Here is a 69,115-nt window from a genome sequence, read left to right as displayed (position 1 = left end):
TATGAGAAAGAGTGACTCAAAACCTTTTAAATAACAAATTTTGTCAATAAATCCTATTTTTTTTAATTATTTTTTTGTATTGAACTGGTAGTTCACCAAACCTGGCCTTTTCTTTTGCCCTGAAACAGATGAGGACGGATCAATTTATTTGAGAGCCGTTTAGCCCCAAAAGTTCTGCTTTCTCTCAGAAAAAAAAGTTCATAACTGGGAGTTTTGTCCAGTTACAGTTGACAGTTAGGAAGGTGTTTCCTTTCAGAACCATATCAGCATGAGTGTTTGGGAGTTATGTAAGAGATAAACCCTCTCACCGAAGCTCTCACTTTTATTGTCTGTTCCAGCTCAGAAGAACACCCACTATCTGCTGGTGTTTGATGGCTTTGTGATTCTGGTTTGCATCACTTCTGCAGTGCTGTGCACGCGCTCCATCGTACTGGCTGTCAGGCTACTACAGGTCAGCTGCTCTGCTCGCACTGCAGGACTTTTTTTTTTTTTTTTTTTTATCCCTGAAACTCTTGGCTAGTCCCTATTGGCTGAAATCATCAGTCATTCCTGCACTACACACGTAATACTGTTTTTGCACACAATCTGCTTGCTTTTTCCTCGTGCAATGATAATGGTGTAGTGGTAGAATTAATATATTAAATTAATTCAAACGGTTATTAATAAATCCCAGAATAGGCCTGCTTCAGTACCTCTAAAAATATTGTCTTGGTTTGTATCTTCAGAATTTCAGATGAGCTTTTTTTTCTTTTGAAAATCCAGAACCAGGAATATTTTCTGCTAGTATTTCTGGATTTTCTTTTTCAATTTTTTTTATCATTATTATGCATGATTATGCCAATGGGAGAGTTGTTTGCATGGGTCCTACAGTCGGATGCAGAGTTGTAACGAAAACGGAGAGATGGAAGGAAAAAGTTTGAACTTCATTCTTCCCTCTAACCTCATGAGATCGCTAGTAGATATAATGAGCAATGCATGGAGCCCTAAGGAGGAAGCAGCAGAAGGCAATGTTCTTTGTTTCATTGAGACGTGGCTGCAGGAAGGACTCTGTCACCTTTCTACCCAGCTTTCAGACTGCAGACAGAGAGGTAACAGTAAAGGAGGAGGGATTACAGAGCTTGTTAACAACAGATAATGTGGTCCATTATTGTGAAGGAGCATTTCTGCACCCCAGATCTTGGACTGTTGGCTCTGAGTTGTCTGTCCATATTGTCTACTGAGAGAGTTCATCTTTGTCATGTGCTGACACTGTGTGGGACACCATCAGCCTAGTTGTTTTTTGCCAACCTACAACAACAATTTTATGGCGGTTTCAACCCCACCATTGCCCATCTACACTTCAAATTTCCAAATGTCTGTCAACTGATTTTTTTTATTATTTCTTTTTTTCATTTGGGTTATCAGTTATACAGTATAACTACACTTTACTGGAGATATATACTTTACCTTCTTAGATTAAAATATTATTGAATTCAGTTGAATTATTCATGAAGCACTTATTTTGAAATGCTGTCTTTTTTTTTTCAAGAGATTCTCCCGATTCCTTGATGAGAACTTCAACCGTAAAGTGTGTGAAGACGACCAGCGGGAGTTTCTGAATGGCTGGTATGTGCTGGTCATCGTCAGCGACATCTTGGCCATAGTTGGATCCATACTAAAGATGGAAATACAAGCGAAGGTAAGCTTTAGCTGCCTCAACACAGCCTGGTTAAAAATGTTTATCGCAGCACTTATCAACGTGAAATTGAGCGCATGTGCAAGTGCCAGATATTGATCTGATCAGAGGCAGAAGCCAGTGAGAAGAAAAACAAAAAAAAATGTTGTTGCTAATGTATCTGACTCAGATAAAGACACAGCTGCCAAAATTTAAAATGGACCGAGGAATGTAAAGAGATCTAGTGCATAGTGTGACAGACAGGTGGAGATGCAAGAAAACCAGAGCTGATGTCACATGAGACGAGGGTTTTTATTACTTTACAAGCAAAAAAAAAACTTTTTTCACAGGAAACAGGCTGGATCCAGTAAAACATGGTCATAATAATCATTGTCACAAGTTTTAGGGTTGAAACTGTGGGCAAGGGAGAGACCAACATGAGTCTGTCTGAGTCAAACCACGTCAGAGAAAGGACTAAGACCATCACAGTACTGTTGTAATATAGAAACAGGAAATGCATATGAAAATAAACATAGCCAACAGAATATCAGCTATGGCTCTGTGGACTACTGTTTTGAAGCTTCTTTTGCCATCACCATCTTTGCTTTTCAGAAATGTACAATATAAGTGAGAGGAAGGTCAGACGTAGAGCTGGGGGGCAACAACTAAAAAACTATTTTTAAGAATGTTAATGAGGTGATGAATCAAATTGGAATTGTGGTTATTTTCCCCATGACTTTCAAGCCATCTGATTTTCCTTTGTAAACGGAGTAGTCGCCATTCAAAAGAACACACGTTTAAGGCACTTCCACATTGGCTTAACTTGTTAGACCTCGATTCTGTGTCTATCTTGTATGTGTAAATAAACGTAGAGTACACTGTATGGCTTCACTTTTGATTTTACATCGAGTTACTCACTCAGGAATTGCACTGCAAGCTCAGGGCATAGGGTAGCTGTTATCCTGTGTTTGACCTTTGGAATGAAATGACACAACGCAGATACGATAAAGATCTGTTTTAACCAGAGTGTGCTGTTTATGGCCATAGAAAGTAGCACTAAACACTTTCTTGTAATCTTTTAAAGTACTTGTGAGGAATAGTTTTCCAGGCTTTCTGAAAGTTTGTCTTTGGAAATCGGCTGCTTTTTTTTACCCACTCATTTTCAGTCTGTTTGTTAAGCCACTTAACACTGACCTCTGAATCATTCAAGCAAAAATGGTCGTCTACTCTTCAGTCGATCAATTTACTGTTCACTGAAGCCTCATCCACGGAAGGCTGGCTGTCAGCAAGCCATTGTTAAGGAGGGGAAACAGGGAGAAAAGGCTGAGCTATGCCAAATGACACAAGAACTGGACTGAAAACCAGGTCTTATGCAGGGATGAATCCTCCCCAGGTTCTGGAAACATTTTTGAAGCAGTTGATTCCTCATTCTACTTTAAGTTCTCACCATGTAATTAAAGTAGTCATGTCCCGATCATATCAAAGCAGAACTCTCAGTTCAAGTCTTTATATGTAGGTTAAATAACTTTCTTTATTCAATCCATTAGAGTACCTACAAGCATAGCTATTTTTTGTTTCCATCAACTTTTCAAACCACATTTTAACTTTTCTTTTTAATCAATGTTCTAAACATATTGTGTATTGATATCATCTACTGTTTGATTGTAAATGGTATTCGATTCACGTTGAGTAGTGCTGTAATGTACATATTCTTTTTTTTTTGTCAGTATTTAAAGGCACATGCTCTACTTCAATCAGTTTTCTGATGCTGCATCTCGGTTCTCTTTGTGGTTTCTCCTCATCTTTTGTAGAGTTTGACAAGTTACGATGTGTGCAGTATCTTCCTGGGAACATCCACATTGATGGTGTGGGTCGGTGTGATCAGATACCTGGGATACTTCCAAAAATACAATGTGAGTCAGAATCTCTCTTTTCCTGTTGTTGTGCAGGCTTTGGCAAAGAAACTCAGACCACCATAACAGATGTTTTCAGTTTGAGGATCTGCAGTAACAGCCTGCCTATGAATTTAAGGGACTGATGAACGGAAACTGTTGTTTTTGAAAAATTGCGTTAAGAAAATTTAAGCTATGAACCTGTCCTCAGATGTGATTTTATAGTGTTTGATTTATGGTTAATTATTACCCATCTCCTGCATACTTGTGTGTTTAGGTCCTGATTTTAACCATGAAAGCAGCCTTCCCCAAAGTCCTGCGTTTCTGCTGCTGTGCTGGCATGATTTACCTTGGCTATACGTTCTGCGGATGGATTGTACTGGGGCCATACCACGAGAAGGTAAATTGTTACGGGTTTAAGAAGAGCAGAGGCAGTCGGAGACCTGATGGTGGGACTGTTGCTCGTCTCAGTCCCTGCTCTGATTGTTGCTGTGAGAAGTGTGTGAACCTTACAGGAGGGGAAACTGTCGAGCAGTGACTAATCCTGCTTATTCACGCAGAACTGCTGACGCCAAATGTATGAAGCTGAATGAAGATACTCCTTCATTCCTTTAAATTCACTGAAGTTATGTTTCTGTCAATATACCCTAAAAATGCACTTGTCTTATCTTTTAACATTAACACCGTAAAAAATGCTGACCTGAAGTACTCTCTGAATCTGTATGTTGGTGTTTATAAAGACAAAGATGATCTTGTTGTTCTGTACAACATTTGATTAGTTTGAGCACCTACAATAGGGGCCATATTACAGAAATATTTACCGTGCAGACGATGTTAACTGTTTGGTAAGCTTCGTGATTAGGGGTACAACCAAATTTAGGAAAAGGGAAAAACGTTGCCAGGTTCAAGTTCCTTTCCTAACCTAAGATAGGAGGAATGTATTAAACAGACATTATTTCAGGATGGCTGTTTAGCTCTTCTTTAATGTTCCCGTTTCCAACAGAGAGCGAGAGCACATCTTGTTATTTCTGCTTACTTTTACACAACCACAGAAATATCAGCAGCATGAACTTGAGAAACATTGAGATGTTTCTGGCTGACTCTAATGAGACTGTGTTCTGGTTTTATGACAAACTCCTTGTTAATAAAGCTAGCTCCAGCCACAATCCTGCAGTTCTCTGAGCAACTACTTTGAAGAGGCTGACCAATCAAGATGGGTGATTGACAAATCTGTTTGCAAAAGTAGCCCATTATGTCTTTCAGCCCGACATATGTGGCAACGACAGTAAGCAATTTAGAACTCTTTTGGACGTTTCAGTGTATTTTTATAGCTTAGTGAGATCAGAAAAGCAGAGTTGGTTGCTTGAAGATGGACGATGATAATTAGTGTTTGATGGGCTTTTCATTCTTTACTTATCTGAGATAAGTCAGGATTCTTAAAGCTAGAATTCTTCTACATTTTGGTATTACAGAGGCTAAATGTACTATATTCTACTCTTTATCATGACTTAATATTTAAGATGGGAAGTTTATGGAAATTGGACCCAGGTGTGTAAACATGTTGGTTCTGGCAGCCTGATGAGTCTGTGATTGTTAAGTTTTATTAGAATTATTGTCTCCAGCAACTGCTTTTGCTGTTTTAAAATATATACTTTGAATGAGGAAGTTAAGAATAATGATGATAACAATATTGGGGTCTTCTGAGATCACTGCTGTTTTCAGTATTTTCAAGACCCTGTAAGTGGACGATGTAGCCACAAGGTGTCAGTGTGCCCTTTCTCATCAGTCCTCTGGCTTCAGTGGGCAGCAGTTGGGTAATCATGAGCCTTTAACTTCATAACAAGCATCTTAAGCCAACAGGGGAAAAAAAAAATCTGAAAAATATCATTTTTCCAGATAAGTTTTCTAAAGTGACAAAAATGGATCAAATTTATATCTATTTTAATATTGGTAATAAATAAAAAATCTGTTTAGGCTACAGTAAGCAATAGCTATGAGATTTCAACTGAAAGTCAACCTGCTTTAACAGAAATCAAGCGATTACACCATGCCTTTAAGCCCAGACAGATGGTCACATTAACTGGAGATTCCTGGACATCAAATGCCATCAGGAAAGAGGAGTATGTTTAGCTCTCCTTACTCATTAAGATAAATAATTTACGGAAGTCTGAGGACAAGAGGGCGTTGAAAGAAGTCATCCTCTGCAGAGGTAGATGCGTGGGGAACAGAGAGCAGCTGTTCCTCATCAGCGCCTTCTGAGCACATTCAAATTTGTTGATCGTCTTAAACTAAAGAGGCGTTACTTCTGTAAATACAGTTGAGTCTGGAAATATTTGGATGGCGACAAAATATTTATCATATTGGCCGTATACCAGAAGGTTTGGGGTTTACTTATAGCAGCTGTTTAAGATACTTCTTTTCAATGAGTGAAACGAGTATGAAAAGTTAACATTGTATTTATGTTGTTAATTTCTTCAATTATACTGAAGATTCTGGAAAAAAAACAAAGATTCTTCACATTGAAAAGTTAAAGTTTGTAAGTCTGCCTTCCAATTTAGATACGAATTCCTTCAAATTAAAAAAAAAACGTATTGTCGTCATATAACTGTACCTTGTTTCTGTAAACGGCTAAAATGGCAAAAATGGTGACCGTATCCAAATATTTCCAAGTCAAACTGTATATTAAAGGCAGATTTATTTATTTATTTTTTTTGAAGCATGATCATTGGACTACTTGATTGTGTCACGAAGAAATGAACAAACTGCACTTTTGTATCACTGTTTCACGAATGGCACATATTTTCGAATACTTGAGGTCTACATGAAAAAATGACATGAAATGTCCATAATTATTATTGCATTAATTGCAGTTTTCAATACATATCCATTAGAAGGGAAAAGTTATTTGTCCAACTGTGAGCCTGTTTCTACAGTTAATGTAAAATAGGTTTCAGTTCCACAGTATGCTCAGCGCTGTTTTCAGATATCGATACTCTGCGTTTACACTGCGGTGGCTGGGGGAGTCCCACGTTGTGTGCTGTCAGCCCAGGATCCTCTGTGTATTTACTGAATGAATAAACAAAGGATGTCCTAGGACTTGCCTTTCCACACGTCTTCAAGTGCTGTGCCCTGGATCCATAGCGTCGCAGAGGGGTGTTGTTTTTAGATGTTATCTCATTCTGGAGGAACATGGTTTCTGTCTTAATGTACGTGTCTGACTTTCAGACACTCCCTGAATAACTATCTGTCTCTTTGTTTTCCTCTCTGTCTTTTATCATTTCATCTCTTGTCAGTTGTCTCAGTCTTCTGCAGTCTTCTCGTAGTCCCCTTGCCGTTGCTTCACACCATTTATGAAAAACCAAGTTTTTGTTTTGACTAAAGTCAAAGATCCTCGTTGGAGAAATGAACCTCGCAGCACTGTGCGGTATAGTTTGGCTTTGTGTAGGTTTGTCTTTTCACTGAACTGTACACAGTGCATCTTATATTGAGTCGGTCCCCCTCAGAGGACCTAAAAAGCTCAGAACTGTTCAGGATGTGGACAAACACCACAGGTGTTTGTGGGTGTCTGGTGCTGAGATGTTAGTAACTGATCCTCCTTGATTCTTTGAACCCTTCCTAAGCAGTTTCGTAGCACCCTCTGCTCACCTGCCTGGGAGGAGTAGTAAAGTGTTGCTGACATGTGGGGGTGAGGCTACCCTTCAGAAATGTTTAGGTTTGACTTTTTGTTACAAGGATGCATTTCTGCCCTATTTTCCTGACTTTTTTTGTTTCATATTTCTCAAATCAAACAATGCAGACATGTTGGGATGACTGTTTCTTACCCCCCCCCCCTCCCCCACTTCTCTATAGTTTGAAGGCCTGAGTCGTGTGGCAGAGTGCCTGTTTTCTCTGCTGAACGGGGACGACATGTTCACCACCTTTGCCCAGCTGAAAGACAAAAATATTTTGGTGTGGCTCTTCAGTCGGGCTTATCTCTACTCCTTCATCTCCTTGTTCATCTACATGGTGCTGTCCCTCTTCATTGCCCTCATCACTGATTCATATGAGACCATCAAGGTAATTATGTGGTAGTTAAATGAGTGAAGTGAAAGCTAAGGTGCATCTGAATCTTGTTACTCCTAAAAAAGATAAACCAGTTACAACCAATTTTTTTTCTTTCCTCCGGAACATCTACACGTATAAATCTTGTCACATGTGAAGTGAAAAATTCATAAAATTGTTTTTTTTTCTGAATGTTCTGTTGCTTTGGAATCATGCTGTTTATATCACATGACCTTCCAAGTCCAGTTCCTCTTTTGTCTTTGCTAACTGTTGCTTATTATCACTCGGAGCTGGTCGTGGAGCCACACAATCGAGAAGATGATCTGTTTTGGGGCAATTTCAATAATGTCAGATAATATCTAGGACTCCTTGATTGAGAGAGTTATAAATTGCTTGTTTTGACCCAGTGTCTAAAATCAAACCAGTTCTTTGCATCTAAGCCGAAGAAAAAAGCAGAAACAGTTCTCTGCTAATGTGGAACCAAGAACTGCTTCTGCCTGGGTCTGGACTAAAACTGCTTCAGAATTAACATTTAGTCAAACTAACACTGGTCCATGGGGAAGTCTGTCTCTTGCAAAATAAACCAAAGGGATCTTTCAGGAACAAAAATGATATTAAAAGAAATCCAGCATAAGATGGCTGCAGAAACATTGTGCAGATAAGTGTCACACTTAAATAAGTGAAAAAGGAGTTAAGTGGACTGAATAATCCACCCGACTAACTTCAGGTTGCAATTTTCATTATTAATTTTCTAGGAAGAATATTTAATGCTTAATTACTACTGAAAGTATCCATCTGTTAAAAACCTGCAGCTACTGTATTCACAGGTAACTTGTGCTATAGATGAATAAGCAATAAAGTACGAATGTAGTAAAGATTTAGGTACTCAACAAAAATTCTGCATGTAAAATATGTCGGGCTTCTTCTGAACTGTCAATTGGTGTATTAGATCCTGTCTTTATCTTGTCTTTTTTTTTAATATTTGCAAATAGAAATACCAGAGAGATGGGTTCCCGCTGACAGACCTGCAGAAGTTCCTCCGAGAGCAGAAAGATTTTCCCGTTGTGGAGGAGAATGGCCAGTCAGCCGTTGAGCTCAAACACTCTGTACTCTGCTGCTGCCAACGGTACGATGGTGCTTGCATTGACATTGCTCTGCTTCATTAATACTTCAATCTCTTTTCAAACACTCTGCTTCACAGACATTTTAAATTTTGGAGCCGCCCTCTGCAATGAGATGTCTTTGTTTAAATTTCTAATTTAGATTTGTTAGTAAGAATTAGATTTCTGTTTGATTTGAGATTTCACCACAACAATACCTCTTTTCTTTGCTTGGTTCTGTTTGACTTCCATCTCTTTTTGAGTTTTTACATTGTAGATGGTACCTGGTGCTTATTAATTAATACTTTTTTTTTTTTTTTTACCAAGTCGACGTTTCAATCAAGTTGAGCTGATGATGCTAAATGTTTGAACAGATTCTACGATGTTTAAAAGTTTCTTTCAAACATCACAAGTGTCGCCACATGTACATGCATCATCAGCAGTTCTGCAGTTAAGATGTAGTCCTGCACACATTGCCAGAGTTGATTACTTAATCTGAAAAGATGTACAATACTTAGTCTTGGTTTCATGCTCAATTTCATGATATTTTCTTTTGAAATTAATTTGTTCCCTGTGCTATTTTTTATGGAAACCGGCAGTTGCCTCTCCTCAACTCTCCTGAAAGAGCGTGCTTCCCATATACTGAAGTCTGAAGCCAATCAGGGTTTGAGTCTGACACATGGTAATTAGTACAAAGATGGTTTCAGATTATGCCCACATTTGTCTTGAAGACAGATGTCTTTTGATTGGTCAGCACCACTGGCCTGAGTAAACACCGCCCACAAAGCCACATCAGTTTAGCTAAAACTAGAAACTTAAGAATGCTTTTCATTAGACTCCAAAGAAGTTCCCACTTTGATTATGTTCTGAAATTAAAAAAGATATTCTTTCCAATATATAAAGCAAACCACCTTTTTGTCATTTGCCCAACAAGGACAGATTCTTCTTCTTCTTCTTCTTCTTTCAGCCTCTCCCTTTATCAGGGGCTGCCACAGCGAGTCGATCTCACATCATTGATTTGGCACATGTTTTATCCTGGATGCCCTTCCTGACACAATCCCACCATTTATCCGGGCTTGGGACCGGCACTAGAAACACACTGGCTCATGCTCCCCAGTGGCTGGGCGCTCACACTCGTACCTAGTGGACAATTTCGTGTCACCGATACTATATTGCACTAAACTCAATTTTATGAGGACTTTGAATTATCATATGCTACTACAGTGTCTGTCTTTTCATGCAAAAGAAACTATTTATTTGTTCTTTTGAAAAGAGATAGCTGTTGGAAACTGGATTTACTTTTGAGTATGTATAGTTTGACTCGCTTTTGTTTCGTTTGACTGATTGGAGAGCTGTAACCAGCCTTGATCAGGGAATATAATATGTTATATGTTTTTGGGTTTTTTGTCAGTCCTCTATTGTGAAATTAACTTAAACATACAATGAAAAGACATTGGACATAAAAGTTTATTTAAATTAAACCTAATTTTTCATAGCTTACATCTTGTTGCTAGTAGGCATATTTCCTATAAGCCTCTGTTGTCTGTGCATTCCTTTTCTATGAGCCAATCCCCATCATCAGCAGGCAGCAAGGTTTCCTCTGTGCTGTGGTTTGGCTCAGTCTTATGTGGTCTGAGAGCAATGAAATTAGTGGTGGGAGCTATGCAGACACACCCAGTGATGGACTGATTACAGAGAAACTGTGAGGCTGAACACTGGGAAGAACCCCCCCCCCCTTCCCTCCTGCCACCACCACAGCCTCAGTCTTCCACCCCACAGCTCCCTCTTTGCTGTGTTGCCTTCCAAATAAACAAGTCATGCTCAACACTGGGCTATAGAAAGAACCAGAACGGTTTTGTTGCAGCACCACGGTTGGTTGAGAAGATGATTGTTGTGAGTTTAAAGTTGAACTCATCATCTTTCTTGTGGTGTCTTGCATGGTACAATATAGTGTCGCCCTAATGTGTTTGGTTTTGTTTAGTAGATTTACAAAATACAATTTCCTCTCTTTCATAATCGCTTTGTTGTAATCGGATGACTGGTTGGACAACAATTTCCTAATATATCATAATGAGTTTGCTTTCTTTTCTTTTCTGATTTTACAAATTCTTTGAAATTGAATCTCTTGTGCAGTATCCCTGTTGAGTTTATGGCTAATGTTCAGGGAAATGCCTCATGTAAACGGACAACAAATTCAGTTTCTGGTCCAACTTTCCACTTCAAAAGCGTGGCGCTGTTTTGTGACTTAGTGCAAAATCATATTGTTTACCCCAGAAAAAACAACTACTGTAGTCATTTGTATAGTTTTGTGCAGTGTTTAGGCAAAAAACGATCATATTCTTCCTTCCAGAGCTTTGAATGTTTGTACACAGAGTAAAGTTATTCATGTTATCGTGGGAAAAGAGCTGAATTCATCAGCATTGGAAGAGTTTCCTGTCCTTTGTAAGCTCTGAATAATGCAGCTGTTTCTGCTTTCAAGGCTCCTGCATCATTATTGTTTCACCAGACGTTAACACTCAGACTCTGGAGTCTTTCCTGCACGTTTGAGAGCTGTTTCCTATCATTTGACCATCCGGGGTTTCCTGCTCTGCATGTTTAATTGTTTAAGGAAGGGTTGTCTCAGTTACAGAGGCATTATGTAATACTAATGCAACTGAATACGCAGCTTGTGGTGGAGATGAACATAAACCTGCTAGTGACCTTTTAGATTTCGACAAGTTTTGTCATTTGTGCAATTTGAAAAGACTACAGACTGTAATTGCAGACAATTGCTGTCTTTGACCAGGCTAAATAGTTCTTTAAGTATTATTGTCCCAATCTGCTGGCCAGAATTAGATTAGCAAATATGGTGACGTCTCTTTGGATGAAATTTGTTAAAATCCTTATATAATTATTTACTTTAGCATTAATCTTGTTTAAGTTTGGAAGAGTTTGCCCGTGTCTGGATTTAATTGTGACTAGTTATTAGGCGTCAATATATCACCTTTTGTCCTCAAAAACCATATTGTGTCTCAACATTCTGGTGAATCAGTAAAACTTTATTTATAAAACATTTGTTACAGAAATTGCAGTTTACTGTCCTTTCCTTGAGCTGGACAAAATGTAGGAAATAGAGACCAACCAAAAAGAGAAGGTCACACTGTTAATCCCAGATGTTAGATTTTATTGCTGCAATATTTATTATTATTATTACTAATAATTATTATTATTAGTATTCTATTGGGACCAGTGATCTCACATCTCCAATGACGACCGAGGGAAGAACTGGTTTAACCCTCTTTCACCTTCCCCTCCTCTTGAACTCATCTTGATTTTGGGGGAGCTAATCCAGGCATTTCTTTGACTTTGGAAAGCTCAGTCTGCTGCGCCAACAGGTTACCAACGGTCTTGTAACTATGGTTATGCATCATAACGGTTGTAAGAGATTGCCAGGGTTACAAGCAGAAGCCAATCCAGCAGCAGAGCATCCAAACCAACACACAAAATGTTCCAAAAATCTGCACTTCCACAGAAAAAGCTCAGTGGAAGATCCTGAGATAATGCAAAGACGGATCTAGTATCCCAGTAGCCACTGCAGGCTGCTTGTCTCTAGGCCACTATTAATTGAACAGTACAATGCTAATAAAGCACAATAAGATGCTTAATTTAGTTTACCATAAAACATTTTCATTTTTACATCTTATCTGGGCGCGGCTGTTTTTTAGTGGTTTGGCTCAGCTCAGAGATGGGAACTAGAGAATATAAAGGGACTTCCCAACTCGTAACCAAAACCACAAATCTGACAGGTCTCTCTGGTGAAAAGCCATGTAGTGCTTTATATGCTGGCGCTGTTCTGAAATTGTGCAGCAGAATTTTAAATAAATTGTCTCTGATTTATTATAAATTAACTTAATGTTGACTTGGAAGTGTGGCAAAGGTTGTCGCGGTTACTGAAATTACCATTCAGAGGCATAGAAATGTCTTTGGGCTTGAACGTGTGCACTTCATATAAACAGTATATTCAGTATGATAAAGCAGCTTAGCCAAAGACAGGATATAATATGTGAAACAGGGTGCAAAGTTGTGCCTAAAGGCTGTAGGGCTTCCTCACTGCTGAAATGCATCCATACCCTCAAAAGACTTGGACTTTTGTGGGAATGAGAATCTGACAGATGGTCTTTGGAAGATGAAACCCAGCAGTTATTCTGCTTCAAGCAGAGAACAAATATAAATAAAATGTATAAATTTGTCATAATTTGATGTATCATATGCAGAATTAGCTGTTTACGTTGAGTGAAATGGCAAAAGATGAAGTGTTTGAGACACTGCTATGATTAGATGAGAAAATTTGAACATTTTCATGTACATCTTTAGTCTTATTTAGTCCACAGTCCTCCATTTTGCTCTGTATGCTCTTTGTGCACTCTTTAAAACTTCTTTTTGAAAATGAATTTTATTTGGATTGGTCATAGAGCAATCAAGGGTGTTCTCAGTTCTTTAGATAAAATCTCTGGAAAATAAACAGATTTTTTTTTTTTTTTTAAATTGTATAATTTCTTTTAAACGATTCATCCTTTGCAGCCAACCAAATTCAGTGCAAAAGCTGTCAAAAAGGAAGTGAGATGATACTCTCCTGAGGTTGAGCTCCCGTGAAAGATCTCATCATTTCGTCTTTGCTTCTGAATGTCTTCGAAGATCCTTGTGCCCCTCTGAACTGCTTGACTCCACATTGTTGATTGCTGCCATATTTTTTTGCCAAACTGCTTGTTTTGTGGATCAGTTCTTGGAATGGGTGCAGTCAGTCACCAGTAATTTAAGAGCTCTTCTGTATCCCCTAATTGTGTCTCTGTGTATTAGTGTCAAATCTGTGTGAAGGTAGAATTACCAGGGAAGAAAAGGGCATGTTTGTGCTGGTATGTCTCCTAAAAACCGGTTAATGGTCTGTGCGGGGAATTATCCCAACAATAACACTTAAATACTTTAGAGTAAAACATACCAGTAAAACCCAAAAGCAGCTTCTGGTTTAAATTTCAGGGTCCTTGGGTAACGAGTTTAACGAGCAATTTATCATCTGTGTATTTACAGACTACCTCAATCTCTTTCAAGGTATCCTGGCCCCGAGGCCATTTCAGGACAATCCTAGAGCAAGAAAGGGACAAAAACTTCACCTCACTACCTCACTGAGGTGTGATCGATATTTTTATTTATTTTTTATATATACATAAAAACATTGTTTCAGTAGGAAGTACAAAAACATCTCGGATTACACCTACTATAAACATTCTTGAGTGTTTTTCATCTGTAGTGCTTAACCGCTATCTTTCAGCATATCTTTTCAGGTGTTTTCTTGATCCTCCTAAAAGTGCCCATTCCTGCCCCTAACAGTTTTACTTTACACCTTAAGGGAAATTCTTAGAAAACATCATAGAATCTGTTCAAAATTCCATCTGAAGAAGCCACCTCTTTGAAAAGGGAAGCCTTAGGAATACGACCTCAGGCTTAACTGATAGACATGGCATGCAATTAGTTTGAATCAGCATCTGATGTGGGATTTTCACTCGTACAGTACTACCAATTTTATAAAAACCGCATCCAGACGGTTCGTGTGAGGATGAGGCCTATTTCATAAAATCTGCATCACGCAAGCTGTAGTTCATTCGTGCAGCCACTGTCAGCTGTGTGTCAGACATTTGTGAAACACAGTGCTGCAACTCTGGATGATTGCAGCGCTTGCAGCGGCTTTTGTGAAACCAGATAATCTGAATCTGTTTCTGTTTTTTATTTATGTCTAATATATATATTTTTTTTCATTTATTTATTTTTTTTGTATTAAGGCATTTTATTAACTAAACTTTATTTATTCACGATTGGTCATTACTATTGGCTTCATGTGGACAGTATTGAATAATTTGTTGTTATACAGTGGTGTTGATGAGATACTGCCTCATACTTGTTAGAATTGGCTTTGTTCTTAGATTATTTAGAAAAATACAGAATATGAATACATAATGTCTATGTTCCTATTTTGTACTTGTCCACTCTGCTCATCCTACACAATGTATGTCCTTGAATGGTTCAGGCATAACTGGACTAAATAATTGGGGCCGAGGAAGCTTCTTCTCTATCTCGTCAGATTGGTTACATTAGATAAAACAACACACACACACACACATTGTTTATCACATCCCAAAGAACATGACGTGGACACTGGTTGGCCTGTTCATGTCACTAGTAACTGGCCAATTATACTCGGTCGTGTGTAAATTCAGCCTCTGTAAGACAAATGTGAGAAAATAAACACTAAAAATAAAAACTATTTCCAAATGTCTGGGCTCGTTCTGACGGAGGACCTGCGAGGGCTCGGTCACAGTCCAGCGCTGCCATACTTTACCTGTGACCTAAATAAATACTTTGTCTGTGAACTCAAGATTTCTCTGGCTTGTTCTTGTGCTTCCAATGAAAGAAATGGGCTAACACACTTCTTTTTCATGCCTGCAGAGTTTCGCCTAATGACGATGTCATACTGATCAGCTGATAGCCGTCCCACCTCCAGATGACCTGGTTGAGGTGGAGGAGGATGCTGGGAACAGGACTTTATCTCTGATATGGACTGATACGGACACTGCAAAATCCTGGAAAGTGTAACATTATGCGAGCGTGAGTCTGTGAAGTGCAATATCAAACGGGTTCCTCCTACTGACCATAAAACTGGATCTCAAGCGACACGGTTGGAACTGGGACCAAGATAAAACAAAAGAAATGTTTCATGTTTTAACAGTATCTGCTGGAATTTCAGGATACTGTCTAGATGTTTCCTGGGCCTTTTCAAGGTCTGCACATGCATTTCAATGCCAAGGAGCTGGATTCAGGGTTCCCTGACTCTGAGTATTGTTGCATAAATGGTTGCTATGCAACATAATGCGTGTGCTAGATGTAATTTATTTGTCAAGTGTTGTAGTAAAGATTGCAGTAAAGCTTCTCTTCTAATTTGTCTAGTGGCCAAGTAACATATTAAAAGGTATGGCATCTTGATGTAGAACTATTATATATAGATTGTGATGTAGCATATACAGATGCTAAGTGCTTGAAAGTTTTCTCTGAATTACAAATATGCATTCTTAGATGGGCTTAGTAAGAGGGGAATTTTGAATGATGAAGTCAGAGCTACAGATGAGTTAACTTGATCGTTAAATCTATCAACAAGCTGAGATATGATATGTGGAGCTGAACTGTTTACACAGTGTGACTACTGTGTTTTAAAGGTTGTGAATCTGAGCCGTTGTGCTGCTAAGGTTTTATCTCCCATTTGCTATTTTTCTGGTATCCAAAAATATCTGCTGACTAATGCAGTGCCTGAGGTGAAGGTGGTACTATCAGGACACAACAGCCCATGAAGTCTGACTCCAGAGTTTGTTTGTTTTCCTGTGGTAATAATCCTCATATATTAGTGATATTTGATTCTGAATGCAGTTCAAGTCAGAAATTGAATTATAGCAAACCAAAGTCAGAGAAGACCAGTAGCCCTGAGGGTTTTCTTTTAAAGTTTCTGTGTTTAGTTCAGATCAAACATCACTGTTACCATGTGGCTTTTATAACAAAAGTCCGTGCTGTGAGCTGCATCAAACAAAACAAGCTGAGTGAGCACTGCATTAAAGTCAAGACAGCAGTATTTTGAGGAGTCTAAATCTAGAAATGGACTCAAAAATATGCACAACGACTGCAGAGACTAAAAACAGCAATGAGACTATTTAAAATGGGTACAAAGAACCCAAGAACTACTTGAGACAACCGAAAGCAAAAATGGAAGCAGGATAAAAAAAAAAAAGTTGGTAGGTAATGATCGTTAACTGATGCAGGAAGACTTAAAACACGTGTGTTTTGGCTCTCTCAGTCTGGCTGTCTAATAATAGGTAGGAAGAATTCTTTTTAAATTGATTTATTCGTCTATTTTTGTCTGCTTCGAACCGTGTTCGTTCACAATCCGCAAGAACGGCACAGATTTCAGTAACCTGTTTGTTGAACAATAAGCAGGAAATGAGTCAAATTCCAGATCGTTTTGTTTGGAGATAAATAAATCACTAAAACATTATATGGGGGAAGTTTCTGTAAACTTCACTTCCATACATTACCGTCAGGATGAGCTCGTGTCTTGCGCAGCGGAGGAATTCAGCGGAGTGTGGGTGGTTCACGCCCTCTGCGTCACCCGGACTGAGCCCTCAAGTGACAACTCAACTCCTCAGCCTTCATTTCATGCCCTTGGCTCTTTGCTGTCACCTCCCTCTGTCCACAGATCCGATCCGAGGCAAGGCGCTGCAATGGTTTGTAACACAGCACGGGAGATTTCGCAACGTTTTGTCTGCTAGCGCGCCAGGAAAAGACGTTTCTCGCTCAGGTAAAGTCACCTGTCTGTCTGATCAGTCACCGACGCGAGTTTCATCTGGTAAAAATAATTTGTTTTCAATGCCTTATTTCGTTTCACGTAATATGCAGTATTGGTCTGAGAGAGTTTCTGTCTTCTTGGCCGGCGTTGGTAAGCCAACTCTCACTAGTTGTAAAGTTGCGTCATTAAAAAATGAAAATGAAAATCTGTAGGCTATTGTTTACATAGATTAATGTCAGAGTGTCTGTAGACTGAACCTGTCGTCTTCACTCATTACAGCAGTGCTGTGGTCATTGTCAACCTGTGATTGTAGTCGTGTTCAAAGCAGTGTGCTCACTGTGAGTTTATTTAGGTTTATGTCCTTCTAATCTCCAAAGTTATTTGGCCTTGAATAATATTGGCACGGCGCACTGAAATGATGGGTAGACTTTTTGAACAACTTTCTTTTGATCTCGCTCAATTTTGACAGACTTTATTCCTCCTACGTGGATTTGGGGCCCAAGTATTTGAATGACTTGCCTTAATTCGCAAATGAAAGAGATTGAATCGAACATTGACGTCAGGGTCCAAATGTTGGCCCCTGACTTTTGACTTCAGTGGTTATTTAAGAGACAGTGTAGAGTGAAAACACTGCGGAAATAAAACCCGTTACCGTGACTAACTGCCGAAAAATGTTATACTTTGTCCAATGAAATGAAAGATGATCTTGAATATTAAAAGACAGCAGGAGAAATGATTCTACATTCTGTTTTTGGCCTTTTCATTTCACAGGCCTGACTGTAAAAAAATGGCCCAGGATAACTACACTTGCCATTACAATGAGTCCATGGGCTTCTTTTACCGCAAAAATGGCAGCGATGATAAATGGGACAAAACTCAGCTCATCCTGGTCCAGGTGGTGGGCTCTCTCTTCTGCTGCTTCATCCTGGTCTCCAATGCCATGGTCATCGCTGCCGTCATTACCAATAGGAGGTTTCACTATCCTTTTTACTATCTTCTCGCCAACCTTGCTGCCTCTGACTTCCTCGCTGGCATAGCATACGTGTACCTCATGTTCAACACAGGTGTGGCGTCACGGCAACTCACAGTAAGAGGATACTTCATCCGCCAAGGTCTTCTGGACATCAGTCTCTCAGCCTCGCTGGCTAACCTGCTTGTTATAGCTCTGGAGCGGTACATCTCTGTCATGAACTGGAAGGTCCACAGCAACCTGACGAAGAGGCGCGTGACCCTGCTTATTGTTCTGGTGTGGGCCATCTCCATCTTCATGGGGGCTGTGCCTAGCCTAGGCTGGAACTGTATCTGTAACCTCGACGACTGCTCCAAGCTTGCTCCCATATTTAGCAGGAGCTACTTGGTCTTCTGGTCTGCTTCTAACCTGGTGGTGTTCCTTGTCATGGTGGCAATCTACATGAGGATCTACATCTATGTCAAGAGGAAGACCCTACTGCTCATGTCAAACACCAACGGCTCTATCAACCGCAAGAGAACTCCCATCAAGCTGATCAAGACCGTCATGGTTGTGCTCGGTAAGTGCAGCTCATGAAATATGTTGTTTCTTCATCATAACCGATGATGCATCGGTGAGTCACAGCACAGAAGAGTGCTGTGTGCAGCTCTGAGTCTTTCATCAAGGCGTTATCTGACTCTGCTGAGTGGGCTGGATTGCAAATCTTTTTTTTCTTTAGAGAGAAAACCCACGAGCTCGATAACACATTCATGTTTCCCGAAAATGAAGGGATTAAGGAGTCTTAAGTGAAAACAAAAAGAGTTGAATGATTAAAGGGAGCAGAGCTTCACTTTTGCAAAGCTGCAACTCAAGGCTGGCGCAGTTAAACCTCCTAAACTATTTAACAAAGTTAATCAGTTTAATTTTTTTTTTTAACAGTAGATAAGTTGAAATATTAAATATATTAGTATAAATCTTCTTTTCCTACTCAAGCTTCTCATCATAATGGCGTCACGCTGTTCTGTGCGGTGAGTGCAGGAAGTCTTTGTGAAAAGTAGAGCTGACATACCGGCACACATACCGGCCGAAAGCTCACACCAGAGTGGGTTTATGCCAGCAATGTTCGTTTCAGTGGGAACAAGCAAAGGAAGTATAACGAGGTTATCTTAACGGCATTGTAGTGTGTCTTCATGTGAAAGGGATAAAACATCTAGATATTCTGAACAGGTTCCCTTTGTTTAGGACTTGCAACAGGATACCTTACAATGAGGACGCAGCTTTTGAATGCTTTTGTTACCCTCCTCCTACTTTGTTAAGGGAACAATTGGACTATACCAATATATTCTTCTGGGGCAGCATCGAAGGTCACGAGAGGCCTTTTCTGATTCGCCTTCAATGCACAATGTGCTTAGTCGGCTCACAAACCTACAAATTACGTTAGTCTGAAGCATTTACAGAAGACTATTAAGGTTGAGTGATTTTATCTGTGTTTTCAGCTTCTTTTTCATCCAAATAAAAACAACAACAACAAAAAAAAAAAAGGAATGTAGGAGATAGTTGTTGTGACACCCCACAAAAAAGCGCTCTGTAATTTTGGGCACTCGGCTCATCCGTCCACATGGCTCCATACTGTACTGTGTGGAGCATAGGAGCTGTTTGCCTGTGCACACATTTTATTTCAAACTGCTGTGTAATTATCTCTTCCTGCAAGGACACTGGTGCACAGCCAGTGTGGTGCATCATCCACCACGCTGGCCTTCAATGAGTGTCTCCACTACTAAAAGAAAAACTCGGTTGCTTTCAGTTGCAGGTCTCCATAGGCTGTGCATGCCTTGGTGCACAGGTGTCATTCCCAATCCTCCATTTTTACTCTAAATGTTTAGCTTGTTGTTGCTTCACCTCGGTGATTGACCATCGTTTTTTTTTTTTGTTTGTTTTTATCCTATTATTTTTTAGTTTTAAGTGTGTTTGCACTCTCCCTAAAACTCAGTGGAAGGCGTGTTTGAACAGGAAGGATTTTTATTCAAAGCAGCATTTTTATGGCAATTGCTTTGACTAAAAGTTCCCGGGTAACAAATATGTATAACAGGAATATGGCAGCTGTATTCACAAGGGGGGGTGGGGGGGATCATGTTTGTTCCATACATAAAGCAGTCGACTCGGGCAGAAAGTGCAACTGGACAAACCAGTTGGGAGACGCATATTACTCACACATGCTTCAATGCCAGAATAAAATGAATGAATGCAGAAATGCTGGATATGGAAGAAGACATTAACCTTATTTGGCTGAGCCGGGGCAAAAATTAAAGAGCAGACATGTCTTGTTTTGCACAGAAATTGATTGCTCAGTTACTCAATATCTAACATGTAAGTACTGGGACCTGTCTTGTGTCCTCATGCTTACTTTGTCTTTATTGAAATGGTTTTACTCGTAGTTAACAGCGTGCAACTGACTTTATAAAAACTATTGTGTGTCTAAGAGTGTTGGGAGCTTGTGTGTGAATAAGAGAGGAAAAAAAAACAACACTCATCTTCAGACTTTGTGAATTTAACCACCATCATCTGATAAATAACAAAGGGAACATATGTTCAAAATGTGTGCCTCTAAAACGGTTTTCCTTTGTCAAAGATTAAAGAAAAAGAAAGCCCTCTTAAACTAGTGAAATACAGGAAAGTGTGTGTGTGTGTGTCTGTTTAATGGGTCTTCTGTGGATTACAATTCACTTCACATTTCTTTGGACATCAAAGACAAAAGAATAAAAAGAAAAGTGGAAGAAAACTGCTCATAAAACTGCAAAACCATTGTTAAAATGGGGCGACTCATTTTCTTTTAAGGCCATAGAGAAAGACCGAAAAAAAAAAAAAAAAAGAAAATAAACTGCGCTCAACGATCAGACCCCTGCATCTGTTTCTACATGTGTCCAGAGACAAAGAGGAGGGATCTGTTGAACAGTGCCCGTGTTTGTTTTTCAGGACTGAGGCCAGAGAGATGCTGCTTGTGCAGACAAGTTGCCACTTGTAGCTTCCTCTTAGTTACAGAAAACCCTTGGCAGCTTGCCGCGAGACATGTTTGAAGAAGATGGCTCATTGACTTCTTCTCTAACCATGTGACCTACCTTATTATTTAGCAAAGACAGAGTTAAATGTTGAGAAAGACTGTTGATTTTGGACCTGAACGGCTAAACAAAGGCACACCTCCTTTTGGTTCTCCTTAAAATATGAATCCTTTCAAATTCATGAATTGCCTGCTGAAACAAAGCAAATATTTAAAATATACAGCAGATCAGCAAAGGAATGACGCACAAGTTCGTCAACCTAGCATTCGAAACACAACCGTGTATGAAATGGGGACTTGTGTTTGAAATAGTTAAAAATGACAAAAGCGACTAAAGACAACTGTAGGTTTAATGATGAGCTCGCAAGAAACAAAAACGCAACACAGAAGCGTAATGAAGTCGTGGGTTGGTTTAAAGTCATTCCAGTTGCTGCTGGTGAATCTAATGTGCAGGTTGAAGATCAGAAAGTTTCCCCAAGCTTTGCACACTTGCTCCCGACAATTCCCACAACTTTTCAGCTGTTATGTGCAGCTGTCATGGCAACCGCAGCTAGGCTTTGGTTCTGTGAAATCTAGAAAAATGAATGTTACCCACCCCTCTCCTCTCCCATCATCAGGCCTTTCAACATGCCCCCTTCCTCCCTATCGGTCCCTCCTCGTGTCCTGTGCTGATGGGTGCTCATCTCTAACACTGACTTGCGTGTACGTGTTGGGGGGAAAAATAACCGTGTTGCTCTTCTTCTCTTCCCGTAGGGGCCTTTGTGTTCTGCTGGACCCCTGGTCTGGTGGTCCTGCTAATGGATGGCCTCAAATGTGAGAGTTGTAAAGTCATGAAACTAAAACGCTGGCTACTGCTATTGGCTGTGCTCAACTCTGTCATGAACCCCTGCATCTACTCCTACAAGGACGAGGAAATGTGGACGACTTTCAAGAACCTCATGCGCTGCATTGGCAATGGCACTCGACGGCAGCGGTCGACACGAGCCAACGCCAGGCCTCTGAACTCTGGCCAGGATCCGGGCAACAGTCAGCCAACCTCTGAGGAAATGAAGAGCGATGATCATGGAATACTCGGGACATGAAACGGGATCTTTGCTGAACTTTTTTTTTCTTTTTTCCAGAGCCGAATGGACGCACTCTGAGTAGACACAAATTGGAGTTGACTTGAAGGAGAAGCCACATACTTCATCTGCACTTGTCCTCAGTGGGTTGTTTGTCCTCGGAAAGACTTTTCCTTAAGAAACACTGCAGGCCAACAGCTGCAATGTAGAGCTGGAGTGGCAGTTCGATTGTGATCTTCTTGCATCACTGATTCCCCTAATGGATGCAAAGATTTGCTTTGTTGGGATTTTTCAATTGCTGGACACATAACTCTCATTCTTGTGTAATGGGAGATTCCTGTTGCATTTTCTTTTTTTCTTTTCTCTTCCGTATCACATCCCTCTGGGTAATCTTTTTTTTTTTTTTTGTGGGTGATAGTGCTTTTAAGGTAGCTGAAGCTTTAAATGAACACTTTTACCCCTGGAAGGGTAAGACTCTCATAAAGTGGGACTCTCCTTTTCCTAAATAAACATTTGTGTATATTTGCAGGAATGATCCTGTGTGTTTACCGGTGGTATAGCGTTAAGGAGGAAATACTGTAATTTAACTGTAAAAGAAATGATCTTGTTTGTTTTACTTCCTCCTTTTTTTTTTTTTTTTTTTTTTTACTGGGACACGGCATGTTTTTTTTTTTTTTTTTTTTTTTTGTTCGTTTTTTTTTTTTTTTTATTAAGAAAATCACTCGTAAAATCCTGTAAACTGCTGTACTTTAAGCATCTACTTGAAAATCGCGTTTTTGCTGTAATTCATGCTCGGCTCGCCCACATTGTTTTAACTGTCATTTGCATTTTGTCGGTCCTCTCTGCCATCAACTCACTTATGTAGACAGAAACGCCCTCTTGCAGCGCCTCATGGAGACCAAACTTGTTACTATACCATTTTCATGCCTCCGCTTCATCTCTCTGAATGGCCACTGAGGCCCTGATGAAACAGTGGCTCACCTGACTGTAGACGGGCTGTAAAACGATGTTGCAAGTCTGGATTGTTGTTGGAGGTTCAGCAGATAGTGTGTACCTGCACGAACTGGGGAAAACATGACATAAATTCCTTCCCACACAGATATCAGGTTTAGTCAGGCTGACCCTGATTGCTTAATCATTTACAGAGTTCAAATGACGTTTCATGGCATTAACAGTATTTATACCTGTCCAGCTGTAAAGGGCCAGACTTATTTGAAGCTATTTTGTTTTTATGTTGGGAGTTTACTCTTTAGAAGCGTGGCGATTCCAAAACTCTAAAGTGCTGGTGGTTTGATCACCGAATTGAGATATTTCCTGTTCATTCCTGTGGACTCTGACTGTCGGACTTTTAACGTCATAAACATTCACTGACTGTACAAACTTTTGGAGATTCCTGCTTTTTGTAAAGTAGCTAATTTTTCAATTTTGTGACCAAGCTCTGAGGTTGGCATCCACAATGAGCAGAGCAGGGTAAACTCATGGGAATGAGTGAGAACGGGAGGATGAGTGTGAGCAGCCTGTAGCAACAGCTTTTTATTTCCTTCTTTGAGTTCTCAATTAATAATCAAACTAATATGGAACCACCGGCTGTGTGTTAGGGCAAAACACAAAGCACTTTTTGTAGTATTTTTAGAAGTATATTTGAACAGCTTTCGTTTCACAACAGCGAATGCACATCACAGCTCAGTGTGGCTGGATTCCAGTTCACCGTTGTTGTTTTTTTGTGTTATTCCTTCCACCAAGTTCAAGCAAAAGTGCATAGAAAGAGTCTACAGGAGGTCATTTCTGTTTTTTTTCTCTTCTCTCTCTCCACTTTTTTTAAATTATTCAACTGTCCCTTATGCAAGCCAGTAGGGTAAAAGATTGTCAACCTCATGGTTGCTACACCCTAGAAAAAAGCATTCCACTTTAATAAACTTCAGGCTTTATTGATGAAGATGACTGAGTTCATAAGCTTATTAAAATGTTTACTGAGGTTCTAAATGAATAGAGAATTAGTGCCATTTTCTCATACCCTGTATCCAATAAAATTTCTTTTTTCAACTTGGTCCATCTTTGATATATGTTCTGTGGGACATCGTTTGTTTGTTGGATCGGTCTGGGCTGGATCTGTTATTCCCAGAGCAATAGACTTTGTTAATACCCAAAGTATTCCTGCACTGCTAGCACAAGGTTTACTTTTGAGCAGAATCTCAAAAATTGTCAGGAGATTTGCCTCAAAATTTTGTTACCAGTGTTTATGACCTGGTCAGGGTGCATTGTAATAACTTCTGAATTATCCTCTGTCTGTCATTCAGTCAAAACTTTCCAATCTTTAGCTTTCCTTGCCACCTGCAACATCGATGCGTTTTTATATCATATTACCTGCTTCACACCAACATGATAACTCTGTGTTTACAGACTTATTTAACTGTCAAACGCACATCTCACCCACTTGATGTCTGCATCAGCTAAACCAAACCAAAATTACTGGCAAATCCTGTATATGCTGGTTATGAATGAGGAGAAGAAGAAGGAAAAAAAGGTGACTGATCATATTAATCCACTGAAGTATTCTGTGATGCTGAGGATTTTGTTTCACTAACGTAAACCACTTCAAGCATTGTTTTACAAGTTGCATGTTTTGTGCTGCTTTGTGTCATTATTTGGGATTTCTGGCATCTTTTCAGAATGATTTACTCTGTTCTGTTTGGGACAATTAAGGTGTGACTTCTTGTTTCTATTCAGTCAGTTAAGGACCGAAAACAGTGGGAAGATTGCAAAACACCTGCATTCGTAAAAAGAACGGTTCGTGTAAGGCATTTAAAAACAGTCACTATTTAAATGGTCCACAAAATGTCCCCCATCTCAGAATTTTAACTTGGGAAAAGAATGAAATGTAGCCTGGAGGAAGATTTTGTGGATTTATAACATGCATTTTATGTGAGTACTTATAACTCAGTTTATTCTGTTTACACAGTTCCTTCTCTGTTCTTCCCAAATATCTTGTTAAAGTTTCAGACCTCTCTAATTTAAACAAGTCTCTACGCTTCAAATGCAGACCTATTCAGCCTTTGCCACCAAAGTCCCACAGACATTTTCTTTTTCTCTTAAACTGTATGTAGCCTGTTTTACAGCATTCCTAATCATATGTTGGAATTCTTTATGGGATAAAATCCCACATACGTCTCAGGGTCTGTTCCCCTAAACACAATTAGCATCACTGTAAACCCAAGAAAGTTTACAGGACTTAAAAAAAAAACTAAAAAAAACATGCAATGCATTGCCTATGATTTCTCTTCAGGAACTGAGTATAATTTGTGTTTTTTCTATGTATTTCTGTTACATACATGCTCATTTTGATTACAGTTTAGGTATAGTCAACCCAAATAGTTTCAGCGAGTTTGATCCAATTTTTATGAATCTCTCTGTCTTAACACAGCTCTCACGGCGCAAAAAGGCAGACAAAAACTCTCATATTTACAGGGCGTCGCAGGAAGAGGGTTCCATGTTTGGTTCCTGGCTGGGGCCTTTCTTTTTGTGTGGAGTTTGCATGTTCTTCTCGTTTGTGTGGGTTCTCTCCAGGAACTCTGGCTTCCTCCCACAAACCCAAAGACATGCATGTTAGGTTGATTGGTGACTCTAAATTGTCCCTGGCCCTGTACCCTGCCTCTCGCCCAATAACAGCTGGGATAGCTCCAGCCCCCCCCCCCCCCCCGGACACTAAATTGGGTGGACATATTTACAATATGCCATGGTATTTGTAATTGTCCGTATGAATGTAATTCCACCACTTTGATGCAAATATTGCAAATTGCAATCAGGAAAAAAAAAAAAATTGGGATGAATAATTCTTTTTGTCTTGCATGGTCAGTGACCCTCTCAGATTGGCATTCTCATTTTTACTTCTCAAATCACTCTTCATCACCGACTTCACTCGTGATATCACAGCTTTGCTTTTTAAATTAAAGATAAATAAGAGCCTGCTTGCTCAGCTGAACTGTAAAAATAATGGAACAAACATTGAAAAACTCATGACATCTCATGACTGAGATAGTCATTTAGCCAATGAGCTTGACAGTGCAAGGCTGGAATTTTCTTTGAAACTCATACAGGATGCACATATGGATGTTACAGAACCTCTCTTACAAGGTTTTTTTTTTTTTTTTTTTGCAAGGGTCTATGAAATGGGTTTAATATCAACTGGCCAAAATGACACTAATCCAATCGCACAGAACCTGACAGTGTCAAAACAAGATGGTCCCTGCGAGAAGGTTGAAAATGATTTTGATCAGTATACGTTTACTTTTAAAAAACATCTTGCATTAGAAGGCAAAATTAGCTCTACAAAAAGACAGATTTATTGCGTTTGATAGAGTTTGATATCAAATTGTTTAGAATTTGAAGTTGAAACATATAGATCCAGAAGCTATAGTGCTGCATACAAAAACTTTAAGGACATCATACTGGCAACAATTATACCTTTGTATTTGCTAAGTATAACTCATGCACAAGTACTCAGACGCAAGACGAAGAACAAGCTCTCTGTTTTTTCAAAAAGTTCTTGTGGTATTACAAGTATGTCATGTATTTCTAGTTTGCATATCTAAGAGAGTTCAGTTCAGTTTTCTGCGTGGAAGACTGTAAAACTGATTTCTTCTTTAAGCGCTTACCGTCTTTAAGAGCGTAACCTGAAGTAGGCGTGACCTGAAATGATTTTCCAGGTTGCAGTTGGATCTTCTTGTTTCTAACCATTTAACACCTACTAACATCTGGCTTTTGTCTTGTAACCAAGGTGAACATGCTAAATTCCCCTTGATTTCCAATACATTAACACTATCAATCAAAGAGTTTGCTACATCTGTGGCAATGTCTTAGATTTAATCAAAAGAGGTGGCAACCTTTACAGGCAAACATCTATCATCTTCGCCTATTTTTCATCCATTCCTTCCAGTAGTAGAGTAGAGTAGTAGAGCAGGTTTTTTTAATAGCAGAAGAGGTAGTACAAGTTCTTAGAAGTTCTCCCCTTTAAAGATGTCAATGACATGCAGCTCTGTCTCATTCATTTGTAGATATGATATATTTAACTGCATGCGATTAAAGTTGTGGTTTGCCTCAAGTACATGCTGTTAAGTAGTGAGTTTTGTGTCGATGCAGACCTGCCGTGACTGCTGCCTGCCGCTCTGGGTGAGCTTTCCTAAAATCATGAACTGTAAACTGCATGGTGTGGCAGCAATTCTTTTTTTACTGCCTTGCTGTAATTATACACTCTTGCAAAGCCAACTAAATGTCACAGATGTTCAGAAATGCTGTGTTTTGTTTACTTCTAAATCTCAGGACAAACAGATGTAGGCAAGGGTTCTGCTTGATATGATGTTACGAAGCTAACCCTTTTAGGATATGGATTTATGGACACCGAGTTCAAAGTATCACGCAGTTTTTCCTTAGAATAGCTTCTCCGTCAGTGTTTTAGGATACATTACTAACAACAGAAACAGTGATGTACACAGTAATCAAGTAATTGACTCATTAGAAGTCTCTCTATATGATACAGTTCATGTTTTGTGTAAATTTTTTACATCAGCAGACCAAATGTTGGTCAAGATTCGTAGAACCAGTGGCGGTGAGTTCAGCTGCACCTCGGCCCTGCAGGTTAATGCTGACATGTTAGAGTGAGGGTGAGCTGAAGCAGTTTGTGAATGGGTTTATTTTTAGCCTTTTTGACCTTTGTGGGAGGAGATGGAAATTAAGGTAATGTTCACCTGTCATGAGAAACCTTTCTCTTCTTCTTCCGTCCACTCTGTCCAAAATGAATGAGAGTGCACTGACTATGATGTAAAATGAGGGCATAGGGAGATTTGTTCTTATAATGCAAATGAACGAATACAAGCAACGGTGTCAACTAATAATATTAATACTTTCTTTTATTGACCTATTTCAATTATTGTAAAGTTGGTAATTATGCAGAGTCTAGTCACTTTTTATGGGGATATTTATCTAAATTTCACAAATAAATACCGACGCAGATTAAAGACATGATTAGAATACAGAGAGGTTTTTCAGTGATGTGATATTTTGCATGAAACATCTGTTTGATGTTAGCCTCTTAAATGACCCCTTAGAAGACAAAGATTTGCTCATTTAAGAGTAGCCCAGAGATTTCCAGACAAAATTATCTTCATTATATTTCAGCTTTCATACCCTCACAAAATCTATAAAAGAAAAGGCAACTAAAACATTTATGCTGTACAAGCTACAAAACACAATGTTACATCCGATTAGACGGAACAATAGTCATTAAGTTGATGCATTTACTTTTAACTTCTATTTTAGATGAATTTGTACAACACATTAACTCTAACATCTTTGAAAATGCAAGCTAATCTTTGCCCCTGACATCACCCGCAGGATGTCCTTCCTCCACCAGCAGAAGGAGTTTCATGGGAGACTTCCCTTCAGAAACAGGATTATTGACATGTGCTGTGAGTGCAACATCTCAGGTAACAAAAGATTTTCATCAAAACAATGGTACTTTGCAGCATACACAAGTCAAGTCTCACAAGTCAAAGCTTGTTGTCGGTTTTTGGCAAACACACATAATATGACTCCATATAAAACAGCTTGTGTACTTTCAAGACGTTTTTGCAATACAGGCACATTCTACACCTGCAGCAGTGTTATTATGAAAGCAAAGTGGAAAAACAACATCCTGCTACTCTGTACTGTATATTTTCCCGTGTCTGAACTCAGATTTCGGGCTCACGGCCTATAGAAAGGAAGACTTTGAAGCCATCAGTAATGGACTCAATTGTTTAGATGTAAACTTTGCATGTTGTCCACCAGAGGTCCTGCTGGGAAGCAGCTACAACCTGACACCAGCAGCAAACAGCAGCAAGTCTGTCTGAGTGATCAGTTCTTTAGCTATAGGGGATGATTTGGATTGTACCATTGAGACAGTTTAAGACCTGGGTTAATGCAAGTATCACTAGTGTTTCCATCGTGTCCTGGTAACTGCAATGGGGAAAAAATAGGAAATTATATCCCTTCTTCTTTAGTCCCTCCTCTCCTCAGCTGCTGCAGGATTCTGGTTGAGGTTACAACTTGTTCTGACTTTCTTTCAGTGAGCGTGACAACCCTCACTGTAGATTACAACCTTCTTTTTCTTTTTGATCTTTGCTTTGTAACCAGCAGTGCTCTCTAACAGGATTAGACTAAAGGAACAAGGATGGTTATCATGTGGCATACTCCCCTGCCTGAACTCGAAGCAGGGACAGCCGATACTCACTGACCCACTAAAAGATACAACAGCATTGAAACAAATTTATGGAGTGAAAAGGGATCTGTGTACTGATGAAGCTCTAGATGTGATGGCTCTTGATAACTTAGCTGCATAAGCATCCATTCATAAATCCATCCATTTTCTATTCATGCTTAATCCAATTCACCTTCGTGGGAGGCTGGAGCCTATCCCAGCAGCCTTTCAACAAGAGGCGAAGTACACCTTGGACAGGTCGCCAGTCTGCCATGTAAACATACAGTATGTAAATATTAGTCAGTGAGGCCTTACTTACAAGAAGTGCTTGTCTTATCGCTGCATCACAATGACGCTCACATTTGAGCAGGCGAAAATAATTCTGAATGAGATGAACCCACACAAAGTCAGTTCTGTGCAATAGATGATGAATTTGGTAATAATCCACTGAAATATAACAAAATTAAACAGGAGATAAACAGTGTCAGGCAGTGTGTGCCCGCTGGTTTGCTCTGAGAGTCCAAAACAGTTTCTGGAGAAGTACAGCAAGTATTGGGAGTCCATAGCTGTAGAAACAAAACAGAACCTACTTCAAGTGTAGTAGTGGAAGGAACTGTACATTTAGTCAGAATAACTGATGAGAAAGCTTCACACTTGGGAAAAATATAGCTGCTTGGGGTGAGTTTGGGGAATGATGTTACACAGAAAATGCTAATATTTCTTGTACGAGCAGGACCGGGTACAAATTAATTTTGTTGTATTAGAATTACAAATACTTTCTCTATCTACAGTATGTGCAAGACATAGTGCAACAACCATCCGTTTTCCATACCTGGTTAATCCAATTCAGGGCCGTGGGTAAATCCTGAACAGATTAGCTTTAAATTTATTCACATGCACTCGCTGCCATCTGCTGGAAGAGAAGTAACTTCTCTCTCACCTTCAGTAGTATCAACTGGGACAATGTACAATACTTATACCGTGAGAGATTTAGCAGAAAGCTTTTTTTTTTTACATGCTGTCCTTCGGTGGAGCCAAGAGCACAGGTAGCAAAATTGTGAAAATGTCAAAAGGTCACAAAACAACAGCTCCAAACAGCAGTAACACAAACATCAGCAACATAAAAACAAATTAAAATTTTTTCAACCATTTCTTCAAAATGTTTTCGAAATATTTAAAAGTGATAAACCCTCTGAAATTCAGTAGTGCTAAAGAATTCCACATCCCAGCTGCCTTACCTGAAATTTTGTCCAAATGTTGTAAACTGAAATTTAACATAACAGTCTCCTTTAGATGAGTCTCTTGTCAACCTCAACACAGTATAAAATATTGTTTCGAAGTCTGCCAGAGGTTGTGTTGCTAGTTTGTGAATGATCCTATACAATAAACTAACAGGGTTATCTCCTTCAAAACGGGAGAGGCCGTGTGCTTGATGGTCGAGTCCAAAATAGACATCATTATTATTATTATTCTAAAGCTTGATATGATCAAAACATATATTGAATAGATGACCTTTCCTTTCCATATTAAATAAGAATCTAAAGTCAGATTCTCTTTTTGTGGTGTCCTGTGTACTATTTCCGGTTGAATAAATTTACTCGCTGTCTTTTTTTAAAATGTTTTTATTTATTTTTTTAATGTGACATTCAATCCAAAAGAGACAGGTCCCCAGCCAGGTCATATAATCATTCGTTTCGTAGGTGATCCAGCTGGTGAATGATGCCGCTACAAGACAATAAACAGTTCTTCAGACATGCTGCCATGTTTTATATTTTTCGGTGGGTTATATTTCAGTTTTAAAATGTCATTTCAGTGTGTATGTTTCATCAGGGGTGATGGATCTGAGACTAGCGATTCCCAATACTGCATTACAGTGATATTGTTGAACTATTAGGCTGGTGCCAGCATTTCCCACCAGGCGGTGGGCTTCCTCAATCAGCTCTGTACATCACTGAAAATTGAGTCTAAAAGTAGACACCGTAGGAGATGCATGTATGTAAAGCTGTTGAAGTAATTAACACAAGTTTGATCAGCTGGACAAAGCAGGATCTTTAAATGAAGAGAAAATAAACCAACCCTGGAACCTTTATTTTAGCACAGTGGAAAGTGTAGAAAAAAAAACATTTGTTAGTACATTAAGTAAAGATTAAGTGATGTTTTACTGTTTGTCAGCGTATCTCTCTCTTCCTCTATTTTAAATTGTCTAGACAAGGTGTGACTATAGGTCAGTGTTTCCCACACTTTGTTTCTGAGGACCCACTTTTTAAAGTTGATAAATCCTCGTGACCCAATTTACATTAGAAAGAGAATTGGTGCGTTAATTAGTCCATCACAGGGCCGCACAGAAACGAATGACACAAACAATCATGCCAATTAATCTGACATGTATGTTTTTGGACAGTGGGTGGAAGCCGGAGTACCCGGAGAGAACCCACGCATACACAGGGAGAACATGCAAACTCGAACCTGGAATCCTGTTGCTGTGAGGTGACAGTGCTGACCACCATGCAGCCCCCTCATTTGTACAATTTACACAATGTATACTTGATGAAACAAAGTAAGTGCAAAATAAAGCAGTCAACACTTAGTTTTTCTCCTTATCATCAATAAAAACAAAAAGAAACCCCAAAAAAAGTTCTCCCATTTTGTCACATCCTTTATCAAATAAAACACCGAATGTTTTCAGAGGGTCTGGGCTGCAAGAAGATCAGAGCTGCGCTGTTGCGGTATATGAAGAATGTGATTCAGCATTGTCTTGCTGAAATGAATAAGGCCTTCCATGGAGGGGTGAGCACTGAACTGATAATAAACTGAATGCTCGCTCTTCTCTATAGGGTAGGTAGAGGATGCAGCGTCCATAACTTCACACGTTTTAGCTTTCTGTAAGTCCATCATAGATTAACTCGAGGTAACATTGACAAACTAGTTTCCCTTTAAATGTTTTTTATAAGTGTTCCTAAGTTTGTGAAGTAATATCTACAACGAAAAATAGCTTTTTTCTTTATTTTTACGATTCTAGAAAAAAATCTAGTGCCGCCTGAAAGTGTTTAGATCATGACAGTCATGACATTTTTTTTCTTCTAGTATTGTTTCTTTGTAAACACGCCACATGTCAAATTTTCTAAAACGTGGTTATGTAGCGCAGCAGAGTCTTTAATACCAAACATATGTGATACAGAACTATATCTGAAGTGCTCAGTCTTACTGTGCAAATGATGTAAGCTGAGACAGAGGATCTAAAACCAAAAAATTAGGCATTAAAGTTAACAGTGTGTTTTGCACTGAATAAAAAAATATCAAGTAATGTTTCGAGGACAGTTTACACTTCAGTGAAAATTCATATGGTCTGATGTGCAGTTTGTAAACTGTGCTGAAGACTGTCCAAATGTTGCATTGAAACTGGAACAAATCCAGATGTACTTTAAATGTATGTTGCATATGATGCCATGTTTTAAAAAAATCTTCCTTATATTTTGTGGTGGTAATAGTTGTTTTTTTTCTAAAAGTATTCCAAAATATACCAAAACATTCACACAGAAGCTGAAACTGATCTGAAGAGACATTTTGTAAAGCTGAGATTTGAAAAGATCAAACAACATTCAAAACCTTTCTCCCCCAGAAAAGAGACAGAGAGAGAAAAGAGGTTTTATCTGACATGTGTTTTTCTTCTCCTGGGACGTATTGTATTTTGTAATTCTAGTGTTTTATTCACATGGAAACCTAAAACCTTTTTTCGGGCGGGACCCTGGTAATAATAGGGGAGGCGTTTACTCCCCAGCCCCAGGGGACAGGGCTACCACTGCTGACTTGTGTTGTTTTGCTCAGAAGTGGCCTCAGCTGCTGTTCTCTGCCCTCCATTAAACCCTAATAGCTTTCTTTAAAATTCAGGGGGAACCATGCTTTGCAATATGACTCCATCTCTTATTCACCCTGTTTCTTTCACTTTTACTAATCCAGCAGGGTAAAGAGGAAATAACAACACAGTGGTCCTAAAGTAATACAAAAACAACAACAATAAGTTCAACAGACCCACATCTCAGAGCATCTGATTGCAGAGCAGATCATTTAGTGATTAGACCTGAGTGAAACCTCAAATGTGAAAATATTTTAATAAAAAGGGGTCAGACTTTCTGTTGTAGAGAAGATATGTGTCCTTGTGAGCTATGGGAAGAAATGTGCTGATGCAGTTAAAGTAAGAAAAAAAATTAATCACGAATCACGAATACATCTTACTGTCGAAGAGGGTAAAATAAGATATACAGTAGTACTTGGCACACATGAGAAAACCTTATCAGTTTTCTCTCATACATACTCTACCTTTGTTTCATATCTGCAGTCTAAGGTGATTCTTTTTTCCTGAATAAACATTTTAAAATCAAGAAAACCCTCTTTTACAATAGATAATCTTTTAGATCACAGTAGAGCTACCGTCTTGACAACGCAAACACATCTTTGGTACAATAACACCATTGAGTTTGTCATCTGTTGTACTTACGTGTAATATTGCTTACTCTGAAGTGCAGTTTGTCTTTTAATTTTGTCTTTATACATATTTTTACAAAAATAAAAAGTTGCAATTGGGTTTATTCCTGTGGCTATTTGAACGTATTACATGCGATACCGTTAATCTAGTTTTGTAAAATATTTGACATTTTATAGGTCTAAGAATTTGAATAATTTTGGCAAGTACTTCTGAACACACTTCACAAAATCAGTGTTCGGTCAGAATGTAGACAGAAGTGAAAACATGGCAATCGCGTGTAATTAGTAAAGTAAATAAAAGTTCATTGCATTTTCATTTGATCACGTAATGCTGACTTCTCGTATTATCTGCGTGTTCAAGGAGAGAGTCTCAAACCACAACTCTAACGTAATTAAAACACATTTTAAAAATGAATTAAATGGCATAAAGAACGCTCGAAGTGCCGCTTTAGCCGTCAGCCAATCATATTGAGCCGTGTTTGGTTGCTAGACAACGCGTGGGCCAATTAGCGCAGTGTTTGGTTCGTGTGCCGTGGTCTGCTCTGTCAGACGGACATGGGATAAAGGGCTTGAAAGCAGCAGCTTGGACATATACCTAATGAATTAAAGTAAGTTCTCGAAACATTTTGTAATTTATTTGTTTATCAGGTAAACACTTCATACGTATTATGTCTTATCTAACTTATCTACTTGTCCGGGACAGACGGCCGCTGATATTTTGTTATGAGGGGAACACTTAGCAGCGGGGACCGTCAGTCTAACGGTGGATGATGATTGGAGAAGTAAATAACGTTTTTGTTTTCATTTAGTTAACATCACTTGTATTCCAAAGCCCTGACGTATTCGTGGTGCCTAACGTTTTGGTGCAGTTCAAATAACGGATACTAAGATAAGGGGGCACAGCTAGCTTTTAGCATGTGTGACTGTTAAAAGGCTCGGATAGGTCCAGTAAATTAACCTGAGTTTGTTAACAATTCTCAATCTGTGATCTTTGTCAGTGTTTCTATAACTTTTATGGCCGGTCTCAGCACCAAGACGGTTTAAAGTCGCATGATACAGTCCCATGTTCTCTTTGTGATGGTTAACCTAAAACTTTTTGTAAAACAATTGTAGCATTTGGCTGACCACACATTTCTTAGTAAAATAACCAGTGTAGCAGGTATTACTAAAAGTATATCCTATTGTATTTATCAGCAAGGGATAAAAAATATATATATTTCACAATGAAAAAAGTCTTTACCCTTCAGAAAGAAATTTTGCAGAAGTGTTCAACTATTAAACTGTAGCTACCCAGTGCCCCTCAATCAAAACAAACAACAATATTCCTCCATGCATGCATCCAATGGAAACTTAGATTAATCTGTCTGTGCACAGTTTCAAATTTAAGATTGTAAATGATGAATTGATGAGTTAAAGGTTAACACTTCCTGAGTAGTGAGTCTAAGCTGGGTCTTGGCTTGTTAAGCCTTGTGGCTGTGGAGGGCCTGCCATCTGTCTCACCAGACTGATTAATTATCACTGAAAGCAAACTGTGCATCATCTGAATTCAGTCACATCCTTCTCAGTAGTAACACAAAAAGATACAAAGTGTGCAAAAATGGTTGTCATAGCTTTGTATGCTTTAAATGCACATTCTGCTCAATTTTGTGTCTCTGTTGTTCCAAGATGATGGTGGTAAATAGTGCTGTAAACCTGTTTTGGTACTGTTCAAAGGACAGGCAGACATGTCTATTTCCCAGACATGTGAAATAACGTTTTCATTCATACGTGTTTTTTAAAATATTTTTTTATTTTCTCTCTCAGCGAGCAAACCAGCAGGTTGTCTGTCTGGGATTAAGCTGATCAGCTGATTAGATAAAATGGCAGTCTGGTCCCAACCTGTAACTTTTTAAACACCATGAAACTGTGAATGGGCCACATGAATGACACTAAAAACACAAGAGTAATGATCTTTGTAAAAGGCTCCTTTAATATACGCTCATTTGATGCAGATTTCTAAACAATCTAATACGGGATATGTTGTCCACAAACTCTTGTTAATCACTTTGCTGCGTGTTTCCACGCGTCACCACAGCATGTCTACTCCCAATGCCTTGTAATCCATAAACTGTTGAATGGCCACTCCTAATCTGAGCGTCTATTTCAGGACAGCGTAGGTGGATCCTGTGGTCAACTTTTGTTATCTGCACATGCAGTACGTGATCCAGTCACATAGCCTGACGGCTGCACTGTAACAATGCCAGAGTCTTCCCTGTGTGAGTATAGATTTTTTTAATACTATGAGGACTAGTGAGACTATGTTGTGTTTGAACAGTTGCTTGTTCTCAGCTGCTGGCAACATGGTTAGCTTTCTCAGAAGCTGTACAGTATTTTGTGGGGTTGCTTTGCATTTATGTTGGGATCTCTCTTGTCCTCTGTGTCAAGAATTGTGACAGATGAGTACTATCCTAAGTAATCCAGAAAGGAGTAATTATAATAAATTATTTGACATATTATTTTGGATGAGAATGTTTTCTTTTATTAACAATTGTTAAGTCAGCATTGGGTAATTCATTGTATACATTTTGACATACTTTTCTACTATTCAAGTCAAGGACATTGGCTGCAGCTCTGTTGAATGTAGAACACCCCCCTTGAGGCCATTCAACCAGTCACCACTGCATAGAAATCCCCACATGCTCAGTACCTTCTGCACAGAGCACAACGTGCAAGAATGTCTGTCACACATCAATCAGGTTAGTGTCCTTTCGTGCATTTCTGATGTGATATCAGTACATTTCTTGCAAATGCATGTGCCTGGTAAGCTACTATCTTGATTAAAGGTACAGTACATATAAGGCAATCTCTTGGTTTCAGCTGAGAATGTTTGTAACTCTTAATATTATTAAAGTAATCATTAAAACCTAATCAAAGATCTTGTTTTCAGGCACTTTTCCAGGAATATAATAGATACTGTTTATATCATGTGAAGAGTTAAGAGTCTCCTCCGTGTCTCTTTCTTCCTTTACAGGAGGTGTCATCGCTGGGCCTCTCATCAGTTTGGACAGAGTCAGGTGGCAGCGGCTCAGAGCTGAATATTGTGGCTGTGCTAAATTGCACATATGACCTGATTCAGTTACACCACCGGGGCCTCAGAACACTGGAAAACATGGAAGTGGAGCAGCTCAAAACCAGCAGCAAAGTTGACTATCTGCAGCTCACTACCACTCGTCTAAAGGTACGAGAACTCAGCTCATTATTGCTCTGTTTATTTGTGTTGTGTCGGAATAGAACAAATGATATTTGCTTTTGTAATACAAGCTCTGATTAATGAGTCCATTCTGAATGAATATTTGAATAACATATAAGCAGATTTACTTTTCTCCTTATTTGAAAAAATAGTACCTTATTATGAGATTGCATTCCAATGACATCAGCGCTAGAAGGCTTTGCTGACAGTCACTCTTTTCCATCGTGCTTTGCAGGAGGAGATTGAACTTTCCAAAAGAGAAAACACGGGACTTCTAGAAAGAGAAAGACAGCTCCAGATGAAAGTTAAGAGTTTGCAGAACTGCCTGAAAACTGAAAAAGAAGAGGTGTGATGTTAAGAGCTCTGACAATGTGGAATGAATTTATCTTCAGGTCTTTGTGCTTTTGCTTTGTGTGTTGTCTCAAGAAGTATCGGCTTGTTATTCCCTCTCACCAGGTACAAAAACTTCAGAACATAATTGCAAGCCGTGCCAGTCAATACAATCATGACATGAAAAGGAAGGAAAGAGAATTTACCAAACTGAAGGAGCGATTGAATCAACTTCTGGCTGACAAAAAGGAGAGAAAACAAGGTGAAATGCCAACTCTTTGTACCAATGTTTAACATTTTTTTTTAATTAAAGGCTTACCAAATGGTTGCCTTTTTGCAAACTCAGTATTTTAAGTTGGTCGTTCCTCTCTTGTGTGACATACTGCTCTGGTGTGTAGTATTTATGAAAAGGAAGAGAAACTCACCCTCTGCCTAAACGTTGCAGCAAATAGGAAGATACTTGTGAATACCCGCTGACATGGATGCGTTTGCAGGGAAATACACCACTACACACTTCTTGTGGGTCACTTTGTGTTAGTCGGCTTAGTTTGCATTCAGATCATTTTATCTGTTTGTTTAAAAGATGAAAAATTCCCATAATGCATTTCTAATTTTTTTATGTATTTCTTTTATTTGCCTTTCAGCCATTGATGTTCTAAACAACATCGGTAGAGCTGATGGAAAGAGAAGTCTTTGGAAAACCGAAAAGACGGAGGCAAAGTAGGTTTGACTGCTGTTTTTGACCCATCTCATCAGTTTGGCTATGTTAACTTTTTTAAAGGGACTTTTAAATGAGAAGTATCTAGGAGCCAACCTGAAGGAATATGGGAGAAAGAAAGAATTACCGCAGCTTTCTCTCAGTGAAATCGACTCCTCCTTCACTTTTCTAGTTGACACAAATTTCATTTTTAGAAGGATGAGCCAGAGAAGGCACTACTGGGCAATCTTTGGAGCTGAGAAGCCTCTGAAAAATGAGACTGTAAGTGACTTTAGTTTTATAATCGATGAATAAACAAAGGTGATTGTGTTTCTCGTCCTAAGGCATGAGGGAGAGATGTATAAGACGCTGCTGAGCAACTACGACACCAGACAGCAGGAGCTTATGCTGGAAAACGCAGAGTTGAGGAAAGTGTTGCAGCACATGAAAATAGACATGGTGTCTATACTAAGTGCAAGAAAAACAGCCCTACAAGGTGACAAAAATGAACACAGTGGTATACAGGTGAGACAGTCTGTTTTACTTGTTTCTTTCAATGCTTCATTGCTTTTATAAGCTCTCTGCCTTTCGCTTCTACTATTTTAGAATACAAATTAGATGGACTTATTCCCATAAAAGTAACTGCCTGTTACTCAGCGTTTTTACAGACGTGCCAACTTATTGCAAAGTATTTTCATCCTCATTTCAGGCTGTCTCTGAAGAGGAAGACGAAGAGGTGCTTGACTCCAGTAAGGAAAGCATAGAGCTGCATTGTGTCCATGCCCGGGAAAAACTGACCAACAGTATTCGCCTCCAATGGAGGAGACTCAAGAGCCATGTGGAAAGACTAGACAGTCAAGGTAGTTTGATCTATCACTGCTTCCCTGATTTCTGTTGACGTTTAAGGAAACTTTTTTAAATTCCTCTCTGACCCATAAAAGCGGTTTGGTTTGTTATCCTTTTTTGCATTTTTGTATCATTTGCATGGCAAAAAAAAGTAATGGCCGACATCATGACTGCAAGGTACCCAGGTTCTGCCCCTATTGGCTGCAAAATGAGCCGGAATCATCATCCCTCCACCTCCATGCCAGATAGCTGGTATGAGGTGTTTGTGCTGATGCGCAGGAGTTGATGTTAAGTAAAGCCATTATGCGTTCTGATCAAACATCTCCATTTTAGTCTCGTTTGTCCAAAGAACGTTCTTCCAGAAGTTGTGAGCTTTTGTTTGTTAAGATGCAACTTTGAAACTTAAGCCTGACCTTAGTGTGAACTTGCTGGGGTCATGAGAAGCTTTAAATGTTCTTTCTCACTGTGGATTGAAGAACTCTAAATTGTTCAGAAATGATCTTATAACCCTTCCCAGATTGATGGGTAGCAACAGTTGCTTGTCCATGATTGTTTCTGATTATGGGGAATGTACGTAGAGAAGAGTAAGGAGGGGAGGATTGGCTGATTTATTTTTATTTTTTTTCTGTGCTGCTTGTTTTAGTTTCTTTAGCTCAAATGGATGAGAGTAAAAACAGTGACTCTGTTCCACGAGAGACTCATGAGGAGGAGATGAACAGACTGAAGCTAGAGATCCAGCAGTGCAGAGATTTTATTCAAACGCAGCAGCAACTCCTACAGGTAAGGCGGAAGTGATTATTTACAGTTGTGTCAAAGTTACACAGCAGAGACAAAGTAGGACGTCAGTTTGATCTTTCAAAGTACTTTAAAGAATAGCTTGCAGTAGCTTTTGTTATCAAGGAGTTTACGAAGAACACGTTATGATGTGTTTGCTCCTAATCTGAACCTAGACTGAGCACCTGATGTGAAACCCAGTTTGTGCAATGGAGGGAAGAGAATTTACTTTGAATACAAAGCGATTCCATAATTAAATCATTGCTGAACCTGACCTTAGCCTCTCTTCTTGTAGCAGCAGCTGAGCTCTCCATGTGATGAGGACACCGCGTCCCTGCTGAACGACGGCTACATGCTGCAGGAAAAGGAGCGACTCGGAGAGGAGTGGAAAACCTTAGAGGAGCAGAGAAAGATCTTTGAGAAGGAAAGAGGGAACTTCACTGAAGCAGCTATTAGATTGAGCCACGAGGTGATTAGAAGTAGGATTCAGAACACTGCTAACTGACTCCAGCTTAGACTGTTTTTGAAATGACTTGTTTCTGGTTTAAATCTCAGAGGCAAGCCTTTGAAGAGGATCGGGCTACATGGATAAAACACCAGTTTTTATGCCTGAGTCCATTTGGAGACTCAAAGAAACCCCTGCTGTCTACGTCTACAAGTGCCTTTTTGATAAGTGAGTGTTGCTGCCTTTCGGTTTCCCCTTAGGAAAAAGAATTTAAGGCATGTACCAGTGGGTGACTAGTGAATGTTATCAAATTGTTATGTTGACTGAACACTAAACAAAGGTGTTTCAGAAATACTTGCAAGTGAATCAAAGCGGATTTATAATAAAGAAAATAGTTATATGTTTCATAGTTTTAATTTGGGTGATTATTGTTATTAGAAATAAATAATTTCTGATTTCTTTTACCAATTTCAAACAATCTTTAGGTTATTTTCTTATCTCTGCAGCAGAAACAGAAGAGAGTGCACAGGTGTCTCCAGAAAAGCTCATCGAATGCCACTCAGACTCAGCCTCCTCTACACCCAGATGTGCGCCGCTCACATCACCTTCCACAGCTGAGCCGTGTCACACATTTTGCCTTATTCCAGAAAGCAGGTACAGTGTCCATATTTGCTCTGTGATGTCTTAAATAACAATGTATGTGTTTCAACTCAACTGTAGCTTATCGCTCACTGTCTGTCAAATGTGCCTTCCAGCTCCAAGACACCAAAGAAAAAGACCGAACACGTTGAAAAGTCGGACACCCTCTGTGGAAATGGTGCCGTCCAGCGCAAACGGTGGAACGACAGCAAAGACCTCGGCTGGAGCTCTCTCGCACAAAAGAAGAACAGCTCTACATGGAGCCCATAAAGTTTATCATTTCAATCAAATGCTGTTACTGTCCAACAATCATGAATGATTTCCCAAATATATCTGATAGATGAATGCCAACCACCTGATTCTGGGATGTAGAATGACTGACAGCTGTAAACAGTGGAAGCCAAACATGTTCTGTTTAGTTGGTTTTGTTCTTACTCTGTGCGACTGGAAAGAAAAACTCAGACTAATTGTGACTTTTTGATTGACTTAGTTTTTAACTCATAGAGTATGTGGTAAATGTATTTATTTATTTATTTATGCGGTACTGTAAATGTCATTTTGACAGGATAGAATTTGTGAGTCAGTGCAGGTGTGCAACAAAAGGTCACGTGTCCCGCTGATGAGAAGTTTCTTAGCCAGCTGATGCTGCCTATACATGGACTTCTATGTCAGAGCTTGTGAAGTTACAAACTGTCATGTTGAACTTGTCAGCTGTCAGTTTTATAAAGTAGGATTAATGCTGCAGTTTCTCATAATGCAATAAGAGGCTGGAGGAAATAGAATAAATGATGTGTGTCTATTCAGTTTCAGTTAGGAAATGGTGAAATCTGGTTTGCAGCATTCAGTTTTGGTACATGCTGCGGTTATATTTGTGATGTGACAAAAGACTATAAAATTGAACTAAGTATTTCATATATAGAAGTGGTCAAAGTCTTTGGTTAGACCACTGTGGGGGTAGTCTGAATGTAAATTTGCCATTTGTTTATGAGAGAATGGCTTTGTACTGACAGATGGGTGTCAGTTGAAACTCTGGACTATGAAATTACATACTATAGTAATGCTTCTATCTGGAATGGTACATTTGTGAACTCAAAAAGTATCTTGACATTTTACCTTTTATTAGCTTGTTTTTATGTTCTGGTTACTGATTCTTTTCCATTCTGCTGTGTTGGCCTGTGACTGACAAAATGTCCACAATAAGCTCTGAATAACACAGTATTTTCCTGTCATTGTCATGAACAAAGGGAGAGTTTGCTATTAGTATCATCAATATTGATATGATAAATATTCCAAACTCATTCAATCCAGCTTCTCATGTTCCAAGCTGCACTAACACTTGTATTCACTAGGTAAACAAAATGAAAAAATGTGAGGATCAATTATATGCAGGGCTGATGGATGGTCATATACATAATGTCTTTAAAAATATTTTGCCATAAGAGAGCCCAGTGTACGGTAGGTGCCAATACTATATGAGCTAACAACAGGCTGCATGCCAGAGTGGTGGTTAGCACTGTTATGTGACAGCAAGAAGGTTTTTGGTTCAATTCTCGGCTTGGGCATTTGCATGTTCTCTCCAATGGGGATTTCTCCAAATACTTTGGCTTCTTTCGACAGACTAAATACCCATGTCTTGTAATATTTGAATTTTTGAACCATTAATCAGCCCTGTGATGGAAACGCAACCCCTACCAGGGTATAACCTGCCTCTTGCCCAATGATAGCTGTGTTCATAAATTGGTTTTCCATTAGCACCAATCTGTGTGTATTCTACTGAATATGAGGTATTATACTGAAAATTAGTTCACCAATAAAGAGATTAAATGTCAAAAAGCACATGAACCACTGAGTTTGAATGTTTTTGCCAGAGTTATATGCACATTTCCAACTTTAGCTGTTGGTGGGATCCATTTGACATCTACAGTCATAACTCCAAGAAACTGACTCACAATAAAGGTGAACTGTCCTTTCTGAAATGTATGTAAGCCTCCATATCAAATCCACACACTGGAATAATCAGTTCAGGTAAAGTATTTTTAAACATGCACTTTATTTAAAGTTTAAATGCATTCATACACGTGGTGTCAGTGAGTTGTGTATGAGTAGTGTTTTTTTTCAAGCACACTGAGCAGTACAGCTGCAGGCAAGGTGAGCTTCTGCAGTTTCCCTCACGTCCACACTGCTATCGAAGATGCTGCTCATACTCTGAGGACTGGAATCTGCATGAAAAAGAAAGGTTAGGAACGGAATGGGTTTTTTTTCTACTATCTCATGATTTTATTTGATTTTTTTCACACACTCACCAGCAGGCAGACAGGTGAAGCCAACAGTGACGGAGGTGGTCTTCACCGGGAAGCAGCCGGGCAGACAGCGCAGCACGGGTTCTACAGAGAAGCATGTGGACTCCTCACCGTGGATATTTACCTTCTTCTCCAGCTTCACAGATTCATGCTTCAGACGGCATTCTGTAAGATAACAGAGTTGATTGATCAGAACGCCGTACTGTTTGCCTAAAAATGATTGCTTAATATTTTTTTCTTACCAGTGGTGTCCCTGCAGCTCTCTGCTGGCAGAATCCAGGAATGAGTGAAGCTGACTGCGTTCTTGGTCAGGCGTCCGTTGGGTGTGCGGTATTCCTGTCTGACCTCCCCATCGGCTTTTCCGCAGACTCCACAGGTCTTGCCTTTCATCCAGTCCACAACTTGAATCTACATTACAGGATCAGATGAGACAATAAGGAAAACAAACATCAAATATACCTGCCATTAATGAAAACATGATGCGCTGCTGCTCTTTTGGTTTTCCCAAAGTCACAATTTAACACTTTTCATTTCTGCAGGGACGGTTAATAATGCATAGTGTTGCATTTACCCTCCATGTGTTCTTCTCAAAGTAGACTTCATGAAGACCGTGGCTAGGTGCATACACAGAAACGCCCTCTCCACTTTGTCTGATCTCGATTTTAGCTGTAAAACAGGTTTAATGATCAGTTCTTACTAGTAGTTTAATAGTATTTCATAAAAACAAAGACAATGGGGGGTATAAATTGATAGTGGCTGTAATGGAAAAACAGGTACAACTTATAATTTGCATTATTAGATCTAATGTTGCACCTGTTGGATGCTGGTAGGGCAGGCTGGTGAGGGGTATTTCCATGTTATTGACCTTCACAATCACTTCACTGTTCTTGGGGTAGAGGTCAATATCTCTACAAGAAGCAAAAAACCTTTTTAGTTTAGTCAACTTTTGGATTAAAACCAGCCATTCTTTCTAGTTTTATTTGGCTACTCACATGTCAGCAATTTTGACATTGATGTGGTTTTGCTCCATGGAATCCCTCTTCTGCAGAACCATGAATTTCAGCTCCTCAGTGCAGTCCTGTGCCAAAACCTGGTAGCAAGAGGATGCCATCTTGTTTGTGATTGTCCGGTTGTTGAATGTGGTCAGTGAATCTCCAATGGAGAGGCATTCAGCTGGCAAGAAAAAGAAGGTTTTCATTTGTTAGTTGCAGGACAAAATCGAAACAAATGTGTTGAATTTTAGATAGCAATAGCAGCTATTACCTGCCAAAGCTTTGGCAAACATATAGTGGACTTTATCAGGGGCATCTTCAAAGGGGGTGAGGCCTGTGATCTCATCAAGGGGCATAGAGACGGGAAGACGCGCAGTTATGTTGTAGACAGTATTCTGTAGGCAGAAAGAAATTAAGTTTTGCTTTTCAAAAGCAATGATTACAACTTTATTTTGAGGGAGCAGCATGACTTTTCATACCATTGGTGTTTTTGCAATGAAGTCAACAGTCCTTTCAGATGATGCAACAACAGTGAATGAAATCCTCCTGGTGCTGTTTGCACTCTTTGTTCGAATCAAGTCAGACAGAAATTTAGCAGGAATGTATTCATACACCCTGTAAAAAAATATCAAATGTCAAAAACAGTCAACATGGCATGTGAGCAATCTTTAGACAGTACACAGAAAGTTTCTTACATCTTTCCATAGCGTTTAAGATCAGATGGAAGTGTTTCCCAGGACATTCTGAGACGAGCTGCAGGGCTTGGACCAACAAGACCAGTTTCGGATGTAACCATGGTGTCGTACTGCTTGCATTCTGCTCCCCAAGTGATTTTAGCCTATGAAATAAACAACAGACACAAGTATAAGGCAGCTTGTTTTCATAGGATATCTTTCTATTTCTAGTAAAATGCAAGACCGTTTCTTACTGTCATTTTGTGCTTGCTCAACAGAACTCCATCGGCACAGAGCTTCCACTTGTATTCAGAAACCAGGGAAGCAATGGCAATCTGAACTCTGGCAGTTGGTTTGTCAAAGTAGGCAGTAACCATATATCCCTGCTTCCTCTTATCAGCTCTAACAGCACGGAAGATGACGGCTAAGGCTGCGGTCTCGTTGGCCAGGAATTTATTCTGTGGGGACAACCATAAGTTATTGATCCAAGAGCGTGCATTTAACCTGTTAGGGAAAAGATTTTTTTTTCATTTTTCACCTGTCTGTAGATGGCTTCAAAGCTTGAGGCACTGCTGTTGCTACTGGAAGCTGCTGAAGAGGTGACACTCTGCAACAACATGTTAAGATAATGAAGCACCTGGTAAAAGCTGTGACAGAGGTTGGCATATTTTCATAAAGTACGGTATCTGTTTTGAGGGGTCATACAAACATACCTGCTTCCTGTGGTCCCTCTTGAACTTCAGGAACGAAATCACTTGCTGTTAAGAACAAATATTATTGTCAGCTCCCACACAGGCCACATGATGTGTAAGAATTCTTTCCTGCAAAGTTAAAAATATTTTTAGAAGTTTACCTTTGAGGCATGAGAACTGGAGCGAGAAGAACTTGAACCGGCACTGAAGAGTGATGCAAGGCTTGATGCAGAGCTGGTCTTGGATGAACCACTGGAAGATCTTGAAGATCTGAGTCTTCTGCTGCTTCTTTTGCTGCTGCTGCTGCTGCTGCTGCTGCTTTTGCTGCTGCTTTTGCTTTTGCTGCTGCTGCTACTACTGCTTCTACTGCTGGACCGAGATAAGGAACTGGAAGAGGAGGACTTGGAAGGATGCTTTGAGGCAGAACTGCTGGAGCTAGAGGAGGATAAGGAGCGGTTTCTGTTAGGAGCCAGGATTTTGTTTAGCCTCATAAGGATTGGTGCACTATCCAGGATGTCTTTGGTCATGTTGATCTGTGTAACGAGTCTTTCGACAGCCTTTGACCCCACTTTAATCTCCATCTCCAGTCTCTCAATGGCTTGACCTTCAACTGAAAGCATCATAAAATAATGTCATTAGTATCTGACCTCTATGTACAACGCTTCTATGAAATTCTCAAAAGTGTTATTTTCTTAGTGCTTACTTGGTGTGACAGAGAAAGAGAAATTGTACCGTCCAACCAGTCTGTACAGGGCTATGTCCCGAATAGAAGTGCCATTTTCAGAGCCAACCTTGAAACAGGCTTTGAGTCCAACCCCAACATACTTAACGCAGTACCTCTTGGAAAATGCACGAGATTTGTTGAACTTGACAACCTCATCCTCCAGGGTAATCATCTCAAATGATGCTGACTATAAGGAGAAATACATCTTAATGATAAGTACAGATACTATTGTAAATATCTGAAATTCTGTAGTCACCACACATACCTCAACAGAGTCGGCAGCAGAAGAAGCCTTCATAGACGAGATAACCTTCCTTGAGATGGATGGCAGGACTTTGTTAGGAATGAGTGGAGTGATTCTCTCAGCAGCAGGATCCTCAATGTTTCTTGCAACAGCAAAGGTCTCGATACTGTGGAAGAGAGACATGAAAGTAATCATCCAGGTTCAACAGATAAAGCTAGAGTTGACAATAAATCTTTTCAAAAGTAAACAAAGAGGCAAATGTGAGACTTACTTCAGAGATGTAAGGTTTTCTGGCACAGGAACAGGAAGGACTTCGATCTTAAAGTCACCATCTTTGATGTTAAGTCTTGCAGTGATTTTAGCAGGTACAGTGTAATTGAGTCTGACAGTGTAATTGAGGGCAGCCTGAAGAATGGCAGTGTTGACTCCCATCACAGCATATGTGTTCATGGCAAAACTGGAGAACAAGGACAATTTTATGTTCAGTTTTGTTACTTGAGACATTTTGGGGCTCAGTTCATGTCAATCAGTTTATGTTTGACATTGAACCCACCTTGTTTTGACTTCAGTCTCAAGCTCTATGTCTGTCTCCAGCAAGTGTCGGAGGTGGAAGTCTTCTGGCAAAGGTGGTGAAGTTTTGGGCTGGACTAAGAAAACAAATGAGATCATTATTTACCCTTATGCATAATACTGCCCACATAGTATCCTTTTTTTTTCCAATGGAGATTTCTATTTCAAATTTTATTTTGTGGATTTAAAATTCCTTAACTTGGAATAGATTCAAATATTATGCTTTGTAATATTTCATCAGTATTTTCAGCGCTCAAGTCTGAGCGCTTTGTTTGTTTGTTCATTTTTTGACTCACTTTTAACCACAGCTGCAGCTACAGCAGCAGTGTACAGACTGAGCTCCAGTGGAAGGCCAGCAGCAGTAGGAATGATACGTCGCACCTCAGCGGCCAGAACAGGCTTAGCATAGTGGACGTTGACACCAGTCAGCAACAGAGCCTTGAGAGCATGTATTCCATATTCCCGAATTGTAGGACTTCTGGCCAACTGTAGGTGAAGAATATAACATACATGTTTTGTCTTGCAAAACTGTGATTAATCTTGAGGTTGATAGGTTGCTGTTTGTATCATACCGCAACAGCCTCTTCAATCATGACTTTGTCGATGTTAGCGAAGGCAATTTCTTGTCCTAAGAACTTGACACTGATAGAAGCCAGAGGCTTGCTGATGCTCATGGACCTCCACTGAGAGAGCTGTGGACAGAGAACATGTGGTGTGAGCTCCATGTGTGAGTGTGAAAGAGTATATTTTGTCGTTGTGACTTTCTTGGTCTCTTACAGCTTTAATGACACGCTTCATCTTGGTGATTCTATCAGCACTGTCAATAAGTGCAGGGTTTTTCAGAAGAGCCTCTTGTAGTCCATCAGTTCTCACTCCAATCTAAGAGAAAATCAGCAATGTTAAAACAGCAGCTTTCAAATTCGCTATTGAACAGCTGAACAGATTCTCATGTCCACCGTATACCTCCAGAACATCAGCAGCAGCTCCAGCAAGGAAGGCTCTGGTCTTGGCTAAAACAGACCTCGGCAGAATGGTGGCAGCGTCATTGATATAGAAAGCGGTGGCAGCAGCGCCAATCATCAAGGAACCTGATGAGGTGTTTAGTGAGATGCAGTCAGCTGATGCATCAGCAAAAATAAAACTCAGATAAAATGAATTTAGATGTGACATAGGTCTTACTGTTGTAGGCATCCACATGGACTGCTCTGCTGTAACGTAAACTCAGTCTGTCCAGCTTTGGACCCAAGATTTTCATGGCAACACTGCAAGCAGCAGCACTGCAATGGAAGCGTAAAAGAGATGATGCATTGTTTTGTGCAGACAGACTTGTAGATGAATTGGCATTAGACAGGGCTCTTACACTGTGGGGTGGATGGTGGAGGAGCTCCTGCTCAGGGACTTCATGTGAGAATAAGTGAAGCTGGCAACCTGCAAGTCTTTCTCTGTCTTCACATTGTTGGCAACAGTTATCACCAATGCCATTGAAGGCCTTGTTTCAAACAGGACGATGCAGGAAAGCATACGAAGCTCTGGGTAAATATCTTTGTCCATGTAGAGCTGAAGAGCCAATTCCTGGACCTATTTGAGAGGAGAAATCAAACTCAGTATGGAGTTCAGGCTAAAGACCAGCCCACTTTGAAAAACTCCTTAGTGTTCAGAACTCACCATTCTTGACTCCTTCTTTGCAAAGTTCCTCAGGGCCATAATGGCTTCAGCATGGACTCTCATTGGCAGAGATGCAGCAGCAGTGCCATGAATGGGCATGATCTTTGTGATTGCCTTGAAAGTAGCAGGGTGTCGCGCATTTCCCAAAACCTTTAGAAACAGGATGATGTTCTCGGTCTCAGCCTTAGCAACAGCCTCAGCAAGACGTTCCTGGATGGGCTGTTGAAGGAAATGGGAAAATGGGATCGTCCATTTCTTACTCATTCATTTTCCTCTATATTTGAAGCCCAGTAAAAAATAACAGGGTTATTTCACCTTTATGTACTCAGTAGGACAGACAGCTAACTCAGAGCAGTTTCTGAAAATCATGGTACCATAGCCAAGGAGGACAATCTCACGCAGAACTGGGCTTTCCATAACTTTGTTGTTGACTGTCAGGGTCTAGAAGAGAGCAAATATCAGAAATATTTCATGTGTTCATTCTCCTTATTGTAAATGTAACTTACGTTGGGGTTCACCTACCTCCATCAGCTTGATAGTCTCACTGTTTGCCGACACCGTGTGAACAGCTGCAATGAAAGCCTGAGCTTCCTCAGCAACACTCAGTTCATCAGCCAAGAATTTCTCCTTGACTAATCTAAAAGCAGCAGGGGTTCCAGCGACAGGGATGGCATCCAAGAGCCAGCGTCTGTAAAAACAATTGTAAATGTACATATATAAGTAGTTATACATATAGTATTTTCTTATTCAAAATTCAAATCACTGTAAGCCACCTGTGGGAGGACATTTGTCTGTACTGGTTCCAAGACATTTCCAGGTCTTCATAGGTAGCTGCACGGAGAATCTGAATCAATTCCAAAAATTTCCGAGGGGCATGTTCACTGACACTCTCCACATTGTGGGTAACCAGATGGTTGAGAAGCTCTGTAATCTAAGACCACAAAATTGAAAGGGTTGTCACTAGAATTGGTCAAAATGTGCACATTTTCATTCATGACTTCACTTATATTTTGAAGTATTGTGAAAAAAGTACCTGGGCCTTTGGGTTGCTGATCTTGATAAGCTGGAGAGGTGACTGAAGAAGTTCAGTAGAGAACTCATACTTGAGGGATCCCCGTTGGCGATACTCAACCTGGGCGGATGGAATCGGGACTTTCTGAATCTCAAGGAACACCAAGGACTGCCTTTAAAGTAATGTGAAAAAAAGGCTAAGTCGCAACTCCATTTAAGCCAGATACAACTATTTTTACATTCTCTTTTCTTTTGACATACTTGGTCTCCATTTGAGCAGCTCCATTGTGCTCGGAGAAAGGTGAAAACTGGATCAGCTCATTGACGACTGCCTTCAGGATCATGACACCACTTGCAACTGGTTTCAAGGTGTAAGTGAATGATGAGGTACCTCTCAGGTTTTTGCTGTCCTGTAAATACAAACCACACAGTCGCCTGTTCATGCAATGGTATTTTTTTCACAGATGGATGCGTGGTGAAAATGGACTTAAGCTTACCTTCTGGCACTTGTCACATTTCTCAGTGTATGCCAACCCGATGTCTTTAATGATCCTTTCCTGACAGTGGTTCATGTCCCTGGTCTTGGTCAGAAGGATGCGTTCAGCCTTGATGTCTTCACTGATGGAGTAGAGGGTCTTGCACACACCCTGAGTTCCGTTCTATGGAGCAGAGCACCTTTTTAGTAAACAGATTAAATCTCTTGCATTGTGATTCATTATAAATAGGCTACTTTGGGATCTTTGACCAACCTCCTGCAAATCATACACATTGTGTGTCCTCTTGATGTTGAGCTGAAGGATATTCAGGATGCCTCTGTAGATGTTCAGCACCAAAGTTGAAATTCTTTCAGGTGCATGGATTTTTCCCACAACACCATTGGTATATTCAAACTTGATGGGGATCATGAGCTGAGGTGCCAGGGCTGCCGTCAGCTTGGTTGCTGGGATTGGAGCATCATTTGGCCAAATGCCGCTGTACTCAAAGAGCTCAGGTTCCGCAAGCTGAAATATAGGAATCAGATGTAGAGCATTAGAGATTTAGTGCATTTCCAAGGTAAAGTAGTTGTTGCTTGCTCATTACTTTACACTTTACCTTCAGCATATATGTGTTTTGGGCTTCATTACTGATCATAACTTTAGACCTGATTTTGAGTCCGGCCCTTGCCCAACCTTCCTCAGGGAGACCTCCCAGGAGGAATGCCTCATACTTGTACACATAAGTCTTTCCGGCAGCAAAGTCAGGGGCTGTAGGCACAAATTTGCTTAGTTATACGGGCTCCAACTTATCTAAAGAACATTGCTAACCTTAGCTGCAGCAAATGTTGGATAATGATAATGTCTTTTAAGGTTACAATAAAGTACTGGGCTTACCAAAAACAGGACTTTGTCCAGCTGAAATTGAAAAAAAGAAAACGCATTTCAACTCAGTTAAACATGTGACTGGAGTCTGTTCTCATGCATTTCAACGTTTTTAAATTGTAAAAAATGCTATACAAGTTGTTGGAGATTTACTGCCGGTCAATAAGCACATGCAAGAGAGAAACAACAAACATTTCTAAATCTAATTAAGCAACAAATTTCAGAAGAGAGAAAAGAAACAAGTTGAAACATTCCAGGAAATGAAGGCACTAAACAGCATACAAAGAAAACTCTCCAACTCAGCAATTTCAGTAAATACCAATTCATGACTGTCATAAATGCTGACAACTGCGTGCTACTATTGCACGAAAAAAATAAGTAACATTTAACATCTGATTAGTTCTCAATAATATTGCATAAAATAAAGTAGTTTTCTGTGCTTAGATTAAGGTACTTGAAATCAGTACAGTTATTCCTTATGGCAATGTAAAAGCAGCCCACTTTCAGAGATGCAGAATCCAACTTACACACAAAGGCCAAAGCCAGGGCAAGCACAACCGCTCTCATGGCTGATGGGGCTGTAACAGTCTGTGGTGACACAGAGCCTTTATACGAAAATTTTTTGTGACGTAATGCAAGTATTATGTGAACCATGGCACAACTCTGCTGCTCTTCATTTGATAGATAACATATTAAACTTTTAGACCACCACAGGGAGAAAAGTTAGGGTCACTTGACATTGTCAAAAAGGCCAGATTGAACTTGGACATCTTGTTTCAAAATGTTTACTGTGTTTCACGATTGAGCAATTATATTTAACTTACTCGTGTGATCTACTGTAGGTGTATGTTTGATTAGATTTTCATTTTCATAAGTCATAATTGCCTTTAATGCCTTTATTGTCTTTAATTATTCTTGTGAAACGCTCTGAAATATCCCATCAAATAAGTTTCAAAGTTCAAACAGAAAGTGTCACCTTGACTCTGCTGTTTGCTTGCTTTGTTTGTTTTGATCAGGGTGACCACTGAGGTTGTGACATCTTGGCAGACCTGTCGTGTGATTGATGATGTTGGATCTGTGGGACTGAAGTGATCATTATTATCATTTATTGACAGACCATGTTTATTCTACTCATGTCAGCTTGGCTCCAAATATTTTGTGGAAATGCAGGCTTATGCTTCTCAGTTGTGATTGTTGCTTCAACTAACTCCAAAGAACCACTGTAGCACACTGAACATGACATGCACAGTCAGCGTGATATTTAGGGAAGATCAGCTTGTTAAAGTAATTTATAGCAAATTCGAAACAGAATAGCCATTTATGTTTTCATTTTATATAACGGCTCAAACACTTATATCGAATGGTATGAACGGTATAAAGTTACCTACAAACAGTCTGTTATGCACATCCTGATTCAATGGATTTAAAACAAATCTCATAATGATGTTAAAAAACATAAAATGTGCAGTTCCCCGGTTTTAATTACACCTTAGACATTACTACTAAACACACACACACACGCACACACACACACACACTAGGTCTTGGGGATTGGTAGCACTGAGTGGTATCTGGTGGGCGGGGCTCTTTGGGTATGTAGGCTGCCCAGAGGGCCGTGCTCCCAGTTCTACAAGGTTGGCTGCCCCTCAATTTTAATCACTCACTATTAGAAAATATTGAGGAGCCAGAAGGGCGAGGGAAGGGGTCTTCCCACACCCCTGTTCCCTGGGGCGGGAGGGGTCGGGAGGATGAGTTGTTCTGCAGGTTTGGAGTCTGTGGTGGCTGGGGGGGTTGCTGGCCCCCTGGTGTGCTCGCTGCGCCCCACCCCAGTGGAGTTAATGGAGGGGGGACATGTGCGGATGTATGTAATGTGCAACTGTGTGTGGTGATGACTGGACCTGGGTCTGTGACTTGCTGTCCTCTGGCCTGCTTGTGCTTTTTCCCGATGGGAGGGGGCTTCACCCACCTGTGGGCACGTCTTGACTCCTGGGGCACTTGGCCAGGGGCACTGGGACATGCGCTGGCACACTGTGGCTGTCTGGGGCGCCTGGCCCTCTCAGGTATTGGATGGGGCCTCTGCCAGGGGGTTTGGGGGTGCTCGGGTTCCGAGCCTAATTCACTCTAAATTCTTTTTGAATAGCCTTGTAACCCTTCCAAGATTCATACTCTATATTAAGTACACATATGCACCAAGGTTAATGTTATGGCAAGAACTTACACTCACATTTAATTTAGTTTCAAGCAAGAACAGATCATTCAGTTCAGTTTATGAATTTAGTAAAGCATAATAAAGAGAGTAAAGCATAAATTAATCAGTGGGACCAAAAGAAATTAGAAGAAAAAACAACAAAACCAGTAGATGGGGCAGTTACCTTTTCCTTTGTGGTGTTTTTTTTCTTCTTTTCTTTAATCAATTCAACTGGTTTCTCTCTTTGATGCTTGGTGCATGGCAGGAGTCATGGCAGGCCAGAAGTGGTGCAGGTGGAGGAAAAGTTATGTTGGTTCAGCGTTGTTTGGCTGGATGCTGATGTTAGAGCAGCCGGATGTAGAAACGATGCTAGATGTTAGCTGATAGGTGAAATGATAAATGATGTATACATAGATACATATACACTGACAGTCTATGTCTGGATGGAGTTTTCTTGCCTTCCAGTACTACTGTTAGAAATCTTTCAGTTATTTTCCACCACAGTCTGTCCTTTCACTTGCATATGAAATAGGTCTCTAGGACTGCCTTCTTTCACCATTGTACTATTGTCAAAGTTAGGAGCATCCTGTGTCAGAGTGATGCAGAAAAACTAGTGCAAACATGTGTTACTTCGAGATTGGACTGGTAGCTTGTCCAAAATTCTGCAGCCAGGGTTCTGATGAGAACTGGCAGAACTCACATTTTTCCAGTTTTAGCTTCTCTTCATTGGGTTCCTGTTAAATTCTGAATAGAACTGTGGTCCTCACATGTAAAGCTCTTAAGGACCAAACTCAATGATATCTTCTGACTGCAGACTTACATTAGCTTGTGTTTGTCTTTCTCAGCAGGTATCCCTGGCCTGGTGACATGGTACTTGTTGTCCCCTCTTTCTTGGCTTGAATTAGACTGTCTCTTTGAAGTTCCCTGAGAAAACATCTGGTCTGATTTGGCACTTTGTATATAAAATGGAGTTGTATTTAACTGATGTTGGCTGGGTACCTGTATGAGTAAGGGTTAATCAAAATGTTTCAGTAATAATGCTTCTATTTCAGTGTTTGATGACACATCAAGAGCAAGATTTTGAAGCTTGACTGATGCAGTTCCTTGTCATTCCCTCTTAGACTTTCCCTCTAGCTAAAGCCTTTTAGTTGTTGTAGTTTTTTTGTAATAATTTTTTTGTCCTGATTCTCCATGTCAACAATCAGAAGCTTCCTTTGAGAGCAGCACAGATTGTTTTTCTAAGAAACTGACTTTGTTGAGGAGCTCGCAGAGGAAGGACACATTCTTCATTAATTCTTCTATTAAGTGAAAGTGAAATAAATCATAGGCTTCTCAGAAGCTTTAAGTGTTTTCTTACTTTGAAAATTGTCTAGGGAAAGAAAATGAATACAAGCCCAAATCCAAAAAGATGGCACACTGTAAAATGTAAATAATAATAGAATGCAATGGTTTGCAAACCTCATTGAACCAATATTTTATTTGCAATAGCACATAGAAAACATATCAAATGTTGAAAGTGAGGCATTTTTACTATATCAAGAAAAATGTTAGCTCATCTTAATGGCAGCAAGCTTCTTAAAGAGGAGAGGGACCAACCAGCTTGTTATCAGCTCTGAGTTCAAAAGTCTGCATCTCTGATGGTATGGGGGTACATTAGTGCCTATAGAACTGACAATTTGCATATCTTCAAAGGCATCATCAGTGCTGAACGGTGCATACCAGTTTTAGAGCAACATAGGCTCCCATCCAAAGGATATCTTCTTCAGAGAAGGTCTTGTATATTTCAGCAAGACAGTGCGAAACCACATACTGCATCTATTACAAATGCACAGCTTTGTAGTACAAAAAAAAAAAATCCTATATCATACAAGAATGGGACAAAGTGTCACAGTTTATTCTGCTTTTCTGCATGGTTTGGCAGACTACATTAAGGATGAACTGGTTTCCTATCCTCTACCTTCCACACTGGACAGTCTCATTGAACTTACTGTTCGGCTGGACCTCCGCATACAGGCTCGGAGAAGGGAGAGGAGACAGAACACTCCTGGTCGTCTCTACCCAGCCCGCTGGCCAGGTTACTCATCTGCTTCCGGTTCCTCTTTACCCGTTATGGATAATGGTGTAGAGTCTGAGCCCATGCAGGTGGGCCGCACCAAGCTTACATCTGAAGAGAGAGGGCGCCGCCATAAGGGAAATCTGTGTATGTACTGTGGACAAGCTGGACATTTTAACTGCCCGTTAAAAGACAGGGCTTCAGCAGTGAGTGAGGAAGTCCTGGTGAGTCACACGGCAGCAAAGTCTTCCTCCTCAAGCTTACGCCCTCTGTTCCAAGTCAAGCTCCTACTTCTTGGTGGTGCACACACCCTGCCCACTTTTATAGACTCTGGTGCAGATGCCAACATTATGGCCGAGAGCTTAGCCATACAACTCGGACTTAAGAAGATTCCACTTGACACCCCAATTCCTGCCAAAGCCCTTGATGGCCATCTTCTGGAGACTGTCACTCACCAGACTTCTCCTGTCCACATGCTACTTTCCGGTAACCACCATAAGACCATCCAGTTTCACCTCCTTTCATCTTCCAACATTCCACTGATCTTAGGCTACCCTTGGCTACGTTGACACAGCCCCCACATCGACTGGGCCACAGGGGGCATCCTCGGTTGGAAGAACTCCTGCCACCAGGTCTGCCTTAAAGAGGCCTCTGTACCCCAGCAGACAACGCACTCCAGTTCCTGCCCTGACTTGTCCAGAGTTCCTGCCGAGTACCATGACTTCCGGGAGGTGTTCAGTAAGACTAAGGCGACTTCATTGCCCCCTCATCGGCCTGATGCCTGGCACTTCACCTCCCAAGGGGCATCTGTACTCCCTGTCTGGTCCTGAACGGGAGTTCATGGAGTCTTACATCAATGACTCCTTGGCTGCTGGTATTATCCGACCCTCGTCGTCTCCTGCTGGGGCAGGATTTTTCTTTGTAGAGAAGAAGGACAAGACCCTGCGCCCCTGCATTGATTACAGGGGACTTAATGACATCACTATAAAGAACCGGTACCCTCTTCCCCTCATCTCCCCTCTCACAGCCCTGACATCCTCCAAGACTTCTTTCCGATGGTCCCATTCTGCAGATACAGCCTTTCAGACCCTGAGGGACCGCTTCGATTCTGCACCCATCCTCCAAATTCCTGACGCCGAACGGCAGTTCATCATAGAGGTGGATGCATCTGACATGGGTGTAGGGGCTGTGCTGTCCCAGCGAGCAGCCAGTGACCAGAAGATCCACCCATGTGCCTTTTTCTCTCTGCGTCTTTCCCCAGCCGAGAGAAATTATGACATTGGTAACCGGGAACTCCTTGCTGTTAAACTGGCCCTGGAGGAGTGGCGGCACTGGCTGGAGGGAACCAAGCAGCCCTTCCTGGTTTGGACGGACCACAAGAACCTGGAGTACATTCGAACCACAAAGAGACTCAATTCTCGACAGGCACGATGGGCCCTCTTCTTCACTAGGTTCAATTTCACCCTCTCCTACAGACCCGGCTCCCTCAACGTCAAACCTGACGCTCTGTCACGTCAGTTCCAGAGGGAGGATGATTGGATCAGTGCTCCTGACACCATCCTTCCGTCCCCGTGTGTTGTGGCATCCCTGACTTGGGAAATTGAGGAGAAAGTGAGAGCTGCCACAGAGGGTCAGCCTGGTCCAAATGCCTGCCCTACTGGTTGTTTATTCGTGCCTGCAGCTCTGAGGTTGGATGTACTCCAGTGGGCCCATGGTTCTAAGTTGACCTGGGATCCAGAGATCCGGAGGTCCTTCTACAACGTTTCTGGTGGGCCACGTTACAGGAGGACACCTGAGAGTGTGTCAAAGCCTGCCAGACCTGCAATCAGAATAAAACATCACGTCAAGCACCATCCGGCCTCCTGCAGCCTCTCCCAGTGCCACATCGCCCCTGGTCCCACATTTCACTGGACTTTGTGACAGGCCTGCCACCATCAAATAAGAAGACGGCTATTTTTACCATTGTGGACCGCTTCTCTAAGATGGCACACTTTGTGTCCTTGCCTAAGGTCCCGTCAGCTAAAGAGACAGCCCAGCTGCTCCACAACCACGTCTTTCGCCTTCATGGGATTCCTGTTGATGTGGTCTCGGACAGAGGGCCCCAGTTTTCATCAGTGTTCTGGCAGGAGTTCTGCAGCCTCTTGGGAGCCACCGCCAGTTTGTCATCCGGGTACCACCCGCAATCTAATGGCCAGACTGAGAGGAAGAACCAAGAAATGGAGACGGCCCTCCGGTGTATGGTGTCACAGAACCCATCCTCTTGGTCCCAGCATCTGTTGTGGGTGGAATATGCCCACAACACCCTTACCAGCTCCGCCACCGGTTTGTCTCCTTTCCAGCGTGCCTACGGTTACCAGCCTCCTCTCCTCCCAGCCCTGGAAGGGGTGGCCTCTTGCCCTTCAGTTCAAGCCTTCATCCATCGCTGTCGTCGGACCTGGAGCCATGCTAGGGCCTCCCTCCTGAAGGCGGCAGACCGATACTCCTCAGCAGCCAACCGTCATCGCTCTCAAGCTCCACAATACCAGGTGGGCCAGAAGGTTTGGCTCTCCACCCGTGACCTTCCTCTGGGTGTGGAATCCAACAAGCTGGCTCCCAAGTTTGTTGGGCCCTTCGCTATCGAGAAGGTCATCAATCCTGTGGCAGTCCGGCTCAAACTCCCTCGGTCTATGTGGGTGCACCCGACAATCCATGTGTCCAAGGTCAAGCCGGTCAGCGAGAGCCCGCTGGTGCCTGCTGCTCCACCCCCACCCCCACCCCCACCCCCAACTCGCCTCATTGAAGGGGGACTCACATATGCAGTGTGCCGCATCATTCGCTCTCGCCGACGTGGAAGGGGCTGCCAGTACCTCGTCGACTGGGAGGGCTACGGTCTGGAGGAAAGATCCTGGGTTCCTGCGCAACACATTGTGGACCGGGGTCTCATCCAAGTCTTTTACCAGCAACATCCGGACCAGCCCTCCCCCAGCAACATCGGCAGGGGCCCTGGCCATAGGACGCCTGCTGCTGGCCCTTCCACTGCCCCGGACCAGTGGGAGGACTCCCTGTCGGAGGAGGAGGCAGTGGACCCGCCGGCGAACTCGCCTTCCTCACAACCTGAGGACAGGGAGTTCCCGGGTTCTCCCGAGTTTTAGCCCGCCTTCCTGTTCCCCCTCCTCCCACCCTGGTTCCTTGGACTTGTTTTGGGGACGTCAGGGGCCGTCCCTTGAAGGGGGGGTTCTGTCACAGTTTAGTCATCCAACCATCAGTAATTTTCCATTGATCCTGCTTCTGCCCCACTCAGCCTGTCAGCCACACACACCTCATCAGTTCACTCCACTCACCTGTGAACACAGCTGCCTCTCATCACATACAATCAGCCCAGCATATAGTCACCAGCTCCACACTCTATCCTTTACCAGATTGTTCTTTGCCATGCATGTCTTTCCAGCGTTCTCCTGCCAGCTTTACCGGTACCGACCTCGCCTGTCCCTGATTCCCTGCTTCGTCTGCCTCCTGGTAATTCGACCCAGCCTTCTGTCCCTGACCAAGAACTTTGCCTCTCCTCTCCTGATTACTGTTTGCCGGTTTCTAAAACGTTTGTCTGTCTGCCAGAGTCTCAGTAAAGCCTTGAACTTTTTACCAATGTCTTCTGACTCCTTTGTACTGCAATTGGGTCCATACACCACCCGTTACACAAAGATTCTCTCTATAAGTCCAGTAACTGGTCTCCTCTGTTTGTAGATGTTTGCAAACTGCTATTTTGCTGATGCTAAACAAAATGGTCTTGTGCCAACCTTTTTTTAGACATGTTGCTGCCATATTTTTCATGAAACAGTAAAATGTTTTACCTTCAAATTTTGATATGCTTTTCTATGTTCTATTGCAAATATTATATTAGTTTATGAGGTTTGCAAATCATTGCATTCTGTTTTTATGAAAATCCACATTATACTGGGTCTTTCCTGTTGAAATCAAATGTTTCTCATTGTTGAACAAATTAAAAAGGTACAAGTCACTAGTTTTCTAGCATTCTTGGCTTATTGTCTAAGTCTTCATTTTATTGTTGGAACCTGTTCAAAATCTTTAATTTTAGTTGATAAAAGTGACCACATACAATAGAATAGAAGAATAGGAAAAACACCTTATTCATCCCCCACTGGGGGAAATTCAAATGAAGAAATACTATAAATATTTACTTTTATAGATTTAAGAATAAAAAATTAAAAAGCTGGTAATTGTTGAGTAGTCGCTATCTATGGTTAGATGTTACAGCACTGTGTTGGACTATGTTTGATCAGAAATGACCATTCTCTGGTAGTTCTGCCTTAGAATCTTTTGTTGGTGAATCTGGTATGTGTCTTATTTGCTTATTTAAACTTTTTGTTTTAATCATATAGTTTATCTGCATATGGGCCTAAATTTACAAAAATGATTGGTCGTTAATAATCTTCTCTTTTGGGTTTAAATATTCCAAGTTCAATATGACAGTTGTTTAAAACTGTGTCGTGTTTATTTATTCATATAGTTTTATTTCAACATGAGGGGTAATGATCATAAGATCTGACTGATCTCACATAGTGAATAACTTTGCACCAACACATTTCACATTCCAATTTTTTTAATTTGCAGACTTGCACACAACATAAACTAAAACTTGATATGATGAATGGCAACAAGATTAAGCACACTGAGCCGTGCAGCTGCAGGCAAGGTGAGCTTCTGCAGTTTCCCTCACGTCCACACTGCTATCGAAGATGCTGCTCATACTCTGAGGACTGGAATCTGCATGAAAAAGACAGGGAGAGAAGTTAGGAACTGAATGGGTTTTTTTTCTACTATCTCATGATTTTATTTAATTTTATCACACACTCACCAGCAGGCAGACAGTTGAAGCCAACAGAGACGGAGGTGGTCTTCACCGGGAAGCAGCCGGGCAGACAGCGCAGCACGGGTTCTACAGAGAAGCATGTGGACTCCTCACCGTGGATATTTACCTTCTTCTCCAGCTTCACAGATTCATGCTTCAGACGGCATTCTGTAAGAGAACAGAGTTGATTGATCAGGACGCCGTACTGTTTGCCTAAAAATGATTGCTTAATATTTGTTTCTTACCAGTGGTGTCCCTGCAGCTCTCTGCTGGCAGAATCCAGGAATGAGTGAAGCTGACTGCGTTCTTGGTCAAGCGTCCGTTGGGTGTGCGGTATTCCTGTCTGACCTCCCCATCGGCTTTTCCGCAGACTCCACAGGTCTTGCCTTTCATCCAGTCCACAACTTGAATCTACATTACAAGATCATATGAGACAATAAGGAAAAGAAACATCAAATATACCTGCCATTAATGAAAACATGATGCGCTGCTGCTCTTTTGGTTTTCCCAAAGTCACAATTTAACGCTTTTCATTTCTACAGGAACGGTTAATAATGCATAGTGTTGCATTTACCCTCCATGTGTTCTTGTCAAAGTAGACTTCATGAAGACCATGGCTAGGTGCATACACAGAAACGCCCTCTCCACTTTGTCTGATCTCGATTTTAGCTGTAAAACAGGTTTAATGATCAGTCCTTACTAGTATTTTAACAGTATTTCATAAAAACAAAGACAATGGGGGTATAAATTGATAGTGGCTGTAATGGAAAAACAGGTACAACTTATAATGTGCATTATTAGATCTAATGTTGCACCTGTTGGATGCTGGTAGGGCAGGCTGGTGAGGGGTATTTCCATGTTATTGACCTTCACAATCACTTCACTGTTCTTGGGGTAGAGGTCAATATCTCTACAAGAAGCAAAAAACCTTTTTAGTTTAGTCAACTTTTGGATTAAAACCAGCCATTCTTTCTAGTTTTATTTGGCTACTCACATGTCAGCAATTTTGACATTGATGTGGTTTTGCTCCATGGAATCCCTCTTCTGCAGAACCATGAATTTCAGCTCCTCAGTGCAGTCCTGTGCCAAAACCTGGTAGCAAGAGGATGCCATCTTGTTTGTGATTGTCCGGTTGTTGAATGTGGTCAGTGAATCTCCAATGGAGAGGCATTCAGCTGGCAAGAAAAAGAAGGTTTTCATTTGTTAGTTGCAGGACAAAATCGAAACAAATGTGTTGAATTTTAGATAGCAATAGCAGATATTACCTGCCAAAGCTTTGGCAAACATATAGTGGACTTTATCAGGGGCGTCTTCAAAGGGAGTGAGGCCTGTGATCTCATCAAGGGGCATAGAGACGGGAAGACGTGCAGTTATGTTGTAGACAGTATTCTGTAGGCAGAAAGAAATTAAGTTTTGCTTTTCAAAAGCAATGATTACAACTTTATTTTGAGGGAGCAGCATGACTTTTCATACCATTGGTGTTTTTGCAATGAAGTCAACAGTCCTTTCAGATGATGCAACGACAGTGAATGAAATCCTCCTTGTGCTGTTTGCACTCTTTGTTCGAATCAAGTCAGACAGAAATTTAGAAGGAATGTATTCATACACCCTGTAGAAAAATGTCAAATGTCAAAAACAGTCAACATGGCATGTGAGCAATCTTTAGACAGTACACAGAAAGTTTCTTACATCTTTCCATAGCGTTTAAGATCAGATGGAAGTGTTTCCCAGGACATTCTGAGACGAGCTGCAGGGCTTGGACCAACAAGACCAGTTTCGGATGTAACCATGGTGTCGTACTGCTTGCATTCTGCTCCCCAAGTGATTTTAGCCTATGAAATAAACAACAGACACAAGTATAAGGCAGCTTGTTTTCATAGGATATCTTTCTATTTCTAGTAAAATGCAAGACCGTTTCTTACTGTCATTTTGTGCTTGCTCAACAGAACTCCATCGGCACAGAGCTTCCACTTGTCTTCAGAAACCAGGGAAGCAATGGCAATCTGAACTCTGGCAGTTGGTTTGTCAAAGTAGGCAGTAACCATATATCCCTGCTTCCTCTTATCAGCTCTAACAGCACGGAAGATGACGGCTAAGGCAGCGGTCTCGTTGGCCAGGAATTTATTCTGTGGGGACAACCATAAGTTATTGATCCAAGAGCGTGCATTTAACCTGTTAGGGAAAAGATTTTTTTTTTCTTTTTTCACCTGTCTGTAGATGGCTTCAAAGCTTGAGGCACTGCTGTTGCTACTGGAAGCTGCTGAAGAGGTGACACTCTGCAACAACATGTTAAGATAATGAAGCACCTGGTAAAAACTGTGACAGAGGTTGGCATATTTTCATAAAGTACGGTATCTGTTTTGAGGGGTCATACAAACATACCTGCTTCCTGTGGTCCCTCTTGAACTTCAGGAACGAAATCACTTGCTGTTAAGAATAAATATTATTGTCAGCTCCCACACAGGCCACATTGATGTGTAAGAATTCTTTCCTGCAAAGTTAAAAATATTTTTAGAAGTTTACCTTTGAGGCACGAGAACTGGAGCGAGAAGAACTTGAGCCGGCACTGAAGAGTGATGCAAGGCTTGATGCAGAGCTGGTCTTGGATGAACCACTGGAAGATCTTGAAGATCTGAGTCTTCTGCTGCTTCTTTTGCTGCTGCTGCTGCTGCTGCTGCTTTTGCTGCTGCTTTTGCTTTTGCTGCTGCTGCTACTACTGCTTCTACTACTGGACCGAGATAAGGAACTGGAAGAGGAGGACTTGGAAGAATGCTTTGAGGAAGAACTGCTGGAGCTAGAGGAGGATAAGGAGCGGTTTCTGTTAGGAGCCAGGATTTTGTTTAGCCTCATAAGGATTGGTGCACTATCCAGGATGTCTTTGGTCATGTTGATCTGTGTAACGAGTCTTTCGACAGCCTTTGACCCCACTTTAATCTCCATCTCCAGTCTCTCAATGGCTTGACCTTCAACTGAAAGCATCATAAAATAATGTCATTAGTATCTGACCTCTATGAACAGCGCTTCTATGAAATTCTCAAAAGTGTTATTTTCTTAGTGCTTACTTGGTGTGACAGAGAAAGAGAAATTGTACCGTCCAACCAGTCTGTACAGGGCTATGTCCCGGATAGAAGTGCCATTTTCAGTGCCAACCTTGAAACAGGCTTTGAGTCCAACCCCAACATACTTAACGCAGTACCTCTTGGAAAATGCACGAGATTTGTTGAACTTGACAACCTCATCCTCCAGGGTAATCATCTCAAATGATGCTGACTATAAGGAGAAATACATCTTAATGATAAGTACAGATACTATTGTAAATATCTGAAATTCTGTAGTCACCACACATACCTCAACAGAGTCGGCAGCAGAAGAAGCCTTCATAGACGAGATAACCTTCCTTGAGATGGACGGCAGGACTTTGTTAGGAATGAGTGGAGTGATTCTCTCAGCAGCCGGATCCTCAATGTTTCTTGCAACAGCAAAGGTCTCGATACTGTGGAAGAGAGACATGAAAGTAATCATCCAGGTTCAACAGATAAAGCTAGAGTTGACAATAAATCTTTTCAAAAGTAAACAAAGAGGCAAATGTGAGACTTACTTCAGAGATGTAAGGTTTTCTGGCACAGGAACAGGAAGGACTTCAATCTTAAAGTCACCATCTTTGATGTTAAGTCTTGCAGTGATTTTAGCAGGTACAGTGTAATTGAGTCTGACAGTGTAATTGAGGGCAGCCTGAAGAATGGCAGTGTTGACTCCCATCACAGCATATGTGTTCATGGCAAAACTGGAGAACAAGGACAATTTTATGTTCAGTTTTGTTACTTGAGACATTTTGGGGCTCAGTTCATGTCAATCAGTTTATGTTTGACATTGAACCCACCTTGTTTTGACTTCAGTCTCAAGCTCTATGTCTGTCTCCAGCAAGTGTCGGAGGTGGAAGTCTTCTGGCAAAGGTGGTGAAGTTTTGGGCTGGACTAAGAAAACAAATGAGCTCATTATTTACCCTTATGCATAATACTGCCCACATAGTATCCTTTTTTTTCCACTGGAGATTTCTATTTCAACTTTTATTTTTTGGATTTAAAATTCCTTAACTTGGAATAGATTAAAATATTATGCTTTGTAATATTTCATCAGTATTTTCAGCGCTCAAGTCTGAGCGCTTTGTTTGTTTGTTCATTTTTTGACTCACTTTTAACCACAGCTGCAGCTACAGCAGCAGTGTACAGACTGAGCTCCAGTGGAAGGCCAGCAGCAGTAGGAATGATACGTCGCACCTCAGCGGCCAGAACAGGCTTAGCATAGTGGACGTTGACACCAGTCAGCAACAGAGCCTTGAGAGCATGTATTCCATATTCCCGAATTGTAGGACTTCTGGCCAACTGTAGGTGAAGAATATAACATACATGTTTTGTCTTGCAAAACTGTGATTAATCTTGAGGTTGATAGGTTGCTGTTTGTATCATACCGCAACAGCCTCTTCAATCATGACTTTGTCGATGTTAGCGAAGGCAATTTCTTGTCCTAAGAACTTGACACTGATAGAAGCCAGAGGCTTGCTGATGCTCATGGACCTCCACTGAGAGAGCTGTGGACAGAGAACATGTGGTGTGAGCTCCATGTGTGAGTGTGAAAGAGTATATTTTGTCGTTGTGACTTTCTTGGTCTCTTACAGCTTTAATGACACGCTTCATCTTGGTGATTCTATCAGCACTGTCAATAAGTGCAGGGTTTTTCAGAAGAGCCTCTTGTAGTCCATCAGTTCTCACTCCAATCTAAGAGAAAATCAGCAATGTTAAAACAGCAGCTTTCAAATTCGCTATTGAACAGCTGAACAGATTCTCATGTCCACCGTATACCTCCAGAACATCAGCAGCAGCTCCAGCAAGGAAGGCTCTGGTCTTGGCTAAAACAGACCTCGGCAGAATGGTGGCAGCGTCATTGATATAGAAAGCGGTGGCAGCAGCGCCAATCATCAAGGAACCTGATGAGGTGTTTAGTGAGATGCAGTCAGCTGATGCATCAGCAAAAATAAAACTCAGATAAAATGAATTTAGATGTGACATAGGTCTTACTGTTGTAGGCATCCACATGGACTGCTCTGCTGTAACGTAAACTCAGTCTGTCCAGCTTTGGACCCAAGATTTTCATGGCAACACTGCAAGCAGCAGCACTGCAATGGAAGCGTAAAAGAGATGATGCATTGTTTTGTGCAGACAGACTTGTAGATGAATTGGCATTAGACAGGGCTCTTACACTGTGGGGTGGATGGTGGAGGAGCTCCTGCTCAGGGACTTCATGTGAGAATAAGTGAAGCTGGCAACCTGCAAGTCTTTCTCTGTCTTCACATTGTTGGCAACAGTTATCACCAATGCCATTGAAGGCCTTGTTTCAAACAGGACGATGCAGGAAAGCATACGAAGCTCTGGGTGAATATCTTTGTCCATGTAGAGCTGAAGAGCCAATTCCTGGACCTATTTGAGAGGAGAAATCAAACTCAGTATGGAGTTCAGGCTAAAGACCAGCCCACTTTGAAAAACTCCTTAGTGTTCAGAACTCACCATTCTTGACTCCTTCTTTGCAAAGTTCCTCAGGGCCATAATGGCTTCAGCATGGACTCTCATTGGCAGAGATGCAGCAGCAGTGCCATGAATGGGCATGATCTTTGTGATTGCCTTGAAAGTAGCAGGGTGTCGCGCATTTCCCAAAACCTTTAGAAACAGGATGATGTTCTCGGTCTCAGCCTTAGCAACAGCCTCAGCAAGACGTTCCTGGATGGGCTGTTGAAGGAAATGGGAAAATGGGATCGTCCATTTCTTACTCATTCATTTTCCTCTATATTTGAAGCCCAGTAAAAAATAACAGGGTTATTTCACCTTTATGTACTCAGTAGGACAGACAGCTAACTCAGAGCAGTTTCTGAAAATCATGGTACCATAGCCAAGGAGGACAATCTCACGCAGAACTGGGCTTTCCATAACTTTGTTGTTGACTGTCAGGGTCTAGAAGAGAGCAAATATCAGAAATATTTCATGTGTTCATTCTCCTTATTGTAAATGTAACTTACGTTGGGGTTCACCTACCTCCATCAGCTTGATAGTCTCACTGTTTGCCGACACCGTGTGAACAGCTGCAATGAAAGCCTGAGCTTCCTCAGCAACACTCAGTTCATCAGCCAAGAATTTCTCCTTGACTAATCTAAAAGCAGCAGGGGTTCCAGCGACAGGGATGGCATCCAAGAGCCAGCGTCTGTAAAAACAATTGTAAATGTACATATATAAGTAGTTATACATATAGTATTTTCTTATTCAAATTTCAAATCACTGTAAGCCACCTGTGGGAGGACATTTGTCTGTACTGGTTCCAAGACATTTCCAGGTCTTCATAGGTAGCTGCACGGAGAATCTGAATCAATTCCAAAAATTTCCGAGGGGCATGTTCACTGACACTCTCCACATTGTGGGTAACCAGATGGTTGAGAAGCTCTGTAATCTAAGACCACAGGATTGAAAGGGGTGTCACTAGAAATGGTCAAAATGTGCAAATTTTCATTCATGACTTCACTTATATTTTGAAGTATTGTGAAAAAAGTACCTGGGCCTTTGGGTTGCTGATCTTGATAAGCTGGAGAGGTGACTGAAGAAGTTCGGTAGAGAACTCATACTTGAGAGATCCCCGTTGGCGATACTCAACCTGGGCGGATGGAATCGGGACTTTCTGAATCTCAAGGAACACCAAGGACTGCCTTTAAAGTAATGTGAAAAAAAAGGCTAAGTCGCAACTCCATTTAAGCCAGATACAACTATTTTTACATTCTCTTTATCTTTTGACATACTTGGTCTCCATTTGAGCAGCTCCATTGTGCTCGGAGAAAGGTGAAAACTGGATCAGCTCATTGACGACTACCTTCAGGATCATGACACCACTTGCAACTGGTTTCAAGGTGTAAGTGAATGATGAGGTACCTCTCAGGTTTTTGCTGTCCTGCAAATACAAACCATGCAGTCGCCTGTTCATGCAATGGTATTTTTTTCACAGATGAATGCGTGGTGCAAATGGACTTAAGCTTACCTTCTGGCACTTGTCACATTTCTCAGTGTATGCCAACCCGATGTCTTTAATGATCCTTTCCTGACAGTGGTTCATGTCCCTGGTCTTGGTCAGAAGGATGCGTTCAGCCTTGATGTCTTCACTGATGGAGTAGAGGGTCTTGCACACACCCTGAGTTCCGTTCTATGGAGCAGAGCACCTTTTTAGTAAACAGATTAAATCTCTTGCATTGTGATTCATTATAAATAGGCTACTTTGGGATCTTTGACAAACCTCCTGCAAATCATACACATTGTGTGTCCTCTTGATGTTGAGCTGAAGGATATTCAGGATGCCTCTGTAGATGTTCAGCACCAAAGTTGAAATTCTTTCAGGTGCATGGATTTTTCCCACAACACCATTGGTATATTCAAACTTGATGGGGATCATGAGCTGAGGTGCCAGAGCTGCCATCAGCTTGGTTGCTGGGATTGGAGCATCATTTGGCCAAATGCCGCTGTACTCAAAGAGCTCAGGTTCCGCAAGCTGAAATATAGGAATCAGATGTAGAGCATTAGAGATTTAGTGCATTTCCAAGGTAAAGTAGTTGTTGCTTGCTCATTACTTTACACTTTACCTTCAGCATATATGTGTTTTGGGCTTCATTACTGATCATAACTTTAGACCTGATTTTGAGTCCGGCCCTTGCCCAACCTTCCTCAGGGAGACCTCCCAGGAGGAATGCCTCATACTTGTACACATAAGTCTTTCCGGCAGCAAAGTCAGGGGCTGTAGGCACAAATTTGCTTAGTTATAAGGGCTCCAACTTATCTAAAGAACATTGCTAACCTTAGCTGCAGCAAATGTTGGATAATGATAACAGCCTTTTAATGTTACAATAAAGTACTGGGCTTACCAAAAACAGGACTTTGTCCAGCTGAAATGGAAAAAAAGAAAACACATTTCAACTCAGTTCAACATGTGACTGGAGTCTGTTCTTATGCATTTCAACGTTTTACATTGTAAAAAATGCTATACAAGTTGTTGGAGATTTGGCTGCCGGTCAATAAGCACATGCAAGAGAGAAACAACAAACATTTCTAAATCTAATTAAGCAACAAATTTCAGAAGAGAGAAAAGAAACAAGTTGAAACAACTACGGGAAATGAAGGCACTAAACAGCATACAAAGAAAGCTCTCAGCAATTTCAGTAAATACCAATTCATGACTGTCATAAATGCTGACAACTGTGTGCTACTATTGCACAAAAAAATAAGTAACATTTAACATCTGATTAGTTCCCAATAATATTACATGAAATTAAGTAGTTTTCTGTGCTTAGAATAAGGTACTTGAAATCAGTACAGTTATTGCTTATGGCAATGTAAAAGCAGCCCACTTTCAGAGATGCAGAATCCAACTTACACACAAAGGCCAGAGCCAGGGCAAGCACAACCGCTCTCATGGCTGATGGGGCTGTAACAGTCTGTGGTGACACAGAGCCTTTATACGAAATTTTTTTGTGACGTAATGCAAGTATTATGTGAACCATGGCACAACTCTGCTGCTCTTCATTTGATAGATAACATATTAAACTTTTAGACCACCACAGGGAGAAAAGTTAGGGTCACCTGACATTGTCAAAAAGGCCAAATTGAACTTGGACATCTTGTCAAAATGTTTACTGTCTTTCACGATTGAGCAATTCCCACATTAATTGAAAATCCCTTTATTCTAATACTTTTTAATGACAGTTGCTGTTAGTATTAGTTATAGACATATATAGACGGACTCACAGATGGGAAAGCTGTTGCTCTAACGGTAAAGTGGTAAAGTACTGATCCTCTTTCATTTGAAAGTTCATTGGTTTGATCCCCAACTTCCCCAGTCTTCATGTGTCCTTGGGCAGAATACTGAATCCTACATTGTCTCCCAAAGTGTTCCTCACTTGGAAGTTGATTTGAATGAAATGATTTGCTAAATCA

General features: G+C 40.8%; 5 protein-coding genes and 1 long non-coding RNA gene across 7 annotated transcripts in view; 4 read left to right on the top strand and 2 right to left on the bottom strand.

The window, feature by feature from the left end:
• Window positions 1-15,657, top strand: part of mcoln2 (mucolipin TRP cation channel 2) — a 19,092-nt gene extending 3,435 nt beyond the window's left edge. For both annotated transcript variants that reach the window (XM_072389452.1, XM_072389453.1), the window contains exons 8-14: window positions 339-451; window positions 1,529-1,678; window positions 3,466-3,567; window positions 3,824-3,946; window positions 7,396-7,602; window positions 8,580-8,713; window positions 15,165-15,657. In XM_072389452.1, coding sequence (XP_072245553.1) covers window positions 339-451; window positions 1,529-1,678; window positions 3,466-3,567; window positions 3,824-3,946; window positions 7,396-7,602; window positions 8,580-8,713; window positions 15,165-15,201 — 866 coding nt within the window. In that variant the 3' untranslated portion in view covers window positions 15,202-15,657. The remainder of the gene's footprint in view (window positions 1-338; window positions 452-1,528; window positions 1,679-3,465; window positions 3,568-3,823; window positions 3,947-7,395; window positions 7,603-8,579; window positions 8,714-15,164) is intronic.
• Window positions 15,658-15,724: 67 nt separating this feature from the next.
• On the top strand, window positions 15,725-22,751 carry lpar3 (lysophosphatidic acid receptor 3). Its single transcript, XM_072389454.1, has 3 exons — window positions 15,725-17,058; window positions 17,818-18,575; window positions 21,804-22,751. The coding sequence occupies exons 2-3, from the start codon at window positions 17,834-17,836 to the stop codon at window positions 22,130-22,132; spliced, it is 1,071 nt and encodes a 356-aa protein (XP_072245555.1). The 5' UTR covers window positions 15,725-17,058; window positions 17,818-17,833; the 3' UTR covers window positions 22,133-22,751.
• A 90-nt stretch (window positions 22,752-22,841) lies between these two features.
• LOC140311870 (uncharacterized) lies at window positions 22,842-24,154 on the top strand. Its single transcript, XR_011916935.1, has 2 exons — window positions 22,842-22,942; window positions 22,981-24,154. It is a non-coding gene; the product is annotated as an uncharacterized lncRNA (long non-coding RNA).
• A 10,375-nt stretch (window positions 24,155-34,529) lies between these two features.
• LOC140311861 (afadin- and alpha-actinin-binding protein-like) lies at window positions 34,530-42,594 on the top strand. The gene is made up of 14 exons (XM_072389445.1): window positions 34,530-34,606; window positions 35,971-36,079; window positions 36,414-36,559; window positions 36,835-37,041; window positions 37,289-37,399; window positions 37,510-37,645; window positions 38,028-38,103; window positions 38,425-38,605; window positions 38,790-38,940; window positions 39,570-39,706; window positions 39,996-40,169; window positions 40,256-40,373; window positions 40,652-40,799; window positions 40,901-42,594. Exons 2-14 carry the CDS (start codon window positions 36,061-36,063, stop codon window positions 41,052-41,054), a joined length of 1,758 nt encoding a protein of 585 aa, XP_072245546.1. The 5' UTR covers window positions 34,530-34,606; window positions 35,971-36,060; the 3' UTR covers window positions 41,055-42,594.
• Window positions 42,595-42,815: 221 nt separating this feature from the next.
• On the bottom strand, window positions 42,816-51,601 carry LOC140311859 (vitellogenin-1-like). Its single transcript, XM_072389444.1, has 34 exons — window positions 51,542-51,601; window positions 51,027-51,047; window positions 50,749-50,900; window positions 50,406-50,657; window positions 50,154-50,315; window positions 49,918-50,066; window positions 49,679-49,829; window positions 49,419-49,576; window positions 49,168-49,333; window positions 48,961-49,086; window positions 48,646-48,864; window positions 48,341-48,558; window positions 48,160-48,257; window positions 47,944-48,068; window positions 47,758-47,859; window positions 47,553-47,672; window positions 47,277-47,466; window positions 46,964-47,057; window positions 46,682-46,867; window positions 46,432-46,576; window positions 46,146-46,353; window positions 45,604-46,052; window positions 45,464-45,508; window positions 45,289-45,357; window positions 45,005-45,208; window positions 44,772-44,914; window positions 44,556-44,691; window positions 44,348-44,471; window positions 44,077-44,257; window positions 43,898-43,992; window positions 43,656-43,750; window positions 43,327-43,492; window positions 43,088-43,249; window positions 42,816-43,003 (listed from the first exon to the last, which is right to left on the bottom strand). Exons 1-34 carry the CDS (start codon window positions 51,579-51,581, stop codon window positions 42,900-42,902), a joined length of 5,055 nt encoding a protein of 1,684 aa, XP_072245545.1. The 5' UTR covers window positions 51,582-51,601; the 3' UTR covers window positions 42,816-42,899.
• An 8,233-nt stretch (window positions 51,602-59,834) lies between these two features.
• LOC140311858 (vitellogenin-1-like) lies at window positions 59,835-68,599 on the bottom strand. The gene is made up of 34 exons (XM_072389443.1): window positions 68,556-68,599; window positions 68,047-68,067; window positions 67,768-67,919; window positions 67,425-67,676; window positions 67,173-67,334; window positions 66,937-67,085; window positions 66,696-66,846; window positions 66,436-66,593; window positions 66,185-66,350; window positions 65,978-66,103; window positions 65,663-65,881; window positions 65,358-65,575; window positions 65,177-65,274; window positions 64,961-65,085; window positions 64,775-64,876; window positions 64,570-64,689; window positions 64,294-64,483; window positions 63,982-64,075; window positions 63,700-63,885; window positions 63,450-63,594; window positions 63,164-63,371; window positions 62,625-63,070; window positions 62,484-62,528; window positions 62,309-62,377; window positions 62,024-62,227; window positions 61,791-61,933; window positions 61,575-61,710; window positions 61,367-61,490; window positions 61,096-61,276; window positions 60,917-61,011; window positions 60,676-60,770; window positions 60,347-60,512; window positions 60,108-60,269; window positions 59,835-60,016 (listed from the first exon to the last, which is right to left on the bottom strand). The coding sequence occupies exons 1-34, from the start codon at window positions 68,593-68,595 to the stop codon at window positions 59,913-59,915; spliced, it is 5,052 nt and encodes a 1,683-aa protein (XP_072245544.1). The 5' UTR covers window positions 68,596-68,599; the 3' UTR covers window positions 59,835-59,912.
• Between the last annotated feature and the right edge of the window lie 516 nt (window positions 68,600-69,115).

The sequence above is a fragment of the Leuresthes tenuis genome, unplaced genomic scaffold (genome assembly GCF_036924035.1).
Source record: "Leuresthes tenuis unplaced genomic scaffold, fLeuTen1.0.hap1 SCAF_7, whole genome shotgun sequence".
NCBI classification, from domain to species: Eukaryota; Metazoa; Chordata; class Actinopteri; order Atheriniformes; family Atherinopsidae; genus Leuresthes; species Leuresthes tenuis.
This window is presented reverse-complemented; position numbering and strand designations above follow the sequence as displayed.

Excerpts from the sequence above, each read along its gene's own strand:
- LOC140311858 (XM_072389443.1), bottom strand. The coding sequence starts at position 68,595 with ATGAGAGCGGTTGTGCTTGCCCTGGCTCTGGCCTTTGTGT. Across the intron at positions 67,677-67,767 it reads AAAACACATATATGCTGAAG|CTTGCGGAACCTGAGCTCTT; the intron begins GTAAAGTGTAAA and ends CCTATATTTCAG. Across the intron at positions 64,076-64,293 it reads AGCTGCAGCTGTGGTTAAAA|TCCAGCCCAAAACTTCACCA; the intron begins GTGAGTCAAAAA and ends TTGTTTTCTTAG.
- lpar3 (XM_072389454.1), top strand. The coding sequence starts at position 17,834 with ATGGCCCAGGATAACTACACTTGCCATTACAATGAGTCCATGGGCTTC. Across the intron at positions 18,576-21,803 it reads GACCGTCATGGTTGTGCTCG|GGGCCTTTGTGTTCTGCTGG; the intron begins GTAAGTGCAGCT and ends CTCTTCCCGTAG.
- LOC140311859 (XM_072389444.1), bottom strand. The coding sequence starts at position 51,581 with ATGAGAGCGGTTGTGCTTGCCCTGGCTTTGGCCTTTGTGT. Across the intron at positions 46,354-46,431 it reads CTGCTGCCGACTCTGTTGAG|TCAGCATCATTTGAGATGAT; the intron begins GTATGTGTGGTG and ends TTCTCCTTATAG. Across the intron at positions 43,004-43,087 it reads CTTCACCTGTCTGCCTGCTG|ATTCCAGTCCTCAGAGTATG; the intron begins GTGAGTGTGTGA and ends TTTTTCATGCAG.
- LOC140311861 (XM_072389445.1), top strand. Across the intron at positions 37,646-38,027 it reads CAAAAAGGAGAGAAAACAAG|CCATTGATGTTCTAAACAAC; the intron begins GTGAAATGCCAA and ends TTTGCCTTTCAG. Across the intron at positions 40,800-40,900 it reads TGCCTTATTCCAGAAAGCAG|CTCCAAGACACCAAAGAAAA; the intron begins GTACAGTGTCCA and ends TGTGCCTTCCAG.